The sequence below is a fragment of the Amphiura filiformis genome, chromosome 7 (genome assembly GCF_039555335.1).
Source record: "Amphiura filiformis chromosome 7, Afil_fr2py, whole genome shotgun sequence".
NCBI lineage: Eukaryota > Metazoa > Echinodermata > Ophiuroidea > Amphilepidida > Amphiuridae > Amphiura > Amphiura filiformis.
The window spans coordinates 43,772,381-43,844,469 of record NC_092634.1 but is presented as its reverse complement, the minus strand read 5'-3'; the positions used below and the strand labels follow the sequence as shown (position 1 = coordinate 43,844,469).

Below are 72,089 nucleotides of genomic sequence, written 5' to 3'. Positions count from 1 at the left end.
TATTATTAAATACCAATGTATCAGAATTGCTATGTAACCTTTGACATTGATTAACGAACCACGACAATTTTTGTGAGATTCAGGGTACTGACTAATTATTTTTATGGTATTAATTTGTCAACCGTAAAGTTCATTCTTTTCAACTACCAAACGTCAGTGTCAAGTCACAATGCAACACAATATATTATTGCACTTAACAAATTCTTTCGAATACAGTCACACATGATTCTATGCTGTGTAATTACTCCAGATTCCAGAAAAATACAGCACTAATTTTTTAGGATTAAAAATGTTATCCTGTTTTGCCAAATGAAACGTAGCTAAATCATCATCCATTAGTTAGTGCTAATTGGCAATAAAAGTCAAAATTTATTATTTTTGCAATTTGCAGGAAGACGGACAAAAAACGGACAAAAGCACTCAAAACTTGCATAGGCCACGATTTTGCTCATACCTTATGTACTTATTATTATTATTATTATTATTATTATTATTATTATTATTATTATTATTATTATTATTATTATTATTATTATTATTATTATTATTATTATTATTATTATAATTAGTGTTATTGTTATCATTATTGTTTATTGTTGGAGTAATCATGCAAAGAGCAACCGAAAGATGAGGATTGTTATGCCTACAGTTGATTTTAATGCACCAGTTAAACTGACTAAGGCTCTTTATATTGCCCTTGTCAGGAGTGACCTTGAGTATGGTAGCTGTCTTTGGAGTGGGACTTATTCATTATGCACTATCCTGACATGGACTCTAAAGCAGTATTCAGACTTTTTATTGTACGTACAATATTGTATGCAACATATCTACGTTGTTTAATCTATTGCCATTCTATTTCCAGTAATGTTTAAGTTCTAACGAATGTTTGATGACGTAAAATCGATAATATATTTCTACTAGATATTACATGTAACATATTATCGATTTTTCGTCATCAAACATTCGTTAGAACTTAAACATTACTGGAAATAGAATGGCAATAGATAAAATAACGTAGATATGTTGCATACAATATTGTACGTACAATACTCGGAGTCTGTGGAGCGCTTTAAGAGAGGTTAACCAGTCTTGATCTTCTTCCACTGCCATCCAGAAGGGAACTCGGTGATCTTGTCTTTTTCCATAGATGCAACTTGGGGCAATATGTGATATGATCTGGTCCATGGGGGCCAAATGAGGCATTTTGATAATTGAGTTATTATAATTATTACCTTATACAAACATTAGGATATCATATACTGAAAACATCAAAGGTCTAGCATACTTGGTTCAAGAAATTTCTTGATGTCTATTTTCTTATGTATTTTATTGTTTTTACTTCATATTTTACCTTTATCTCAGTTTCAAATTTGCCGCCTTTGGCCCCCATGGACCAGATCGTGTCACATATGATCTTGATGTAAATAAATATCTTGTTTTTAATAGTGATATCCAACAGAACCGTCCCACCACCAGGCTTTCTGCAGATCCTCTTACGTTATCTTTTCAGAGGTGTAAGACTGAATCCCCCAAATAATCATACACCAACCGCATTGTTCCCTTGTGGAACCAGCTGCCTCTGGAAACCAAATTATCCAATTCCATTTCTTCTTTCAAATATCAAGCTCTGGACCTTTTTGAAGTGTCTATTTTATTCCAAATTTGTTCCATCTGATACCTGCACCTGGTTTTCTACCTGCCGCTGCCCAAATTGTAGGCCTATTTAAGGTTTTGCCGCAGGCATTACACTCATTTTTTCCAAATTATTTAGGACTTTCCTAGGTGGGATGGTTCTAGAGGTGATGTACACCTGTTTATCCCAGCCTATTCGCCGGTCTTTTAACATTTTTTTTTAAAGCTTATATTTTTATATTTTTCAATATTTTGATGTGCAGTAATTGTATGTACCAGTGATGAAGTCTAATAAATAGATAAATAAATAAATAAATCATAATTTCCCTCATAATACAACTTGAAACAAAAGAAATAGATTTTGAAACCCTCGTAAAACAAAGTCAAACATAAAAATAACTTTTGTCTAGATGTTTGTTTCAATTCTTATAATTTTCCTCATAATACAATAAAAACAAAAGAAATAGATTTACAACTCCTAATCAAACAAAGTCAAACAAACAAATAACTTTTGGCTAGATGTTAGTTTTCAATTCTCATGTTTCCTCATAATACAATGAAAACAAAATAATATAATTGTTTACAACCCCTAATACAACGTCCTAATACGACAAAGTCAAACATAAGAATAGTTTTTGAGTAGATGCTTATTTTCAATTCTCATAATCCTCATAATACAATGAAAAACAAAAAAAATATATTTACAAATCCTAATAAAACAACGTCAAACATAAAAAAAAAACGTTTTAGATGCTTATTTCAAATCTCATAATTTTCCTCATAGTACAATGAAAAACAAAAGAAATGGATTTTCAAATCCTAATAAAACAAAGTCAAACATCGGAAAAATTTTTCTAGATGCATATTTTCAGTTCTCATAATGTTCCTCATAATACAATAAATCTAGATATTTGTTTTCAATTCTCATAATTGTCCTCACAATACAATGATAAACAAAAGAAATAGATTTCTATTCTTTTTAAAGTTATTTTTATGTTTGACATTGTTTTATTAGGGTTTGTAAATATATTTCTTTTGTTTTTATTATTGTATTTGAGGAAAATTATGAGAATTGAAAAAAAGTTATTCTTATTTTGACTTTGTTTTATTAGGTTTTGTAAATCTAAATTTTCATAGTTTTCCTCATAATACAATGAAAAACAAAACAAATATATTTACAAATCCCAATAAAACAAAGTCCAACATAAGAATAACTTTTTTGATGCTTAGTTTCAGTTCTCATAATTTTCCACGTAATACAATGAAAACAGTAGAAATAGATTTACAAATTCTAATAAAACAAAGCCAAACGTAAGAATAGTTTTTGTGTAGATGCTTATTTTCGATTCTCATCATTTTCTTCATAATACAATGAAAAATAAAGGAAATAGATTTTCAAACCCTAATAAATCAAAGTCAAACATAAGAAAAACTTTATTTTGCTTATAAGGAAAAGTTTATTTTGCTCATAATACAATAATGAGCACCCTGAAAGCTCCTGAATTTGCAGACACGCTGGCAAGAAGAAAAAAAGAAACAGATTAACTTTGAAATTGTAAGGAATTCAATAGAGGCCGAGTGTGAACGTAAGTGAGCCCTAAAAAACATCATACTAATTTCCCCCTAAATCGTGCCATAGCTGACGTATATAGCTTGTGACACCATCACAACGTCTTCACTATCCTCCTGGCTTTACAATCCTCCTGTAACTTGACCAACCGATGTGTGGTCAAGTATCTGGCATTGGTCATGTTGGTAGCCTGGCCTACAATACAGCAAATCTCCTTGCTGATAGGCTCAGTCCTTTACTCGGTAAAACTAAGCACCATATTCATAACTTGGAAGTACCACCGGGACACAATTTGATATCATACGATGTAATTGTCCTTTCCATGAGCATTCCCGACGCGATTGAAGCAATCAAGGATAAGCTGGAGAAAAACGCCACGCTAAAGGATTGCATTCCTCTCAAGATTAACCATATTCTGGAACTTCTTACTTTATGCCTCAACACCACTTACTTCGTCTACAAAAAACAATACTACAAGTAAACACATGCGGCGATGGGTTCACCAGTCCCCCACCCTACCCGTCGAAATGGTTTCGTTATGTCGACGATATGTTCGTACTTATCCACGAATATATAATATAAAGGTAAACGCAACACTTTTGAGCGCAAGTTGATGATGGAAGAATGGTGAATTACAATAATTGCTGAGAGCATTTTGGAGAGCATTCCACAATCATCTTAGCGCTGTGGCCATGCATTGCAATGTATAGCGATGTTCTCAATGTATTTAGCTAACACTTACGACAGACGAATAGATAATTGCAATTATTGATGAATTAAACTTGTTAGAACTTGAACGAACCACATGCAATCACATCTACTAAAATATAATTGTTTCGGTTGCAACGTCTCTAGAACACACTACCATGTTTTATCATCACACAGCTACAAGTTCATCACCGTTATATTATTGTCCTTATAATTTTGGAATATTTATCTAATTTGTGGATCTTGAATTCTTCATTTACATCGTTGCTGATTTAGCATAGTGGCATATGACGCTTTATTAACAAACTGAGAAAGTAGAATATCATAGTCTATGCATGAAACTCTATATCCTCACCGAGGATGACCGGCGATGACCACTGACGACCAGGCACTTTAACAACAAAAGCAACATTTTCAATAGGGTCAGGTGTAACATTTGAATCGGCATCTTTTTCATTCGGGATCACCATGGCATAAAAATTTGGGCTATTACAACAAATGAGGCATAAAAACAAAACTGGGTTTCTTTTTGCTATTTCGACTTGAAATTTTGATGCATAGATTTTGTGGCAGCGCCAGGTATTCATTCGGGGGGGTCATTTTCTCAAGAATATGTATGTTGTGATACGCCATTATGGTAAATCAGCTGGTAAATCAGTGACGACATAATCCCCACAATCTGACTTACTCTCTACTTCATCAGAATTACTTTTAAGGTCCATGTATGTGTTGCCGTCACTTCCAGAAAGGTCCAATTCCGTACACTGATCAACCCCGTCACCCGCAGAGTTACCTGAACCAGAAGGCTGACTGGGCTGGCTAGAGGGCGGCAATTCATCGTGGTTGGGGTTTTGCTTATGAACCAATGCCATGTAGAAAGAGTTCTTAGGAGTAGGGCTCTTCAAATCCATATACTGGCCATGAGTATGATCAGTAGAGTGCTCTGGGTTAGAAATAGGTTTCCGAGAATTGCCTGCCCCGTCATTTGTATTATTCTGGATTAAGTCTGTATAAGATGTACTATCACGGTTGGTTAAATTTAATCCCGTGTACTCGCCATCAGCATTGCCAGTTAGATGTTCTGTGTCAGTGGTAGATTTTCTGGCGCTGTCCTTTACTCCATCTGCAATTTTACTGTAATATTGCTGCTCATCATCTTGTATTTTTTGCCCTAAATCCATGTAAGCAGCATTGTCACGATCGGCAAGATTTAAGTCCGTATAATCTTCGTCAGTCCCCGTAGTTGCCTGTTCTGTTCTTGAGACAGCATTCATCTGTCCGCCTCCAGAGGTTACATTCAACCCAGAATGATCGGTGGATCGTTGTCTTGGTCCCTTTGTAGTGCATACGACTCTATCTCGTCCAAATTTCAGTATAATAATAGTAACTATAGCTAGAATGATTACCATGATAGATGTGACTATCCCAGCTACTAAGCCTTCCGCGTGTGATGAAAATGAAGGCGTAATCATTGTCATGTCAGTGCCTAAAACCGTGAACGGTCCAATCATACAGAACTCGTCCCGTTCGGGAAATTGTTTATTTTGTCTTGAACAAATTAAACTCACTCCATGGAAGCTTGGATCTAATGTAATGGTAAATGCTGACAAAAGTTTGTTTACTGACCCTCCATTTTGGACGACATCTTGAGTCTCAGGTTTTGGTAATAACACCATCCCTGTGCTAATCCATTGCAACGCAACTTGGGGATTTCCAGGGTCTGAAAAACATTGAAATTGAATTTCATCTCCGTCATTCCACGTGAAATTTGTACTAGTAGGTGATGCTTCACATGATGGCAGTCCTGATGGTGGATATTGAACATCAAGTTGCAAAGTTTTAAAACCTAAATTAATCAAACCACCTGAAGAATGTGACCGAAATGCTTGACAGGTATAACCACCGCTCTCAGATCTTGTTACGTTCAAAAGGGAAACACTCAAAGTTGCTATTCCGTTACCAGTTTGCCACCCATTAAATTGTACATTGATCTGCATAAAAGATGACCCCATTTCAGTGGCTAGCGTTATAGGGGAAGACCCGACATCTGTTGATTGTCTAAGAAACAATACGGTGTCCATAGATTCATCAAAGGGACCTGTAATGCGGCAGGTGAAATTAATGTCTGAACCTTCTTTCATTTCGTCTGGATTGGTAATCTCAAGATCGACTGTCACGCCAAGATTTTGGCAAAGGCTAAATTGGCTTCGTACTAATACCAAAAACACCAATGTTAATGCAGGTAGTCCAGACATCTGGGAAATGAGAAAAGATGTTTGATAGATGGTATGTTGCATTTGGGGGTGCCCAGGGAGGTAAATAACATGTTAACTGGGTGGGCAATAATGCCCACCCAGTAAATTATTTTGCCCACCCAGTAAATTCAATTTGCCCATTGCCCAAAAGTGCCCACCCAGTAAATTATTTTGCCCACAAAAAAATGGGCACCATATAATAATTATCATAAAACTAGTAGTGCAACGTACATCTCTTGAAATCAACTTGCATTTTGAAGTTAGTATTGTTGAATAATGAAAGTGATGTATCTTTTCTTAATGATTTGCCAATGTTTACTTTAACTTCGGAGTAGGAATAATTATCGCACAGTACAAAATGGTATAGGAAGCCAAAAATTAATATTATTTTGAGCAATTTTCAAACAAAATCTGAAAGAATTCTTATGACACCATAAATTTAGATATTCTTGAATTAGGCATATTTTTAAAATACTTGAAACATTATATTTGAAAGTAAATCTTTAAAACTTAATATAGGCCTACATTGATTATTTCAAGTCTTTGAGCATGGTGCACAAAATAATAGTATTATGAAAATGATTTCCTGCAATCAATATACACTTGAAATGTTGAAAGAGTACATGTTATTTTACATTATCATTACTTTTCGACTGTGATTCTACATCGGTCTTTATTATTTTGTGCAACATTGGGGCCGATGTTATAAGAATGATAAGAAATGACAAAATTAATATTTTAATTATAGTTGGGAAATAGGCCAATATAATTCAATGTAATTGTCCATTTATTGCCTAATTCTTGTAAATTCATTTACCCGGCTTGGGTGGAAAATACCTTTGTGAAAAAACGCCTGCAATAATGTGTAAATTTGGATAAAAAGTCCCAAAAATGGGCCGATGATGATTAAAAGTGCAGACATTTTGACTTAATAACAGAAGGAATTCAGGTATGAGAAGAAAAGGTTGCATCTCTGATACCGGGAATTACTGGGAAATACTTGTAAACATCGAAATTAATAGTAAATACCTGCTCAAATACTGGTTTGGCAATAATTTTTTTTTATAAATTTTAGAAAAATATAGCTTTGTTCATGTTTTTAACACATTTTCATATTATTTTACCAAATAATTTCAATACATTTTATAAAATGCCACTGGTCCAAAACAGGTATAATTAAATTTATATTTCTTTAATATGTGAGTGAAGTGTTTCTTTGACAAGAAGTTACAGAGTAAATAATAAAACATTATTTCACTGTATAAATGGTAATACTAAATAAAATCATTACCATTCCATCTAACTTTACTGCTTTTTCCCTATAGGAGTAATGGAGAGTGATAATTAGTGTAAGATTTCTAAATCATGTAAATGTCCAACGTGAAATATAATACAAATATACAGTTTTTCTTGAAAGTTGCAACACGAATATGCTAATATCTATACAAGATGCATTTAGAGGTAGGGTTTAGTCCACTTTTTACATCAAAGACAACTTCCACGCAAAACCAGGTCTACATCTCCGAAAATCCAAACGCCCACCCAGTAAATTATTTTCCTAAATTTGAGGGCAAAAATAAATTAAATTGCCCACCCAGTAAATTATCCTTATTTACCTCCCTGGGGGTGCCTGTGTAGATATTTCTATTTCAGAAGATATCATTACGTGATAAAGTTTGCAACTTCCAACACAGGGATCTGAACAACAAAACTACAACATTCAAGACACAAAACACACTTGGTATCTAAATATTTGCAACAAACTTGTGTTCTGAAATCCCTCTCTATCGTATCAAATATGCACATACTATTATAGATTGACAGGGATAATAAAACAAACATTGTGTGTATTTTCATGTGAGCTCATGTGTATGTACTGGGGTAAAGCCTAAAATGAATACATCTGTCCAAATCTCGATCTGCAGAAAAATATCGTAAATTTGACATCATGAATCAATATTGATCTGAAATAAGTTCAAATAACAGCAACGACTAGTACGGTACGCTCGTTGTCCAACTTCTAACAAAAGTTGCCGACATGTCGGATTGCGAGACAGTATTACATTCACACGATATTATGCGAATCTGTACTGTGTATTTATACGCTTCTTATAATTCCAACTATAAACGTTAGCTTAACCTATGATCTCTTAATACACTCGTCAGCTCAGTTCAATAATAACTGAATATGTGAGTAATGACACACATTTTATCTTTTCCATTAGTTTAATTAAATTACACTGCAAACTTATTTAAATCTTACCATGGAAGTAGCCCAACAGCAACAAAGCCTGAACAGCAAATACACGAAAGAAGGAAATAAAAAATATAGAACATACCGTGACCGGCAATGTCATCATAATAATCATAAATGTTACGATAACTTGAACCCTTTAAAATTCATTGAACTGGAAAGGTGACTTTTGAATCTTTTATACATTTCAATTTCTTCAAGAATCTTTGGGTACATGTATATAAATACATGCACCCAAAGATTCTTAAGATAGGTGAACAACCATGTAAAAATGAAACCATGAAGAAGATTGTGAATATTCTGAATGTTGATTCCGATGGTTTGTGATACCAAGGACAGACTTTCCTAAATGGTAATAAACCATGATCAATGTTTCAAAGGTTTGTAATTACGACGAATCGTTATGGGTGATTTTACGATGGATCATATAAATTCCATTAAGACTTAAAGATGAGAAGAATTATTGGTCAATTCCTAATGGCCATAATTCCGAAGGTTAATATTTACGAGCAAATGTTTTCCTAGAATGGTTATTAATCCTCGTCCATGTCATCGTACTTAGGCAAATTTGATAAAGCTAACTACAATTTACAAATGGGGATAGTTGCAACGTCTCCGAATTTCTGATAGTAAGCACCAATATAGTTATACTGTTATAATGTAAAGTGGTAAACTTGATAAGTACGTTAGATAATTATTACATTGTGGCATTCCAGAAAGTGGTAAAACGACATTGGGTTCGAATGTTTTGAAAGACAGCTTTAAAACAAAACTTTTCGCAATATATTCGGTGGTGCACATTTATAAAACTGGTAACCAAATTATGTTTTTACTATTATTATTTTCAAGGTCGGTAAGATTCAGCTCCGTGTGCTCGACATCAGGATTGTCAGTTGGATGTTTTCCTAGAGTTGCTTTTTGCCCCATCCAAAATTTCACTGCAATATTACTGCTCACCATCATTCATGTTTTGTGCTACATCCATGTAAGCAGCATTACCACCATCGGCGAGATTTAATTCCGTATACTCTTTATCAACTCCAGCAGTTACCTGTTCTGTTTTTGAGGGAGCATCCTTTGTCCGCCGCCAGCTGTCATCTTCAACCCAGAATGATCTGTGGACCTTTGTCTTGGTCCCTAAATTTGTCATGCATACGACTTTATACCGTCCAAATGTTAGTATAATACTCGTAACTACTACCAGAATGATAGAGTAGATTACGAATTTTATTTCTTGGTTTTTTTTACAATATTATAAATCGTTAAAATCCACATTTTCGAGATGGTTATTTCAAGTCGTCATAATCTTCCTCATAATACAATACAAAACAAATAGAAATAAATGTCGAAACCCTAATAAAACAAGTCAATCATAAGAATAAGTTTTTTTGGAAGCGTTTACTTCAATTCCTCGAAATTTCCCTCATAATACAATATAAAGCAAAAGTTATATGAATTCACTTTTTCAAGATGTTTATTTCATTCCTTTTAATATCCCTCATAACTCGACTGCTCAGTGCCAGAAGTGGGTAAGTGCAATTATAGCTGTGTGTAAATTGCAAAATGTTCACATGGTAGCTACTGCACTTACCCACTTCTGACACTAAGCAATCAAAATACAATATGAACAAAAAGGATTTTGAAACCCTCATAAAACAACGTCAAACATAAGAATCTATTTTTCTGAGGTGCTTATTTCAAATCCTCATAATTTCCCTCATACATACAATATGAAACAAAAGAAATAATTTAGATACCCTAATGAAAAAAGAATCCACTTTGTCGAAATAGTTATTTCAAATTCTCATAATTATTTATTTCCTTCATATACACATAATGCAGAATACAAAAGAAATATATTTTGAAAGCCTCATATTAAAAACAAAGTGAAACAAAAAGAAATAAGTTTGCTTGAGACGTTTATTTCAATGCCTCATTTTTCCCCATAATATAATATACAACAAAAGAAATATATTTTGAAAGTATTACAAAACAGAGTCAAACAAAAAGAATAAGTTTATTAGAGATGTTTATTTCAATGCCTCATTGTTTCCCTCATAATACAAATAAAACAAAAGAAATATATTTGGAAAGTATTACAAAACAGAGTCAAACAAAGAAAATTATTTTGTTAGAGATGTTTATTTCAATGCCTCATTTTTCCCTCATAATATAATATACAACAAAAGAAATATATTTTGAAAGTATTACAAAACAGAGTCAAACAAAAAGAATAAGTTTGTTAGAGATGTTTATTTCAATGCCTCATTTTTTCCCTCATAATATAATATAAAACCAAAGAAATGGATTTTGAAAGTATTACAAAAAACAAAGTCGAACAAAAAGAATAAGTTTGTTAGAGATGTTTATTTCAATGCCTCATTTTTTCCCTCATAATATAATATAAAACCAAAGAAATATATTTTGAAAGTATTACAAAACAAAGTCGAACAAAAAGAATAAGTTTGTTAGAGATGTTTATTTCAATGCCTCATTTTTTCCCTCATAATATAATATAAAACCAAAGAAATGGATTTTGAAAGTATTACAAAACAAAGTCGAACAAAAAGAATAAGTTTGTTAGAGATGTTTATTTCAATGCCTCATTTTTCCCCTCATAATACAATGTAAAACAAAAGAAATAGATCTTGAAAGTATTACAAAACAAAAGAATAAGTTTGTTAGAGATGCTTATTTCAAATCCTCATAATTTCCCTCATAATACAATATAAAACAAAAGAAATATATTTGGAAAGTATTACAAAACAGAGTCAAACAAAGAAAATAATTTTGTTAGAGATGTTTATTTCAATGCCTTATTTTCCCCATAATATAATGTACAACAAAAGAAATATATTTTGAAAGTATTACAAAACAGAATCAAACAAAAAGAATAAGTTTGTTAGAGATGTTTATTTCAATGCCTCATTTTTTCCCTCATAATATAATATACAACAAAAGAAATATATTTTGAAAGTATTACAAAACAGAGTCAAACAAAAAGAATAAGTTTGTTAGAGATGTTTATTTCAATGCCTCATTTTTTCCCTCATAATATAATATAAAACAAAAGAAATGGATTTTGAAAGTATTACAAAACAAAGTCGAGCAAAAAGAATAAGTTTGTTAGAGATGTTTATTTCAATGCCTCATTTTTTCCCTCATAATATAATATAAAACAAAAGAAATGGATTTTGAAAGTATTACAAAACAAAGTCGAGCAAAAAGAATAAGTTTGTTAGAGATGTTTATTTCAATGCCTCATTTTTTCCCTCATAATACAATGTAAAACAAAAGAAATAGATCTTGAAAGTATTACAAAACAAAAGAATAGGTTTGTTAGAGATGCTTATTTGAAATCCTCATAATTTCCCTCATAGTATAATATAAAACAAAAAGGGATGAATTTTGAAGCCCTCATAAAACAAAGTCAAATGTTAAGTATAAGTTTTTTGGAGACACTTATTTCAAATTCTCATAACAAAATACAATAAAAAACAAAAGAAATGGATTATCTGGTCATAAACAGAAAGGAGAAACATTAATACTTGGCTAGTTTGTTTTGACAAGCCAAAAGCTGCGTTCTTATCGATAGTGGTCATTAATGGAATTGAGGCCTCAAAACCTAATAATAAATTCACCCCCACATCGTGCCGTAGTCTAGAACATTTTCCACCCTGACGTCACTCCCTCGTTTCAAGTAATGCATTTTCGTTTATCTTTTGTTCACAAAATACAAATCAGGGGATTAAAAAGAGGGGCAGAACTTGTCTGCAATCATAACATCTAAAGCTGAATTTATTCTACATCGCTGGGCGACAGCGATTGGTTTTTACCCAACGAGGTACAGCTGTTCATGTTGCATTGGGAGAAGTACCACTACCTCATTGGTCAATCGCTTTTCGCTCAGTGATAGAGTAATAGATTCCAATTTAGCCTAATGTCATGATTGTGCTAAGCTTGTTATCGGATACATATCATCCTTTGTGTTTACATTGAATATAGACAATTATACAGCCTGTCTCAAAAAAATTGTGCAAATACTGTTGTGACATGATGCTTGCAGTTGCCCTGTTCGGCGGCGAAAAAAAATTCTGCCTGACCCAAACTCCCATGCCCCCCCCCCCCCCCGAGAATCTACTGGTGCGTCCCTTAATATATACATCCAAAGTTCCAGGGAAATTAATTAGTTGTCACTGGAGCTGGATGAGGAAACATAAGGAGATGATTGTAATGGCTACGAGTATGATGCCACCTACGGAGCCAGCGATTACGCCGATTTTTAAGGCTTCAGCATCTGCTACTCCTTCATCGGCGCTGTCTTCTGGTGGTGATGTTCTTTGAGCAGCATCAGTTATGTTCAGCAGCTGTCTTGAAAATCTGGAAATTCGATACTTCGGCTATTACATGTAAAAATTGCACCTTCATCTTGCACAGATAATGTTACGGACATTTGTGCAACTATAGAATCCAAAGGTATTGTAACTTTAGACTCGGGTGCATTTTGACCGTCATTTCTGGTCCATGTTAAATTAACAGTTGGATTTCCAAGACCAGAAAAACAAACGAATCTTACTACATCACCGTCATAATATACTTGCTGACTTGGTTCACTGCTACATACGGGATACATTGTATTTGGTGTGTGCAGTAAATCTAAGTGATAAGTCTCTTCAACTAAGATAGTTGAAGCTTTTAGGACAGTGCATTTGTAATCACCAATACCTGATGTTATGGCAGTACTTATCAGTAGAAAAAGTATTCCTTCTGTGGGATTAAAAAATGATTGCAAATGAGATGGGTTGTCAGCTGGCTGTCCTTCAGATGACGCAAGAATAGTTGAAGAGCCGGTAACAGGGTTGTCTTTTCTAATGGTAATGGTATCCGTTGAGAGGTCGTTACCGGTTACTATGCATTGTAAATCGAAAGTATCCCCTACTCGTGGTCTTTCACGAGTAGCTGACATAGTCAAAGTAACTTGTTGTGTAGACACGTGTAGCGCAAGACTTAGAAACAGCAACACATTTGTCAAGTATTTTGACACATCCATTTTCCACAATGGTCTTGGCTTTTATCCTAGTTTGTAGTTATCCTGGTTATGAAAAATACCATGGTACGCATATCCATCGGGTAATATCAAATGTCAAGAAATCGCTTGTAGTGGACACAGGGTGTCAAATGAGAAAGCAAAGTCCAATTAACAAAATGTATATTTCAGAATAATCCAAAATTATCAAGTTATTGAACAGCAAAGATGAATATAACTGACGAGTTTCTTTTTGTGTCTGGTGTATTTCACGGCAACGTCCCAACTGATAACTTTAAAACTATTGCCATTGATTAACAAGGATTCAGTGGCTTTATTTGAGAGCCGAGTGATAACAATACAGTCAATATTTGAACATATTCTTTTAACAATATTAGTCATATTTTACTCGAGTTCTCTCCAGTGAGTCTCCTAAACTCAGTGTTTCAAATGCGTTTTGGCATAAAATGTGTATTTTTGATACGCCACTATGGTAAATCAGCGACGACATAATCTCCACAGTCTGACTTACTCTCAATTTCATCAAGATTACTTTTAAGGTCCATGTATGTATTGCCCTCACTTTCGGAAAGATTCAATTCTGTATACTGACCTTCCACGTCACTTGCGTGACCTGAACCAGAAGGTTGGCCAGATGGTGACAATTCACCATGGCTGGGATCTTGCTTATGAACCAGTGCCATGTAGAAAGAGTCCTTATGATCAGCAAGCTTCAAATCCATATACTGGCCACCTGTATGACCAGTAGAGTGTTCTGGGTTAGAAGCAGGTTTCCGGGCGTTACCTTCCCCGTCGTTTGTATTACTCTGGATTAAGTCCGTGTAAGATGTGCTCTCACGGTTGGTAACATTTAATCCCGTGTACTCACCATTAGCATTGTCAGTTAGATGTACTGTGCCAGTGGTAGATTTTCTGGCGCTGTCCTTTGCGCCATCTCCAATTGTACTGTAATATTGCTGCTCATCATTTTGTATGTTTTGTGCTAAATCCATGTAAGCAGTATTATCACGATCGGCGAGATTTAAGTCCGTATAATCTTCGTCAGTCCCCGTAGTTGCCTGTTCTGTTTTTGAGACAGCATTCATCTGTCCAACTCCAGAGGTTACATTCAACCCAGAATGATCTGTGGATCTTTGTCTTGGTCCCTTTGTAGTGCAGAAGACTCTATATCGTCCAAATTTCAGTATAATAATCGTAACTATTACTACAATGATTACTATGATAGCGGTGACTATTCCAGCTACGATGCTTGCTTGTAAGCCTTCCGAGTGTGATAATAATGACGACGTACTCATTGACATCTCGGTGCCTAAAACCGTGAACGGTCCAATCAGACAGGAATCGTCCCGTTCGGGAAATTGTTTATTTTGTCTTGAACAAATTAAACTCACTCCATGGAACCTTGGATCTATTGTGATTGTAAACAATGACCCGATTATGTTCATTGACCCTCCATCTTGTACGAAAACCTGAGTCTCGGCTTTTGGTAGTGACATCATCCCTGTACTAATCCACTGCAACGTAACTTCGGAATTTCCAGAGTCTGAAATACATGTAAATTGTATTTCATCTCCATTATTCCACGTGAAAGTTGCACTTCGAGGTGATGCTTCACATGATGGCTGTCCTGATGGTGGATATTGAACATCAAGTCTTAAAGTTTTAGCGCCTAATGTAATAAAACCACCTAAAGGATATAACTGAAATGCTTGACAGGTATAATTACCGCTCTCAGATCTTGTTACGTTCAAAATAGAAACACTCAAAGTTGCTGTTGTACCAACTGTTTGCCACCCATTAAATTGTACATCGCTCTGCGGGAAAGCTAACCCCATTTCTGTGACAAGTACTTTAGCGAATCTATCTCCATGTGTTTCTCTCAGAAATTGTATGGTGTCCGTAGAGTCATCAAAGGGACCTGTAATACGGCAGATGAAATGGATGTCCGAACCCTCCTTTATTTCGTCTGGATTGGTAATCTCAATATTGACTATCACACCAAGATTTTGGCAAATGCTAACATGGCTTCGTACTAATATCATAAACAGCAATGTTAATGCAGGTAGTCCAGACATCTGGGAAATGAGAAAAGATATAATGTTTGATGAATGGCATATTGTATTTGTGCGTGTTTGTGTAGGTATTTTGTTCAGGAGGTATTAGTCCGCGATAAAAACTGCAACTTCCGACACATGCAACTGGAAAACAAAACAACAACAAAACATTTCGTCTCCAAACATGCCAAAGGTGTGAACCAGGTTATCCCTCTCTATCATATCATGGCACATGCTATTATAAATTGACAGAGATGATAAAGCAAACGTTTATGTATGTTCATGTTAATGGACTGGGGAAAAGCCTAAAAGAATAGGCCTAACTCTGTCCAAATCTCGATATATAGAAAAAGGTCGTGATATCATGAATCAATATTGATCTGAAATCAGGTCATATATTAGCAACGAGTATGGTACGCTTAATGTCATGAATGTTGTTCAACTTCTAATAAAAGTTGCCGACATTGTGATATAGTAAATCACACACAATATATGCAGCGAATCGGTTTTGCGTAAATAGGCCTAATACACTTGTTATAATTCCACAATGAACTATGATCCCTTACGTACTCGTGAGCTCAATTCAATAATAACTTATCCTTAAATCTGTGATTTGTTTATCTTGTCCTTTAGTTTAATTAAACTTATAAAAGTACATCACAAAGTAACTGTTATTTAAATCTTACCATGGAAGTACCTCAAATGTAATGTCTGCACAGCAAATACACGAAATAAGGAAATAAAAATATAGAGCACCTACACGACACCGATAATGTCATCATATCATGATGTTACGACCATTTTTACCCTTTAATTATTCAATGAACTGGAAAGGTGACTTTGGATTACACTTCCGGTTATATGTACCCAAAGATTCTTAAATGAAATTATGTTAATAACCATATACAATGAAATCACGAAGAAGATTTTGAAATTCTCAATGCTCATTCCGAAGGTTTATGATTAGCATTAATTGTCATTCCTAAATGGTCATGATACCATGATCATTGTTTCAAAGGTTTATAATTACGAAGATTCGTTATTCGGAATATTTTTTTACGAATGGTCATGTAAATTCCAAATCTATTTCTTTGGTTTTTACAATATTTTCAGGGAAATTTTTAAATCCACATTTTCGAGATGCTTATTTGAAATCGTCATAATATCCCTCACAATACAATAAAAAACAACAGAAATAAACATTGAAACACTTATAAAACAAAGTCAGTTAATCATAAGAACAAGTTTTTTGGAAACATTTATTTCAATTCCTCATAATTTCTCTCATTATACCATATAAAGCAAAAGAAATAGATTTTGAAAGCCGATAAAACAAAGTCAAACAAAAGAATGGTGAGTTGTAAGAATTCATTTTTCAAAATGCTTATTTCAAATGCTCATAATATTATTTCCCTCATAAATACAATACGAAACAACAGAAATGGAACTTAAAACCCTCATAAAACAAAGTCAAACATAAGAATCCATTTCTAATTTCAAATCCTCATCTTTCCCCATGCAATATAAAACAAAAGAAATGGATTTTGAAATCCTCGTGATACAAATGCTTCAGGAGGCATTTATTTCAATTCCTCGTGATTTCTCTCATAATACAATATAAAGACTTATACTTATCTTAGACTATGCTTTATAAGACTTTCAAAATCTATTTCGTCTGGTTTTTTTATTAGGTTATGAGGTAAGTGATTAAAATTCACTTTTTCAAGATGCTTATTTCAAATCCTCATAATTTACCCCAAGTGCAATCGAAAACAAAAGAAATTGATTTTGAAACACTAAAACCCTCATAAAACAAAATGAAACATAAGAATCCTCTTTTCTAAGCTGCTTATTTCAAATCCCCATAATACAATAAATAAAGCAAAAGAAATAGATTTTGAAACCCACAAAAAACAAAGTCAAACATAAGAATCCACTTTGTCGAGAGGCTTATTTGAAAATTCTCGTTATTATTTATTTCCTTTATAATACAAGAAAATACAAAATAAATATGTTTTGAAAGCCTCATAAAATAAAGTCAAACAAAAAAATGGGTTTGTAATAATATAAAACAAAAAAGAGATAGATTTTGAACGTATCATAAAAAAGAGTCAAACAAACGAATAAGTTTTTTTGAGATTCTTATTTCAAATCCTCATAATTTCCCTCATAATAAATACAATATAAAATAAAAGAAATAGATTTTGAAAGCATCATAAAACAAAGTCAAACAAAAAACAAGTTTGTTTGAAACGTTTATTTCAATACCTCATAATTTCCATCATAATACAATTTTATATATAAAAAAGAAAGAAATAGGTTTTGAAAGTATTATAAAACAAAGTCAAACAAAATAATAAGTTTCGAGATGTTTATTTCAAATCCTTATAATTTCCCAAATCATCATAATTTCTCTCATAATACAGCATAAAACAAAGAAATGGATTTTGAAACGCTCATAAAACAAAGTTAAACATTAAGTATACGTTTTCTGGAGACATTTATTTCAATTTCTTACAAAAACATAATATAATATAATATAGTATAATATAATATAATATAATATAATATAATATAATATAATATAATATAATATAATATAATATAATATAATATAAAATAAAAAAGATTATCTGGTCAAAAACAGAAAAGAGGAGCTTTAATACTTGGCTTTTTTTGACAATATAAAACCTACATTCTTATCGATAGTGGGCATGAAAGGGATTGATACCTCAAAACCTCATAATAAATTCACTCCTACATCGTGCCATATCATGATATAGCTGCTTAGGTGTCTACAATCTTGGAAATAAGTCTTGGAACGCTTGCATGTAAATAACGGAAAACTGTCACCCCCTTTCCCCGTGCAACATTGATTAATGGGGGAGGGGGAAGGGTAAATCATTGTTGTAGATGCCATGTTTGTTCCCAAGCACAATACGTCATTTCCATGGTCATTAGAAATTCTGCACGGAATTTGCGGCAGAGTGTGCCAAGCGTTCCAAGTACTTATTTCCAAGATTGTAGTTATCACCATCCAGTAGAAATGTGCGTAGCAATTGCTGGCTCAGATTTACAGCCTGTCTCAAAAAAATTGTGCAAGTGAAAAGCGCCCTCTCTGGCAATTAGAAAATACCGTTGTGACATAATGCTTACATCAACGTCAAGGGCGTAGTCTTAGCTCTCAAATGTTGTTTGTTTTGTTCAATTTGCTTGTTTTAATCTCGAGATATGTTTAGTTAAAGACGAAAGGGTAAAATAACAATTGTGCCACTTTTACTAGAGAAGAGGGCTTTACATGTAACAGTGATAGCATCAAGTTTATCAAGAGTTCCTTTGTGAAATCAAAAGAATGCATCAAAAAAAAAAAAAAAAATTTTTTGACTGTTTTTACTGTTTTATCATGATGCAGGAATGATGATTCCTTTTTCCACTTAAAAGAGTTTAAAAGATAAATAAATATTTCACATTCTGCTGTAAAATTAAATACATGTGCATGTCAATGATTTTATCATGGTAAATGCTGTTCTCTTAGTCACTAAAGACATGTTAAAAGACAAACACTTATACATGTTATAGGTTAATGAACGCGTATTACTTGAGAGATATTAGACAAATAATGCACGCGTGCTGATGTTGATGCGTCTAATGCATGCGCCCCGAAAGGAGGAGGGCATTAGACGCATCAACATCAGCAATCATTGATTTACATGTACAGCTAGCAGCTCTCTTCCCTAGTAAAAGTGGCACAATTGTGATTTTACCCTTTCGTTGTTAAATAAACATATCTCAAAATTGGAACAAGCAAATTGAACAGAACAAACGGTATTTGAGAGCTAAGACTGCGCCCGTGACGTTGATGTAAGCATTATGTCACAACGGTATTCTCTAATTGCCATAGAGGGCGCTTTTTACTTGCACAATTTTTTTTGAGACAGGCTGTAGGTTGACAACCGATCTCAGACATATTTGCGTACATCATCTTCTCACCATCACCATCCACACTTCGAATTTCTGATGGTTCAGATGTGCGTTTAAGTGTCGGGGTTACGTCAGTGGTGTTTGCGTATGCCGGTACGTCTAAATGATCATCTGACGATTTTGGCTTAGGAGGCCGTGGATAATCATGATAATTGGGTGGAGCAGGATACTTCTTGCCATTTGATGCTGAAGCATCTTCTAATTTTCGTTTTTGAACCACTGCGTACTCTTGGCCGCCCGTTGGAGACAGGATATGCGTGACCGGTACAGTATCGTGACTTTCACCTTGCAGTCTTGCTATTCGCCACTACTGCTATTGGAACGTCACTTATACTGTACCGCTATACATCATCAATCGTTTCACCTGTTTTGTTTACCCTATTCAGTTACCCTGGACGCATTTGCATCTTCCAGATGGGACTAGAAAAATGATACATATAACCAAAATTATGGATGATGCTGCGGCAGTGGTAACCAGCGATAGCGACTGTTTGTTGAAATGGTGTTAACACTGTCAACGGTTCAAGCATACAGGACTCGTTCCGTTCTGGAAATTGTTCATTTTGTCTTAAACATAGAAAACTGACTCCATGGAAGCTTGGATCTATTGTAATTGTAAATGATGTTCCAATTATGCTCACTGGCCCTTTATATTGTTTGGAGACCTGAGCTTCGGCATCTGGTAATGACACCATTCCTGTACTAATCCATTGCAACGCAACGTCGGAATTTCCAGTGCCTGAAAAATATTGAAATTGTATTTCATCTCCATTATTCCACGTAAAATTTGGACTATGAGGTGATGTTTTACATGACAGCTGACACAGCTGTCCTGATGGTGGATATTGAGCATCAGTTGTCAAAGTCTTAAACCCTAAGGTCCGTATGCACAAAAGATTTAGACCGGGTCTAAAGTTAGACCTGGTCTAAGTGGAATGAATTTAGTTTCAGGAGAAAGGACATTTTCCTTTACATTTGCTTAAGTTATTTTCCATTATTTTGGAACTTTGCATTAAAATGCTACTATTGGAAGGAAATAATAATAAAGAACCTTTCCCGATGGAACTAAATTCCACTTATACCAGGTCTAACTTTAGACCCGGTTTAACTCTTTTGTGCATACGGACCTAAGTCAATATAACCACCCTCAAAATACTTGAAAGGTATAATCACCGCTCTCAGATCTTGTTACGTTCAAAAGAGAAAGACTCAAAGTTGCTGTTCCGTCACCAGTTTGCCACACATATTGTACATTGCTGTGTGAAATATAATCCCTTTAGTAATAATCCCTATAGTACTTTAGGGAAAGACTCGTAGCTTTTCTGTCTAAGAAATTGTACTGTGTCCATAGAGGCATCAAATAACCCTGTAATGCGGCAGGTGAAATGGGTGTCTGAACCTTCTTTTATTTCGTCTAGATTGGTGCCCCAAAAGTGACTGTCGGATTGTGATATGGTAACTCATACAATATATGCGAATCCGATATTGTATACTTGTCAGTTCATTTCAATAATAACCTTTAATTATAGTACATCAATTTGTTATTTGAATTACAACTCTTACAATGGAAGCAACACAAAAGTAAACCCGCACCGTAAAAAGAAAGATGGAAAACAAAATCTAGTCCATGAACACGAAAAATGTTACCAGCAAGGTCATCATATCATTATGGTATGCGACATCTTTTATTATTTAATGAACTGCAAAGAAGCCTTTTGATTTCAGTTTCACTTTATTTGCCAAACATCAAATGTATAATCGTCGCTGATTTAGCATAGTGTCGTATCACGATTTTTGGAGATTCACTAATAAAAGAGGAGTAAAATAAATATGACTGTTATTGTTAAAGAACATGATTAAATATATCGAAGTTTCATAACCAGAAAGCCGTAATTCACTAAGAACAGGTCTTACAAAATGAACACAAAGTCGGCTCTTTGCTTAGGTCTTCAAAAATCAATACTTCCTCTACAATCTCTTTTGTTTTCTATTGAATTTTGTCATGATTAATAGACTGTATCTAGTGCCCTGGCGACTTAAAGCTCATTTTGTGAAGCAGGTGATTGTGAGTTTATGGTATACCATTGTTAATAATAGGTGATTTTTTGTTTCAAATCTGGCAGTAAATGTGAACTGTGAACAGTATAACTAATTTTCATTTGATATAATCATACGGTGAAAGTTGAGACCATTCTGTCATGAGAGTGACACCTGTATAAGATCCTGTGTTACAACCTGGGGTACCTTTGTGTTATATAGTAAAAAATGAAATGTTTCAAAAATTTTACCTACACGTCTCATTTGAAATGGTTCATCCTCCTGACCATTTTGACACCTTTTTTTTAAATGGAAATCGGTTAAAAAATGAGAGAGTGCGGCAAATAACAACCACAAAGGAGGTGGGATTTAACCCCACCTCTTTTTTCCATATTTACAATCATTCTGAGCAAGTATTAGTCTTTTAAATGACCTTTTGTATTTATTTACTTGGTTTAGATGTCTGGGAGTTCATTTAGACATTTTTTTACTAGATTCAAATTTTTAATGGAGGTTTTAGATCAAATGTACGATACGAATCCCTCCTCCTAATCCTCTTCCTCCTAATCCTCTTCCTCCTAATCCTCAACCACCCTTGGCACATTTCATGCCAAACGTCATAAGGAAATTTATTTTAAAACAGGATAAAAACATGAGTAATATATGTAACCGGTGCTTTATCACAAAATGAAATAGACACACACAGGGGGTTGATTCGTTGTAGATTTACTTCGACGTTTTATTTTGCGATAACCAGTGATGTACATTGGGTCTTTGTGATGTGATGTAGGGACGTTGCTCTGGGTTTCTGTGGGTATCTGTGGCAAGGAGAGAGAATGGATGGGGCGTTAGCTGGCATCCATGGCTAGTGGTGTTATGGCTTAACTAATAATATCTATAGGGCCTACTTCCTAATGCAAACTTGTCACAGAATGTTTAATAATTGTAATTAACATGTTTAACATGGCTTTACCAGAACAAATAACTGAGATACTAAATTTATGAAATGATTGTGATAATAATAATAATAAGAATTGAATAAAGAGATAAAAACAACAAAAGTGCAAAACCTTAAATGTTTTGATGTGACAAGAGAACATGAGGATTACTAATGAACAATTGAGCTCAAATAGTTGATAACATAAAATATAAACATAGTAAATAAAAGAAATCAGAATGTATTGTTTTGTACATTCAGAATAATAACAGACCATTGCTAATATAGCAATTATAACATTGGTCAACACCAATAGTAGTCCATTTAGATCAATTCCTCTTAAGATTTAACCTAACTGACACTTGGCCAAAGTGGTCAGCTGAACTAACTCGATGCATTTCACACTAGTTAATATTATCCTTCAATACTTGGATACATTGAATACTAATACATTAACTAGAACACAATTATTATAAAAAGACTTATAATAATAATTACTTCACAAACTAACAATTTCCAAACAATAATTCATCACCTACAACTTATTGTCATAAGTAAACTTGGAAACCAAAACATGCAATTAATTGCAAACAAATTTATCATAATTTCAACTTGTATTGAAGCAAAGAATTTGTTGACTTCTAAAACACAAGTTTATGAAACTACCAAACCATCAAGTATCATATAATTATAATTCTATACCTTTTCATGCTCATAATCAAAGAGCACTAAATCTAAATATTATAGATCATGAATACTCATAATATGCATTAAAATAAAACAATAGAAATGTAAATCTTACCTGTGGCAAGAGAGAGAATGGATGGGGCGTTAGCTGGCATCCATGGCTAGTGGTGTTATGGCACCGAGGCCAGGCTGCCAGCAAACAGCTAGGAGAAACTTGGGAATTATGAGGTTGAGGTTACTGGAAAATCAATTAAACTCTTGAACTTGAAAATAGGTTAAGATTGCCACATGTAAGAAAATTGTGAAAAATAATGGAAGGGAAAAATATTTTGAACCCGCTACACTTTCCCCTCCTCCATGAAACATCGCCCCGATGTTTACACTATCAATGTCTTGCTGTCCTTAGTGGAGGTGTAGCTCGGCCACAAGAAGGAGACCGCTGACTGCATCCACGTTTTGGTAGTTGGTGGATCAGCCAAAGATGGCTTGGTTGCCTCGTCTGTGCCATGGGCTCTCGTGGGGTGAGGGTGACTCCTTGGAATTGGGACAAAGGGTTTTGCAAAGGCATTCAACGTGCTAGTAATAGCTGTTGAAGAGTTGCTCGGGCGACATGAATGTAGTATGGTACTGTCATCATCATCGCTGTCATTCATGACGGCTACTCCGCGTTTCTTCTGCAGACGTGAAGACCTACGTAAAGGTGGAGCAGTTGAAGGTTCTGATGAAATGTGACGAGTCCGGGATTCTGATGATGAAGCAGGAGTCTGGTCATACAAAGGGAGATGATTACAAGGAAGTAACATGTTTCGATGAAGGGTGCGGACTCCACCTTTTCCATGTTCCGGTGTGACCTCATACACAGGAAGAGCTGGCGAGAGCCTCCGTTGAACTTGGTAGACGTCTTCTTCCCAACGATTGGCGATCTTATGCTTGCCGACATGACCAACCTTCTTTACCAAGACACGATCCCCTGGTTCAAGAGTACTGTCGCGGGCCTTGACATCATACCGCTGCTTGTTCAGCTCTGCAGACTTTCGCGTGGTGGCAGCTGCAGTTTGGTATGCATACTCCAAACGTTGCTTCAGTCCTTCGGCATAGTCACGGACAGTTTTAGTGAAGCCCGTAACTGGTGGTTTCAATCCCAGGCAAATGTCAATTGGTAGACGTGGATGTCTGCCAAACATGAGGAAGAAGGGTGAGAAGTTGGTAGTGTCGTGACGAGTAGCATTGTAGGCGTGGACTAATGGACTGACAAACGTCTTCCAGTCGGACTTCTGGTCGGGTGAGAGTGTTCCTAGCATATTTAGTAAGGTGCGGTTGAATCGCTCACACTGGCCGTTCCCTTGGGGATGATATGGACTTGTCCTACTCTTAGTGATGCCGCAGATGTCGCAAAGGCTTGCTATGATGTTGCTCTCGAAGTTCCTGCCCTGGTCAGAGTGCAATCGAGCAGGAAAGCCATAATGGACAAAGAAATTGTCAAATAGGGCCTTGGCTGTGGTTTTGGCTGTTTGATTCCGAGTTGGGATGGCGATGGAGTATTTGGTGAAATGATCTGTAATGACTAGGATGTTTTCTATCCCTCCTTTCGATGGTTCTAGGGTAAGGAAATCAATACAGACTAACTCCATCGGTTCACTGGTTGATATAGGATGTAGTGGGGCTGTTGCAAACGCAGCTGGTGGTACCTTTCGTCTTGTGCAGCGTGGACATGATTGGACTTTGTTTTCAATATCCTTGGTCATTCCAGGCCAATAAAAGCGCTCTCGGGCAAGCTGCAAGGTACGCTCTCGTCCCAAATGGCCTACCTGGTCATGGATTCCAGACATTGCTCGGTGCTGCAAAGAAGCTGGTAGAATAAGCTGTAGATTCTCCTGGCCATCCTGGAGAACAATTCGCCGATGTAGCACATCCAGATGAAATGTAAGACGAGGCCACTGACGTAGCAGGAGTTGTACTGTGTTGCTCTCCTTCTGCCTGTCATCTTTGCCCGGTAAACCATTACCCCGTTTGAAGGTGATTACACGAGCAATATCGGGATCTTCCTCTTGGAGTCTCTTCCAATCACCCATGGTTAACGTTGGAAGAGTATCCGACCCTGGCCAAGGTGGTGGATCTATACTGGCATTCTGTGCAGAAGTGATGCTGTTAGTGTGGGCCAAAATCTCTACCATACCTGAAGAGTCACTCTGTAGTGTACTATACTCTTCATTTACACCGTGACCTTGGCAAATGGCGATGAAGGCCTCAGGAGATATAATTTCCTCATCTGTATTGCCTGGGGGTTGAGGCCACGATGCTGGAAGGCGAGACAGGGCATCCGCATCTATATTCTGCTTTCCTGGTCTGTAGTTGATGCTAAAGTTGTAGCAACTCAGGGACGCTAACCACCGATGACCAACGGCATCTAGACGGGCGGATGTTAAGATGTAGGTTAAAGGGTTGTTGTCTGTGTGGACTTCAAATGAATTACCGTAGAGGTAGTCATGATATTTATCAGTGATAGCCCACTTGAGAGCGAGAAACTCAAGTTTGTGTGCTGGGTAATTGCGCTCAGACTTGCGTAATCCACGGCTGGCAAATGCTATTGGTCTAGGTGGTTGGTCTGGTGAGGTCCTCTGATAGAGTGCAGCGCCAAGTCCATCGCCACTCGCATCTGTGTGTAGGATGAAAGGTCGCGAAAAATCAGCATAGGCAAGCACAGGTGGATTTGTCAGTAGTTCCTTGATTTTGTCAAATGCTGTCTGGCATTCCGATGTCCAATGCCACTTTGGAGGATCTTGCTTTGCCTTCCTCTTCTTTCCTTTCCGTGGAATACCAGCAGTAAGTGACGTTAATGGCTTCGCTATCTTTGAAAAATCCTTGACAAAGCGCCTATAGTAACCTGCAAACCCAAGAAAGGATTTCAGTTCTGTGACTGTCTGAGGTTCTGGCCAGGTTTCCAATGCACTAGTCTTCCCAGGATCAGTCTCTACTCCGTCTGATGAGATGACATGTCCAAGGTAGGCAACTCGTTCTTGAAAAAGTTGACACTTGGAAGGTTTCAGCTTAAGACCAAAGCTTTGGAGGCGGTCCAGAACAGTCTCCAAACGCTGAAGATGCTCTTCGAAGGTAGCAGAATAAACAATAACATCGTCTAGGTAGACCAAACATTGTTTCAGGTTGAGATCACCAACACAGCGCTCCATCAATCTTTGAAACGTGGCGGGTGCGTTGGTCAAGCCGAACGGCATTCTATTACATTCGAAGAATCCCAAGGGTGTAGTAAAAGCTGTTTTAGGCTTATCTTCTTCCGCCATCTCAACCTGCCAATAGCCACTTTGCAGGTCCAGAGATGAGAACCATTTAGCACCATGTAATGCATCAAGGGTTTCTTCTATCCGCGGGAGTGCATAGGAGTCCTTGACCGTTTGAAGGTTAAGTTTGCGATAATCAACGCACATGCGAAGGCTGCCATCTTTCTTGCGCACCAGCACGATGGGTGAAGCAAAAGGACTGTGTGATTCACGGATGGCTCCAGCATCTAGCATCTCCCGGAGTGTCTGTCTGACCTCATCATATTGGGAAGGTGGTATACGCCGATGACGCTGCTTAAATGGTGTTTCATCATGCAATGGAATATGATGCTTTATTGCTGTTGCATGACCTAGGTCAGTCTTGGACTTCGCGAAGACAGCATTCTTTCTTCTCAGAAGATCTTTCACAGATTCCAACTGGTTTGACTCCAGTGGCATGTCTGACAAGTTAAATTGATTCAGGACGTCATCTTGTGTGGCTGACTGGCTTGAACTTCGGCTTTGTAGAATTGGACATGACATTGATGTTTCTGGATTAACTGGTACGGCCATATGTAGCTCACAGAGTACGGTACCCTTTGGAATGGTGATGACCTTGGCAGAGAGATTATGCAATGTAATCGGGAAAGCATGGTTAGGTTGCACTTGAACAAGACCCGGACTGACTGTAATACTTCCTGGAAGACTGGTGAACGTTGAGGGCGCTGTCATGGCTGTGTACTCTACTCCATTTGGTGTGGACTTTGTAACTCCAGGTAGAACTACCACTTGACCTGGCTCCACGTGAATAGGTGTTAAATTAGCTGAGGTGACCACAGCAAGAGGTCCATCTTTATTTAAGAATTTATCCCTGATCTTCAGATGTTGGTAGGCTAATCTCCAAGCTGACGGCACAACCATCTTCTGCAAGTATCGGAGACCATGTTTCTGTATACATCTTGCTCTACATCTTCTAATCAGATTGGTTCCTACCACAACTGGGACACGTCTGTTATAGGTGGTGTCCGGGACCACAAGTGCAAGAACATCTATGAATTCTTCTGGTACAACTCCACCAGGCAACTTGATGTTCACCTCAACACAGCCAATGAATGGAACTTGCTGTCCTCCAGCTCCTTCTAGTCGAAGAAGCTCCTCCACTGGCTGTATTGGAGTTCCCTGCAGATGTGCCTCATAAAAATTTGAAGATATAGTTGTGACCTGTGACCCTGTGTCCACTAAACATGTAGATTTTACGCCTTCCACAGACAGTTCACTCTCGTTGATGGAGCCCACCAACCTGGAGATCAGGGACTTTGGATTTTCTGGTTGGGGCTGTGCACCTACGCCGACTGGCTGCCCCCTGCCACTGGCGTCACTCCGTTTAAAGGAGCCAAGGTGGTGTCTGTTCCTTTAGGGCAGTGTCGTTTAAAATGCCCCTGCTGCCCACATTTCCAACACTTGGGCTGCCATCTCTTCTGTTGACCTCCTTCCTGAGTTCGAGGTTGAGTCGCTGTGGCAGGGACATTCCCAGTCAACTGGTGCTGTCGGATAGTTGACCTCTTCTGAAGGAGGGAAGCATCGAGCAGGTCGCGTTCTACATCCCGACACTGTCGCAGCAATACTCCAAACTCAGCCCCTTCACCCTGCTCGTAGAGGTGCCTCAGGGCCAATCTTATTTCTGGTTGCTTGAGTCCCTTCCAGAAGACTTCCCTAAGTGCCCTGTTGTCTATCCTGGCACCTCGCTTACGGGCAGTGTGAAAGTCGATTTGGAGTTTGCGTGCGAACTCGGCCACACTCTCCTGATCCTGCTGATGACTAAGGAAGAATCTCTGCATCAGGCTGATGCCTTGTTCTGATGTACCAAAGACGCTGTCCATAGCCAACAGGACTTCAGGGATGGTGACATTATCCCGGTCGTATGTGAGGAAGACACGAAGGGCTTCCTTCCGGAGGGACTTCCTCATCAGCCCCCACACCACGTCGTTCGGCTTCCCCTGCCGCAGCAAATGGCGGACTTCGTCTACCCATCCATCAAAATGTATCTCACCAGCTGCGGCTTTCTCATCACCAGAGAAGGGAGTTAGCTTGGTTGGCTTTTGGACAGCATTTAACACCTGGGCTAACTGCGCCATGGACAGAGTGCTGTTGTGGCGATCGCTTCCCTGGAAAGGAGCTGGTGTTGATGTGACGAAGTCTAAGTCAAAGTGAGGATTTGACCTTGGTGGTGTCCTTGGACGCTGAGGGGCTGGTGGTGTTGCCGCTGACAAAAATGACCTTGGTGGGGTCCTTGGACGCTGAGGAGCTTGTGGTGTTGCCTCCGACAAAACAGGCCGCTGTGGTATTGGTGGGCGAGGTCTGCTCGGAGTGATCGGTAGGAAGGGATTGGCTGGCCTCTGGTCACCAGAAGTGCCCTCTTCCAAGTTGGCGGGTGCCGTCTCGGACAACCTCGGCACACGACTGACAGACAGCAAGACATTCCTGAAGGGTGGCATGTCCATTATGCTAACAGCTCGACCAACATCCTCCTTGCTGACAAAGGTGCAGTGACCTTGGTCCCCTGAGACTTGTAAATTGGCCACTGGACCAACATTCTGCTCCATATGCTGCATTAGTTCCGCAGCAGTTGTCCCAGGGGGGATGTCAGCAATGGTCACTGACGAATCTGTGATGCTGGAGATGTAGGTTGAGAATGTTGCCATGGTGTCGAAGGAAGATGTAGCTGGGGTCTTTAAATTAATTTGAAAGTATACTTAACGTGCTTGTGAAGAAAACAAAATTTTGAATTTATAAACAAATAGTTGATTAGTCTTATCAGGGGGGGGGGGTATGGAGTAGAAATATGGAGGACTTATACCTTTGCCACAGATATGATTTGATTTTAAAACAAAAATAACTTAACCTGATTGATTTGTTTTAAGTGCACTGATGATACAACACTAATGCTAATTTCAGATGAAATATGAAACTTGATATTTGGTAGTTTGCAAAAGCAAAGTCAGAACAGTGATCAACCTGCAAAAGAAAATATATGTTAGTACATTATCAACACAATATTCAACCTGTTCAAGAATTAACTTATTGGTTCTGTCAAACTGCAACCTGCTTGCTGCTTGTACCTGTTGATGTAAATATTTCATGCATTAATATTTTCACATAAGCACTCAGTATTTAATATTGTTAATATCAAGTTCTGTCCTAAATCACTATGGTAACTGAGTTTATCAAAGTTCAATCAAGTCTCTGGTCCACTCCAATGTAGCACACACTGTATATTATGCTGGGTACCAAACTCATCCTCTAAACTGTGGAGTCAGATCTGAAGCTTTGATTGCTGATTGGAGTTTAATGAACTTTGGTGAGCAAAGTGAGACCATTTGAGCTCCAGTGACAGGAACTGGTTACTAAACATCTGGTGAAATCATCAACTAGTGTGAGAGGACAGTCAACTTGAACTGATGTGAACTCTTGTAGTGCCAAGACCAGTAGTTTCAGCAAAGCATCTAGTTCTACTAAAAAGTTGCAAGTACTTTTCCCCTGGGAATTGAGAAGGTTGAAGCAAGTCAGCATACCATCTACACCCCTGGTTGATAGTCCAAGAAGTATAATTAACTGACTGGTGAAGATATTTTGAGATACAGTCATGTAAACTGGAAATTGCAAAGATTGTACAGCCACACTGCAGTTCACAAACAGGACTATTTCTTAATACAGCTGAAACAGATACCATATCAGCATACATAGGATATTCCACTAATATATTCCACTTGTTGATTTTCCACTTGTTGTAAAATCAGTATAAATCCTGATCCAAGGCAAATACATGTAATCAGTCGAAGCCCCAATAGTTGGGCGCCAAATGTTTAGCCCCACGTTGGGCGCCAAATGTAACCGGTGCTTTATCACAAAATGAAATAGACACACACAGGGGGTTGATTCGTTGTAGATTTACTTCGACGTTTTATTTGCGATAACCAGTGATGTACATTGGGTCTTTGTGATGTGATGTAGGGACGTTGCTCTGGGTTTCTGTGGGTATCTGTGGCAAGGAGAGAGAATGGATGGGGCGTTAGCTGGCATCCATGGCTAGTGGTGTTATGGCTTAACTAATAATATCTATAGGGCCTACTTCCTAATGCAAACTTGTCACAGAATGTTTAATAATTGTAATTAACATGTTTAACATGGCTTTACCAGAACAAATAACTGAGATACTAAATTTATGAAATGATTGTGATAATAATAATAATAAGAATTGAATAAAGAGATAAAAACAACAAAAGTGCAAAACCTTAAATGTTTTGATGTGACAAGAGAACATGAGGATTACTAATGAACAATTGAGCTCAAATAGTTGATAACATAAAATATAAACATAGTAAATAAAAGAAATCAGAATGTATTGTTTTGTACATTCAGAATAATAACAGACCATTGCTAATATAGCAATTATAACATTGGTCAACACCAATAGTAGTCCATTTAGATCAATTCCTCTTAAGATTTAACCTAACTGACACTTGGCCAAAGTGGTCAGCTGAACTAACTCGATGCATTTCACACTAGTTAATATTATCCTTCAATACTTGGATACATTGAATACTAATACATTAACTAGAACACAATTATTATAAAAAGACTTATAATAATAATTACTTCACAAACTAACAATTTCCAAACAATAATTCATCACCTACAACTTATTGTCATAAGTAAACTTGGAAACCAAAACATGCAATTAATTGCAAACAAATTTATCATAATTTCAACTTGTATTGAAGCAAAGAATTTGTTGACTTCTAAAAACACAAGTTTATGAAACTACCAAACCATCAAGTATCATATAATTATAATTCTATACCTTTTCATGCTCATAATCAAAGAGCACTAAATCTAAATATTATAGATCATGAATACTCATAATATGCATTAAAATAAAACAATAGAAATGTAAATCTTACCTGTGGCAAGGAGAGAGAATGGATGGGGCGTTAGCTGGCATCCATGGCTAGTGGTGTTATGGCACCGAGGCCAGGCTGCCAGCAAACAGCTAGGAGAAACTTGGGAATTATGAGGTTGAGGTTACTGGAAAATCAATTAAACTCTTGAACTTGAAAATAGGTTAAGATTGCCACATGTAAGAAAATTGTGAAAAATAATGGAAGGGAAAAATATTTTGAACCCGCTACATATAGAATAAATTAGCCTCAATTTAAGACCTAATTGAATCTTCTAAGTGAAGGAATACTCAAGCGACACTGTTTTGAAGTCAAAACGTAACAAAACCACCTTTTTGGGTACCCAGTATATGACACAGGATCATAATCGTTCTCCATTTAATAGCATTGGCAAAAGAGGTAAGTGTTTCATTCTTGTTGTTGGTTTGAATTACCCCTGATGTTGATGCAATGGTTCTATCCCAGATTACTTTCAAGCAATCTGGAAGCATCCCCCACTATTCGCCCTCGAACTGACGTAATAATCGGATTAACTACCATAGCAATAGATGAATACAATTTTTGAATAGATCGCCCGGCACGACAACGTTCACGCGGTACCTATACATTGAACCATAGATGTCAAAGAACAAGGATAAAGACCTGGATTGTAATTCTATAGAATATGCATATTATGCTGATCACTCGCACCTGTTAGAGTGCAACCTGCTTGTAGTGCAGGCGATCTATTCAAAATTGTATTTATGTATTTATATGGTAGTTAAAGGGAGTCTCTGGCAATCACAACATAATGCCTTATATGTTAGAAAAATCAAGCACGAATCACGTGATGTTATTTAAAACAAACTCATATTGCCCCTAAACCGCAAATAAATACAGCCGTCTCTTACCACGCGATATTCAAATTTCCCAGGTACCGAAATTGACAATGACGTCCCAATAACACAATGAAGGCTGACGACAATTGAAGACAAATAACCATGCGCATGCTGTCTTAGACAAATTCGGCGCGGGAATTTTGAATATCACGTGTTGAGAGCGGCTGTTTTTATTCGTGCTTTATTGTTTTTCTGACATAAGGTATACACGGTTGTTTGATGGGATCATTTATTAATTTTCCAAACAAAAATACATGTACAACCAAATTTTAGGCTTAAACAGCTAAAACTGGTATCATGCTAATGTATGCAGATGCTTTTGAGTCGTTCTCAACTTTCATTTCCCCTCTTTAACAAAATTATTCACTTTTATAGTATTTTTAAAGCTTTTTCGGATATAAAATGTATATATTTATGACAAAATTGGTGGCGCTATTTAGTTACTGGAAATTACCCTTTTAGCTTATAATACAAATAATTCCATTTATTGTTTAATAAAATAAGGTTATAAAATTTCCTTATTGCTTGTTTCACCTATTCCAGCTGTTTTAATGGCGGTATCAATCACCTAACCCTTGCAAATAAAGAAATATGATCTAGGATAAATAGCGCCATCTATAGTTTGCATTTAGTTAATAATGAAGCCAATTCTATATACATCAAACAGCCGTGTATACACCTATCCGACTTCGCCATTACTGCGGTGTCCCCGATGTAAAACTGCGGTGTCCCGAGGTCGGGGGTTCTATCCATTATTTATTGTGTATACAGAATTGTACCCGGAATTGTACACAACAGTGATATTCAATACACAATCATGAGTATTGAATTACGAATTAAATCTCCGCTCTGGTACATCTGTGTTGCCGTCAATAGAGGGCCAAATACAGTAAACGCTTCTCGGATTGGTGTATAATGTTGTGATTGCCGGAGTGTTCCTTTAATCCTACTATTACGTCATTTCGATCGCGAATAACTTCATAGAGATAATGTATCACTAGATGGCGCTGTGTGTAGGAGCTAGCTGTTGCTTGGTTTACCGTAGAAGACGAGTAGTGCATACAAGTAGAATGCAGAAATTGTCAAATGTTTATAAGGCAAACGAGGGCCTTATTGCATTATCCCTCAAAAGAATAATTCGATTCATATTCAATGTACTGTAAAAACTGACTTTTCCAAAAGTCACGTTTATTCAACTTACACAATAAGTATTTGCTTGCCCTTTGCCTTAATATTACTGAAGTAGAAAATATTTTTCACAAACATGACAAATGAGCTAAAGGTCAGAAACGCAATGTTGCAACAAAATAGCTAATTGTTACCGTGCTCTAATGCTGGAAAGATAGGGTATACTCTAAATTGTGTCATAAGATTACATTATACTTTAGTTCTTTGGGTTGATCAGATGAACAATCAACTGTGTCAACTATGAGGAACTATTCTTTTCCTGAATCACGTGAACTTGAGGAACACTTTGCCTCGATTTTTACGAAAATCGGAGCAAATTTAATTTTTCACCCAATTTGTACAAATTGACTTTGGACCTGTTGAGCCTCATAACAACGTTAAGATCCTTAGGTGCGGACGAATAATTTGATGTTTTTTAGTGAATTTGTAACATATTATTTCCCCCTGTATAATGATCCTATATGGGTTTGAGGGGGTCCATTTTTAGGTCACGGGGTCCAAATCAGGGGCATAGCCAACTTTCTTGGTCATGGAAGGCAAAATAAATATTTCGGGGGCAAACTCATTTTGACCGATATCCCTATCCACTCATAGGCAAAAATAGTGTAATTTTTCGTATTAAACTAAATTGTTTAGAACTATCAACTCTTCAATTCCTTTACTTTTATTATGCACAAATATTGGCCACGGTTTGACCCGAGCTGCATTATATTGTCTGCATGTTGCATGTACAATACAAAACAATTCTGGTCATATACTTCCTCCTTGTACCATGAATACTGCACAAAAAGTAGACGAGACATACGTAATAATATTATGGTAGTCCTCTGAAATTAAAAAAGCATCTGCCCAAAATATACAATATAGGTCAAATTAAGTTTCATATTATTTGCCGAAATTATGGAATAATATTATTAAACAAATACTGTCCGGAGGGTTTTCTGTCCAATTTAAGCCGACCAAAATATTAATTGAACGAGATAAAGTGAAAAGAAACTCGCTTATTAATTCTTGAGATAAAAGGGAAGTTTTATGTCGTAATGACGATAATAATTAAAAATATATTATTCCAATTAAGTGTAAGTTGTGTTATGTATAAATGTACAAAAAAAATCAGATTAAATAAAAAAAAAATCATTTAAAAAGATCGTACATTACGGCTTTAAAGGGATACGTCGTGATTCACAGTCTCATCCTTCACTTTCTCCAAAACAAAGTCCGGTCGAATCAACTTAATTTTGGACATTATCCTTTCTTCGCGATAGCTATTGAACCAAACTGTAAAAAGAGGATGTTGAATTACGAAATGCTCCTTTATATTACTTTTATAAACTTGCGTCCACGGTCACACAAAAGCCAAAAGCCTTCGGTGAAGACATTGAAAAGCATGTAGGGCCTACAACATGCTTGTGACATTTGGCATGGTTGGGAACCAATCTATTAGGTAGGAACCATCCAGATTTCTTCCATGTTATTTTTCCGTCTTATTCTGTATACGGTAATCTCTCTGTTTCACTCAGTCTCTCATAGCTTAAGTTGTAAATGCAATCTGTGGGATGAGGCAATGTAGCAAAGAAGCTTGTAAATATAAAGTATCATTGCGAGTTGATTACTTAAATAAAAAAAAATAACACCAAGACAAAATGAAGGAAATACCATCATACCTTCAAACTTCAGCACATAAAGTACTTTTGATTGACAACAATCTTGGAAAAAAGTTCCTGGAACACTGTGCACACTTTGTTAGAATTCCATGCAAAATTTCTCTTACCATGATCATGGAAATGACGCCAGTTGTATAAACAGGACATCTACGGGCACAACAATCATTTACCCCTTCCCCTCTCCCCCCAACAACCAATGTTGGAACACGCTGGAAACATGTTGTAGACATTGGTATTTCGTAACATTGCATGGGGAAGAGAGGGTGGCGTTGAAAAGAAAAACAGTGTTCCAAGGCTTTTTTCCATGATTGTAGGTTCTACTGGAGTTGGTCAATACGGTGGTGGTGACTTCGATCTCAATACCTGATTATACCATTGCAATGAGAATATTGTTTATTTCTTTTCATTTCAAGATCGCGGCTTGGATTCTTTTCGAAAATTAAATAATTCAGCAAGAAAGATACTTCAACAATCTAATCGGTCATGACACTGAAGCATATACAACCGATTCCCTATTCTGGTTTTTCCCGTCAATGTTTTTCCCCACTGATGAATTCTGATTATTCAGGTCTAAATCAGCATAGTCAAGACCTGGTGTGTTAAATACTTTTTGTAGGGCAGCTTCCTCCGGAGGAGGAGGTGGTGGTGACTCCGTAGGTTCTGGTAGATGAGATGTGTCTCCGCTAACGTTTTTTGCAGTAGCATACAATGGGACACCGTCTTCATCTTTATAGTTTTGATCTGGTGAAGTTTCATCTATTGTATTGGCTGTGTTTACATACATAGGTGCAAAGTTATCATCATCCGTAGGCATGCGCGTGACAATCACTGGCTCAGATTTAGGTCGAGAACCGATCTCAGACATGTTTGCGTACATCATCTTTTCACCATCACCATCCACACTTTGAATTTGTGACGGTTCAGAGTTGCGTTGAAGAGTCGGGGTTACATCAGCGGTATTTGCGTATGCTTGTATGTCTAAATGATCATCATCTGACGAATTTTTAATAACGTTGATTTCTTTAAGCAAGTCAGATGTTGATCCCGATAATGTAGCTATCCCGGTATTAGCGTATTGTTCTCCTTCATCAACACTTTCTTTCCTTTCCTTAGGAGGCCGTGGATAATTAGGTGGAGCAGGATATTTCTTGCCATTTGATGCTGAAGCATCTTCTGACTTTCGCTTTTGAATAACTGCGTACTCCTCGCCACCATTTGGAGACAAGATGTGCGTGACAGGTACAGGGTTATCATGACCCTCATCTTTTAACGTATTTTTGTTATTCGTCGCTACCGCCATTGGAACATCATCACTAGTCAACGTTTCATCTGTTTTGTTGACTCTGTCGGTTTTATGAACACATTTGCATCTTCCAGATCGCACTAGAAGAATGAAAACTATAATCAAAATTATGAGCAATACTGCGGCACTGGCACTGCCAGCGATTACACCTGTTTGAATACCTTGTGGTGACAAAGATGGTGTTAGCATTGGCACATTGGTACCTAACACTGTGAACGGTCCAATCATACAGGACTCGTCCCGTTCTGGAAATTGTTCATTTTGTCTTGAACAAATTAAACTGACTCCATTGAAGCTTGGATCTATTGTGATTGTAAATAATGACCCAATTACGATCAGTGACCCTCCATCTTGTACGAAAACTTGAGTCTCGGCTTCTGGTAATGACATCATCCCTGTACTAATCCATTGCAACGTAACTTCAGAATTTCCAGAGTCTGAAGTACATGTAAATTGTATGTCATCTCCACTATTCCACGTGAAATTTGCACTGGGAGGTGATGCTTTACACGATGGCTGTCCTGATGGTGGATATTGAACATCAAGTCTCAAAGTTTTAGAGCCTAAATTAATAAAACCACCAGAAGAATGTGGCCGAAATGCTTGACAGGTATAATCAACACTCTCAGATCTTGTTACGTTCAAAAGAGAAACAGTTAAAACTGCTACACCGTTATTAGTTTGCCACCCATTAAATTGTACATTGCTCTGTGGGAAAGATAACCCCATTTCTGTGACGAGCACTGTAGGGTTCAGCTCCTCGTTTGTCTGTCTTAGAAATTGTACGGTGTCCGTAGAGACTTCAAAGGAACCTGTAACACGGCAGGTAAAATGGATGTCCGAACCTTCTTTTATTTCGTCTGGATTGGTAACCTCAATATTGACTGTCACACCAAGAATTTGGCAAATGCTAAAATGGCTTCGTACTAAGATGACCAAAAGTAGTGTAAACAGAGTTCGTCCATTCATCTGAAAAATAAAGTAAATTGGTGTGATGATGTTTGTTAGATGATTACACTGCAAAAACAGTGTTTAGAAAGTGAAGGCAAGAATGTGTTTACAAACGTTATGTTTAGAATATGGATGTCAGATGTAGTTAGAAATATTGAACACCATCACTGACAAATGTTCAGAAATTTGACACATGATGTTTAGCTGCTGAACGTGTTTACAAAGTGAAGACAAAATAAACACTGTATTTGCAGTGTAGTTGCGCTTATTTCCGATTTCATTTCCAATTACTGATCAATTTAATTACAGGTAGTTCGGCTTTTATGTATTATGCGTTTGGTTCTTATTATGCTTTATATGTATGGCACATCTTGTACGCACTCGTACACGTGTATCTTTGGTAGTAATAATCTGACGTATTTGTACCTTGAGTTTACCGTGTTCTCCTGAAATTCCATTCCATCAAATGTTGCTGTGATTTAGCGAACACTAACTTTTCAGTTTGTTAGCAAATCAATATGAGTTCAAAACAGATTCATTTACCAGAACTAAATTTCAGAACTGTGAATACATTTAACGCTGTTACAGCTTGAGCCGTCCAGGGTTTCCCAAAAAGATGAAGTCGATATTTAGCCAAAAATTTATTTTTTTTGTCTTATTTGGTCAATCATTCAGGCCAATATCCAAAAAATAAAAAATAGATAAACATATTCCGTGCAATGGAGTGTCTAGACCCACCCCCCAAAAAAAACACCCCAAAACAAACAAACTAAACACATGAGTACAATAATATTTTGGATTTGTCCTTTTTCTATATTTGTGATTTTCTCCCAAATTGTTGTTTTTACACCAAATCTGTGTTTATATTTAGTTTCCGTGACTAATATCCTTTCTAAAATGTATACTTTAAATAAATCTTGTATAATTAAAGAGTTACATCACTTTTAATTAATGGAGATCTAAAGTGGGCAGTACCTGTTCATGATGAATACAGAAATCTCAATTTGTAACCTCTTTGTGTACTGAAGCGTATATCTTTTGCATCTTTTGGTTATTCCTCTTTACAGTTACAGTGCTAAAATACTCCATAGCTTTCACCGTTATTATTAGCCATCCGAGTGTCAAGAGCTTTTCGGTGACAACATGTGTACTATACGTTTATGCACCTTTAGTCAACACGTTTCAGATTCATCACATTTAATTTGTTTCGAATTTGAAATTCTTCGATCTTGACCAATTTTGTGGCCGGTACCGCGATATTCATTAAGGAGTATGCAACATTGGATAATCAAGTTCGCATCAATTTGGACACAACCGCCTAGCTTATTTTTTCTCCCACGATGGCGAGATGTATGCACAGTCATGCGTTTTTCGGATCAGAACTGGCCGCTGGGCGCTTAGTCTTTATCATACATCGTATCAGTATAAGGAGGGAGATTGTTTACTCCGCGGGGATCGAACCTGGGGTCTTTTACACCAGAGTAAAGACCTTTTAAAATACATGATCTGCGACACAATTTTTGCTATGAAATCGTAAATATGGGTGGGGGGAGAGATGTGGTCAGAAATCATAGTTTGTTGGAAACTATTAACATCCGCAATAGTCGAATAATGAAATAACAGATTATTTTGTGAATACCATTAATCAATTGGACTCTATCACTTACCTTTGTCATGTAATGGATACCAAATTCATTCAATTAACACTGCATTAAAACCTAGAATATCAATGATGATCACGATGATTCCAGAATATGTCAAATAACGTTGAGACCTAAGGAGGAAGACTAAATAAATACCAACACATTACATTGCAATAGGATACACATGCGAAAACGCTGATCAGTACTTCCGTGTTACCTGAACACGTAGTCAAGGAACCAAGTTTGTTTTTTTGCATAACGCACCGACGATGATTGTTATTGTGTTAAATGTCTGTACCCCTGTGCATACAGTGTATAAATCACAGTTGAAAGGTATTGTTCAAATAATATTAACACGTTGGTATAGTTTAAGGTCAAATTCATTGAAAACCACTGAACTGTGACTATGTAAATTAGCAAATCAGTTCTACTTTAAAGGAAATAAATAAAATGTGAATAATACGGCTACGTCAGATATACATACTTCCATAGGAATAAATATATATTATTTATATTTGCTATATTCTTATCCAACAAAAAATATTGATTTTTTTATTAAAGATAAAATTTAAATACTATTTAAATATTATTACCTGAAAGTAATTACATTTTAAAATGTGTCATTGAAAAGTGTTCTTTTATTTCAGTGTTTTGTCATCAATTCATGACCACGTAATTAATAATATAATATGATTTCGGTCGAATTTTAATGTTAGTATTCTTTGCCAAATGCTGAAAAATTATTATTAACAATAAATTGTCAAGAATATATTCTGGTCATTTAAGCCAAAATAATGAGGTAAAATGAAAGAAACCCAGATTAAGACATTGATTCAAATTGCTCTGTTTTTCTATTTAGCAAAATGAATTAGCTGACTCCAATTAGGGGTATTAAAGTTGGACACATCTATTGCAAATATGTCAAAACATAATTATATGCATCAGGTTTACAAAAAAATAACCAAATGTATTTTAAAAGCTCATACATTATGGTTTTAGGTTATCAACGTCATGATAAAAACGCTGCTCGCCTCCCAGCCTTTGTTTTATCCATGCGTTTCTTACAAAATATAGTATTGGCCAAATGAAGAGGAGAGCACGAGGAAGGAAAGTGTGGCCTAGTAATGGTTAGGGTATGGCTTCGGAGATTTGCTTGGATATTAAATTGGGGAAAAAGTCTGAAATTATTTGACAACATCTGTAGATTAAATTCAGATTTCCGCTCTCCCCATGGTTCATTTAGAATTAGATAAATGAATCATGAAAGTATACTCCGTCCTTCGGAGGGACGTTAAGCCATCGGCCCCGTGTACAGAGAGCCATACCTGTACATGTATCTCACAGTCAGTTTCGAAAAAGAATTCGCAACAGCGGGCTGCAACGTTCATTGTTCTATTGTGTCTGATCATTTTCTACCCGGTATCCAAAGATTTATCGTCTGAATATCAAATCGTGCATAGCACATTCACGTGTATCGATCCCGGGTATTCATTTTAGTATCTCTGCTGTACCAAGTAATTATTAGCCAGGCGATGTCGGTGTGCGGCATTGATGTCATCGAATGGCTGCTTAGTGCTGTTATTTGTTTAGTTTCTATAATAATTATTATTACATTCATTTTCCTTTCTTTTCTTTTCTTTCTCTGTTCTTATTCTTTACTAGGCTTACACTAACTTTATCACTCACTCGCTCTCCTCTATCTTCCCTTCTCCCCCTCCCTCCGCTCTTTCTTTCTTTTTGCCATCTCTCACTCTCCTTCTCTTTCCAATAATATGTTCTTATCTTTCTATCATTTTATTTACTTCTCATTATTTCATTCTCTTCATTTGTCCTCTTTCTCCCTTCCTGTAGGCCCCTCTCATTCTACATATCCCCACCTCCCCTCTTCCTTGAATTCTGATCATCACTTGGCTCGTTGGATTCGTCTATAGACTAATGACCAGAGGGATATTCCTCGCATTCAAAATGCAATGTCTGATGTGCTTTCAGGTCCCACAAAAAATATGTGAAAACGTCACTATTCGAGCCCTTAAACATAAATTTACAGTGATATCTGTGAAAAGCAAGGCAAGATCAAAACGGACAGGTTAAAAAGTTGTCAAGTTACGTTGTACTTATGCAAGATGTGTTTTACCCTCACTTAAGAAAGACCGAGCCGCAAGCGGCTAGGTCATTCTTATCCACGAATGGTCTAATCCTTGGCCATTATCCTATACTTATTAAAATCGACGTTATGTTGTATTGTGTTGTAAACTTTCATCATTCTATTGTCTACGTGTAACACGGATGATGAAATGGAGTTTAAAATCCCTGCCAATGACGCATCATAGTCATATTTTAGGTGGGATATACCCGACGGGGATCCAGCTATGGCCGTCATTGAGGTGTAGGAATGCGTGAAAATTGGATTCGTCTGTAGCTAAATATATTCTCCTTTGTATATCAATTTTCACTTAATACCATACAAAACATAAAGAAATCAGTAATTCTATACAATTAAAGTATGTATTCAAAACTATTTTAATCAGTTACAATAGTATTGTCATTATAAAAGCTATTACATATTGTGTTTACAAAGCAATACCTTTCTTGAGATTGTAAACATGTTACACACTGAAACATGAAGGTTACTGTTCGGTCAGGAAAGTTATGCTAGCAATTGGACAAGCATTTTAGCACCTTTTAAACATTGTAGAATCTTTAATTATTTTTAAATATTTTCAAACCTGTCCAAATTTAACAATTTTGACAGGTTTGAAAATATTGTTTTAGATTTGATGTGTTTATTAAATATAAAAAATAAACATCAGTATAATGCATCGCATGTGCATGCTGGTCATAAGTAACAATACGGTATTTCACCAGTCCGAAACGCCTTCAGGCTTATATTTTACCGTTTTAGACGAGTCTGTACTGTATAATACGATTTGAATTATTAATTCTTCAGAAGACATGCCATAATCTTCATGCAGTCGTCATGTTTATTACTGTCGCCATAACGGTAAACGCATCACGTCCAACGCAGATCAATTCTTGAGGCGTTAGCTGCAATGGCAGGTCACAACCCCTTAATATTATCAAATGTATAAGTACATGCCGAAGTAGTGGTGTTCTTTATAGCCTCGACCATTTTGAAATTAGTACTAATTTTCTATTCTATCACTCAGTTCCAGTGGCTGCGGTTCGCCCTCACTCGCACAATCCGAATGTTTATTAAGGTATACGTATCGCAAGGTGGCAGTATTTTTCATATCAAAAGATCTTTACACACTCATAATAATTATGATAGTGTCCCATAGTCACGCAAAACATTTACAAAACATGTAACAGAGGGTATAACTCCAAAGACACAGGTGAAACAATAACCCGTGCAAAATATTATGACTTTTGAATAAAGTCTATAGAGGGTGCTACCGGGCTTTGACTTTTGCATGTGAACTCAATAGTATATTTTTTATTTATATATTTTGGCAAGCGACTGAGAGAACTTTTTTCTAAGATCACCCCAATGTAACACCTTCAAATGTAAATCAGTTTTCAAAACTTACAAAAATATTTTTCGCTGAAAGTTTTCTTCCTTAAGGTATGAAGGTTGACCAAATTATTTATTGTCAATGATGATCCATTATTAGTAAACAACCGTTGCTCAATTGTAACTAACAAAGAAACATTTCCATTAACCCTTTTCAAACATACCAACATCAGGCAGTACTGCAGGGACATATCGGTCAGGTCGACATTTTGTCTACCTTATTTTGTCAAAGAATTTTCAGGTGAAAAAAGCAATTTCTTAACATTTGAAAACAGCGATTTATATTTGAAGGTGTTTTATATATAAGAATACATAAATTGTGTGACATGTAAATCTTCTGTACAGCCTATACGTAGTAGATAAAGGGTGAGAAACAGACCATTACCATAGATAATCGGTGTCTTGTTGAGGAATGGTGAGCATGTTAGTCGCTCGGAAGGCGAGACCCCGAAGGGGTCGAGCCTTCCGAGCGACTAACATGCGAACCATACCTCAACAAGACACCGATTATCTATGGTGATGGTCTGTTTTGAACCGTTTATCTTACATATACGGCGAGCAAAAATAAACGAATTTGTTGTAAAAGTGTATTCATTTTCCAAAAACAAAATGGAAAAAACTGATGTATTATTTTGTAAAAGTTGTGGGTTTTTTCCCAAAATAAAAACACCTCGAGATAGTGTAATATTCTTCCCATGTGTCCTGCGTGCGAGTCTATTTAATGACAAATGCAAGTGATTTAATCAAATCAATACAGAATTGATCTCAATTGACAATTGTATTTGAAGTGGTTTGGTAGGTTATTCACTTGCTTTAATCCGCTGGACTTTATTCACCCCGTGACCATTGTTATTCAAATGATTAATGAATAATGCAAATTATATAGAGTTGTCAACGTTTCGACTACAATCTGTTTCAACACCATGAAATTTATATCTTAGAAAAATGTGAGTATAAGCAGATATATGAAAGACCTAGTAACGTTGTGTCCAATGGTGCTCCCCATTATGGGTAGGTCACAGAAAGGCTTTGCACCCCCAGCCTCTTGACTTGTAATGAGTACCGCAGGTTAGTTTGCGAAGCTCCCCTGGTCGGGTAGTATCCCGGGGGTTCTTGCCTAGCAGCTAATTTGCATGGACCGTTGAGCGTTTTTGGGTTGGGCAAGGATAAAGGCAGATTCCTTCTAAAACCAATGGCAAGTTTATATACATGTACTGAGTTTACATTCAACGAAACGGTTACTTTTTATTTATGAATATTTACTTAGTTATGCTAATTAAAATTTAATTACTGTTATACGGACTGCAGGAGCCCTCTATAATTTTCTCTTGCCATGTAACATTTGCATTTAAATCGAGCTGTAAATGCATTTTTTCCAAATAATAGTAACCAACTCAGATTCTACATGTATGTTGTGATCCTTTCCATAGTGTTTCTAGAATGTCCATGGTATTCCTTTTGTTTAGCTCGCTGCCCGAGACCGTTATTTTGAGCTATTGTGTTGATAACGGTCTCTGGGCAGCTGGCTACCTCCATTACTCTTGGTAATGGTGGAGGCAACGAACCTCAAACAAAAGGAATACAATGGATAATCTGTGAATAGAAAAGGGCTAGACGTATATATAAAGATATGAAGCGAAGCTTAAGTTATATTGTTACTTAGCTGTGTAATTTGTACATCTTTTCTACTTCTGTTTCATATATTTTCTGTATATTTTTTAGGATAATTATAAACAATAATTGTTTATTAACATATTTTACATACAATATAAAATATAAAGCAAACAGTAATAATACAACAAAGCAGTTTTCAAAATAATACTAATCAGTTTTAATACTATTGACAAGTTCAAAGCTTATTCCCCCATGACTCACCCGCGGGGTCGCAGGTCAAAATGGTGCCAAAATTTAAATTTGATCTTATATCATGTTGCAATATACCTTAACTTGTTCCTCTCATTGTTAGAGATATTATGTTTGACATGTTTGAGATTTGTAATGTTCATTAGGGGAGAAATTTAAATAGACTAGTTTCAATGACCTCTGTGTATGAAATTTTGACATGACCTAATCAACGTTATAACTCATGAACTAAGAAAAGTAGAACAATACGACAATTGGCTTTTTTCTTTGTAATGACGAGGGGAACAATTTGAGTTACATTATAACATAATAAGACCATTCAATTTTGTTAGTTTTGGCCCCATAATGACCATCGACTCCTCGTGGGAAGCATAGCGAGCATTTAGAAGAATGGAACCAATTTTAGTTTTATTATTTGAGGTGAAGGATACCAAAAAATATTGGTTCCAATAATGTAGCAATATAACAACCCGAACACACAGCACCATAATGCAGTGCGTCATTGTACAAGAGCTTATGATGCTTATTATTCATGTTATTGGAACTTAAATTTGCACTGACGAATTCTATTATGAACCACCATGACCACTGCATGTACAGCCTGTATCAAAAAAAATTGTGCAAGTGAAAAGTGCCCTGTATGGCAATTAGAAAATACCGTTGTGACATGATGCTTACATCAAAGTCAAGGGCGGTGTTTTGGCTCTTAAATGCCGTTTATTATGTTCAATTTGCTTGTTTTAATCTCGAGATATGTTTAGTTAACAACGAAAGGGTAAAATCACAATATGTGCCACTTTTACTACGGCAGAGGGCTACACATGTAAATCAATGATAGCTGATGTTGATGCGTCTAATGCACTCCCCCTTCGGGGCTCGTGCATAAGACGCGTCAGCATCAGCGCGCATGCATGATTTTGTCTAATTTCTCTCCCAACAGGTAATACGCGTTCATTAACCTATAAGTTTGCAATATTTGTTTGTCTTTTAACATGTCTTGAGTGGCACAGAAAACAGTATTTACCATGATAAAATCATTGACATGCACATGTATTTAATTTTACAGTAGATGTCAACTATCTATTTCTCTTTTAATCTGTTTTAAGTGGAAAAAGAGAATCATAATATAATACCTGTATCATGGTAAAACAGTAAAAACAATAAAAACAATTTTTACTGTTGTATAATTGATGCATTCTTTTGATTTCACGAAGGAACTCTTGAGAAACTTGATGCTATCATTGATTTACATTTACAGTCCTCTTGATCTTCCCTAGTAAAAGTGGCACAATTGTGATTTTACCCTTTCGTTGTTAACTAAACACATCTCGAGATTAAAGGTGGGTAACCTGATTGACAATCTCATCCACCACTTTACCTCATCAAAATGCTGATTTTGGTATCAGATGAAAGCTCATATTTTTCTCATAAACATATTGAAATTTGACGTTCCAAATCGGTACATTTCCAAAGAAATCATCAAAAAACTGCCGGATTAGTCTCAACTATGGTTTGCCATAGTTGAGACTAATTAGGCAGTTTTTAGATGATATCTTCGGAAATGCACTGAGTTGGGACTTCTAATTTCAATATGTTTATGAGAAAAATAGGGCCTTTCACCTGAAATCAATGTGTTACATGATCATGATAATTATCATCAATAAAAACACTTTAGGAATTAGTCACATTTACAAAAAACATATTTACATGTTCTTTTTGCATGAGTGCTTGAAAGGGATGACATTTTATGTTATACGTAAGTTTTAAAGAATTTGATTTTCCAATAATTATATCAGGTCACCTTCCTTTAAAACAAGCACATTGAACAGAATAAACGGCATTTGAGAACCAATACTCCGCCGCATTTCGCGCCACATACTCCCTCTTCGTTCGCCCTCGCTGGTCGGTCTTCTCCTCATTTCGCGCCTTCGGCGCGCACCTTCTCCCGAGCGTCTTTGACAAAGACTATGCGAGACGATAAGAAGACGTGAATCAATGTAACGGTGCATGTACGATGGAAGGGAAATAGTATTGCCGAAATGCCTCAATGTCGACATTGTGGTATTGATATCGTGTTTTTGTAACACACGAACTATATGCGTTAATTTTCAATGCTCGTTCGCTATGAAGAGCTTGTTTCCAAACCATGTTAAGTCCACAACCACATGTTTCAGCAACAATGAGTTGTACCATGAACAAGCCATTATTTACCACAAGAATACTGCTTAACAATATGCAGACTATATTCTGATATTGTTGAAATCCTCAGACTATATTCTGATATTGTTGAAATCCTATGCTTTCGGTAGTGGGATTTCGGCAGAGCAGTTAGTAATTATTCAGTAGACAATCATTTTAGCAAAATACATATTTCCTCGCGGAACGAAATCTCCAACGTGTATAAAATCCCATTTTAGATTCGAATTTGCGTATAAAAACAACAATTATAACACAATTCAAGGTCTTGATGACATCAAGACTTCACTGCTGCATACACGACAGGTTCATTAAAAAATCCACTTTTCCTTGCAGTACTTGTAGATGCTGGCGCCAATTCTAAATCAGCATATTTAAGTCCTGGAGTATTAGATCTCTTGCTGCTGGATTTGTCTGCTAATGGGGACGACGACGGTGGTGGGGGCGGGGGTTGTGTAGGAGCCTGCACTTTAGGCTTATTAACGGCATCTGACGTGTTTGCGTATTCACCCGTCGTGCCCGCACTCTTAGGATCTGTGTTATCTGAAATACATACATCCATTGTATTTGAATACACAGTCCTCTCAGGTTTGTATTTGGAATTCTTTGACGATGGAGTGTCTTGTGTTCCTTGAGAATTTTGGTAAACGCCATTTACTTTGGACTCATGCTCTGTGTTTAGTTTATTTGCTCCAACTGTAGAATTTGCGTACTGTTCACCAACCGTAATGCTTTCTCTACTTTTAGGCGGTCGCGGGTAAGAAGGTGGGTTAGGGTACACTTTACTCTTTCTACCAGCAGGAATTGGCTCCCCATTTGCTTTATTCTTCTGGACAGACGCGTAAACCGCGTCATTGGCAGATTCTGCATTGTTGTTAGGTTTTAGTTTTTCATGATTGTTATCTTCAGGTTTGTTTTTTGTATTTTCTGGTAAACCTCCGAGTAACATACCTTGCTTCACATCCTCAATAGGAGTTTCATAATCGTTCGACGATTTCCTGCGTTTAGATCTTATCAACCATACAATCAAAACAATAAACAATATGACAATGACCAACGGAACAATAGCTATTCCAGCTATAACACCGACTTCTTGTAAGCTTAATGCTGTTTCAGTTTTGTTGAAAACTGTTATTGGTCCCAGCAAACAGGTGGACACATTGGACGCTGATAAATTGTTATTAAGTCTGATGCAATTGAAGATCACGTCGTTGTGATCTAGATTTAGATTAAACGTCACTGTTGCCGTAATTACACCGAGTGATGTCTTGACTTCAGTCTTTGGTAAGACGCTGCCAGATGCCTGATACCATTCCAGCGATACAGGTGGCTTTCCTGTATCTGACGTACATTGCAACGTCACCTCATCTCCGTCATACCAGGTAGTGTTTTGCGTTTTGCAAAGTGGGGGACCTTGCGGAGGGTATGGGAAATCCATAGCAAGAGATGTTTGAGCTAATATCTGGAAGGAATCGGGGCTATTTTGACGGATTAATTTGCAAGTGTAAGTCCCCCAATCAGTGCCATTAATATTGGCAATTATTAGCTGCAAGGTGTTTATACTGTCATACCAATCCGCTAGGAGGATACTGTCTGGTGCATCAGGATGCTTTTCTTCATCTTTACTTGCTATTGTTATTGTCTCTCCTCTAATGTTCTTCTTTACAATGAGTACATCGTCTGTCCTTTTGTTAAAAGATCCAATTACTTTGCAGCCCAGCAATACAGACATACCAGGTTTGATGTCATTTTGATTGGAAGTGAATTCCAGAGTTACTTCTTGGCTTGCCGCAATATTTACAAAAGCTACAAAAGTAGCAACCAATAGAGATACCATTGTAGTCATTGTCTGCAAAACAAACAAACATAGAATTAATTATTGTTTTATGGTTAGGCTTTAAAATATCTTCTTCCGGGAAATATCAACAAGCAGTTTCGTGGGAAAAGCAGTGGACCAAGACATTAGTGACCCAGTCCAAGACCATGGCGAAAGCTAAAGTAGTGAGTTACTTTTTCATTTGATTTGCCTAGCAAAGTGTAAAAAGTTTTGGCTGGTGCAGAGGGAACCTCAGACATGTTAGATGTTATCGGTAAAGAACGGTGCTATCACTATAATAATGACTGTATAGTCTTAAGGGGATGGGCTATATGAGTCAACTGTATTAAGTATTTCATTTCAAGTTGTAGAGATCTTTTGTGACTAATAGTACATGAAACTAGAGATTGAAACGATTGGAGTATCATGCTCGTCTAGCTGTTCTGATAAATCTAATATATAATAAAAAATAAGACATGTACATGATGTACATGTATTAGCTTGTACGAGAGCACTGATTGTCCCTTTAAACATCAGGCTAAAATCTGTGGAAACGAATAATGTAAAATCATGCATCCTGTTTTTATATGTGACCAATATGAATCCTGTTCTAATGCACTTTTGTTTACGTGTTTATAGCGGATATTTCTTAGTACTGGTAAGAAATATTGCAGATTCATGTAAAATGTCTTCCCGCTTTTACCGCGAGCAGACTATATGTTATACTCTCTAAATGTAAAAGAGTGAATTTCCACTCTTTCTAGGAGTTGAAAGAAGGACAACCCGTTTTTGAATGGAAAATACTCTAAAATGGCAATATTCACTCTTTTGAGAGTATACATGCTACTTTTTTCAACCCTTTTAGAGTGAAATTTTTCCATTTCCACTCTCTCACTCTTTTTTTCCACTCTTTCCACTCGGTGTACATTTAGAGAGTAGCATATCTAACAAAGGGGTCAAAATCTGGATTTGTATGCTTTCTACAATCCTCCGGATGAGCAAATCACTAAATAGGCCTAGGTATAGACATCACTTTCCAGAAAGTTCATTCATTATCACCTTTTGCAAGGAATTTGGAAACAAAATGTAAATAACCGATAAATCGGGAAATGATTTCTATTATAAATTAATGGGCGTTTAACAACTTTCGATTAATTTGACGTTGGCACTAAATGTGTATCCCAAAGACGACGTTACGACTCATCACGAGGAATGACATTCAGTGTCATAATTCTGCGGTCAAGTGCACGGTCGAATTCAGAAACATTTAGGCTTATACATGAGCTAGGGTTTACAAATCGATCTATTTGCAATGCTTTGTGAATTAAACATGAGATATTGCGATAGTATTCATGCTATTTCGGGAATAATTTCAATGGACAAAATCTCGTGATTGTTTATTTTACTGTTTGCTATACACGGCAAAAACACTGTTTAAAAAGTTGTTCAAAAATCGACTTGCTTATCAAAGTACCAGGCTTAAACAACAACAAACACGCTTAAACAACTTCTTATGCTGTTTAGGTGGTACATGGGGATATTTCTTGATGCCCTGAGCATGTTTTGAATAGATTAATTGAGTAGGCCAAAGTACAATGATCAATGTGCCTTTGAAGCAAATCGGATTTACGGTTTTCATAATACATCAAGTTATATTTTCTTTGTATCTTATTGTCTTTATCAATAATCAATGTAGTTAATGAGCTAAAATGACTGTAAAGGCTCATGTAATTGTTGCCAATATTTTACTAAAAATCTATGCATAAATGTTCAGGGTACTTTTATCTTGCATATTTTTGCCTTGAAACTTGGGCAAAGTGTTTCTAATATGCTCTAATGTTTCATATAGTAAAACCGGCCTCTAATTTGCATAATTGCATAATTAATGAGCTAATTTGCATAAATGCTAATTAATTATGCAAATATAAAATACACTAGAACATGTTAAAAACACTTCTTCTCCAGTCATTTTAGCTCATTAACTTTATTGATTATTGATAACATTGACATTTTGACCCCACTTGACCCCTCACGTGACCCCTACTTGGAAGGGGTCAAATCGACCCAAATTTTCAGAAAAAAATGTTTGACACCCAGTGACTTATAATCTGCCAATAACTCAATTTCGTCAAAATGGCACTTGACTACTTTATCTACTGGGGTCTTCAATTTGGGTGTAACACTATGACTCCATTGAGTAATAACTCCAAACGGTAATTTTTAGCTAATGAGTTAATAACATATATTTTTGGTTTCTTTTTCAGGACATGAAAGGGGGGGATCAAAAAATAATAATAAAAAAAAGGGGGGGGTAAATAATCCACCATTTTCAGGGGGATCAAAAAATTATGATGTCTTTTCCAACCCCACCAATGTATTTATGAACACTCCTTTATCTTGCTGTTCCTACAAAAGTCGTGTTTGATTTTTCATGTTTTGTAACATAGGCCTATTTCAAAAACCACACTGAGTTGTCTGAGCAGAAAGTACATTATTTCCATTTGTTTAGTAGAGCATCCGTAATCATACTAGAAGAATTGTGTGAGCTGAAATTGCATTTATGACTAGAAGAATCGCGTGACAAATTACAATTTTGAAAAAGATCATATAACACATTTCAAACAATGAGTTACAGTTCAGCGCCACCTTAATACAAAATATTCTGCTGCCAAATCCTTCAAATCTCGGAGGAAGAAGGAAGTTTGTAGGCCTATATTTCATAAAATTTGTACTCAAATATATGTAGGCTGTATTTGATCTAATCGTACTATCCAATTGTTTTCTTTCATCGCTGTGACAGTTCCATTATTATGTTTTGATGAATCCAAGTGTGTGAAAATATTGGATCCAAAACATAATAATGATAAAATTGGATGCTTACGCCCAATATTTATTGCTCTCGCTATGAGATTTAAAATGTTTTAAAATATGTTTCCTCCAATACTTTAAAACTCATTAGCTCGACCAATAAATAATGGGCTCAATTGATCTAATTTTGTATCAAAATCTGTGCTTCCATATAACAATGCCATGCAAATTTTCTTTAGCCCAAGGTAAAACTCGTACAGGTCAGTGTCAGTTAAAGTGCACGATCGGAGCTATTCCAGGTAAAATCCATACACCCCGTATGGAACACATGACCCCATACATATATTTGTTTGTTTGTTTGTTTGTTTACCCAGGTTGGTCCGTGAGGGACACATGCTAATCCATGGGAAATCCACGGACCGTTCCAAGCTCAATATGGAAGATTTTAAAGTCGTGTTTTCCATAGGGGTGTATGAATTTCAACTAGAATAGCCCAATGAACTTGAACCATAGGCTTATAATATCTGCTTGTTTGAATGAACTGTCAAAATCATAATAGCGTAACATAAAAAGAAAAGAAAATGTCATGCTCTTTTTTTGGGAAAATATTATCAAATTGTTCTGGCCAAAAAAACCATTTTGATATTAGGCCTATACGCGAGAACACTTCAATACAACTGACGTTTTCTAAAATCACTGTTCCATGCACTATATTAACATGCTTAGGAATGGCGTATAAAAAGGTTATGTTCTTTCAACCTTAACCCCCGTTTTAAAGCACAATAATAACGAATGTACAACTCACAATGTCGACTATGCCAAATCCAGTACAGGCGTATTCACTTGAAGTTTAAAATCCAGCACCATATTGTTTATATTAACTTGAACTTCGTTCACTTCATTCAATGAATAGCACTTTTGTATATTGATAATTTGAAGTGAATGTCGAATTATTGTGGGATGCACAGGACATGATATATACATGTGTATATAGATAACATATGCTATCAACATTAATAAGAATCGGCTGTCACGTCATATCCAGTGGTTAGGAACGGTTTATGATAAGGCAAAATTATTACACAGACGTAAAAGCAAGATATTAAATAGGTCTGTCACGTTGATATTTATTTGCATTTTTCTTAACTTTGGAACATTTTGTTCCAAAATAATAATGATTTATCGGTAACTGACAAAACATAGGGGCGTATATTTTAGAATTAGAATTAGAATTAGAATTGGAATTAGAATTAGAATTAGAATTAGAATTAGAATTAGAATTAGAATTAGAATTAGAATTAGAATTAGAATTAGAATTAGAATTAGAATTAGAATTAGAATTAACATTAACTTAGAACTGTTAATTACGATGTAACAATGCACGCGGGGAAATGCTCATCCAAAACATCACCTCGTGCAGGTGGTAGGCCTACCGTCAGTTTTCCCGCCAGTTTTAGGGTTAGTTTTACGGTTCGGTTAGGGATAGATTTAGTAATCCTATCTTAACTCTGATATCCCCTGAAGCAGTGGCGTAACTCCTATGGGCTCTGGGGGGCCGTGCCCCCGGGCACCCGGGCTAAGGGGGCACCCATCAGCAGACCGGATACCCTTTCGACACGATAATACTTTGTTATAGGAAAGAAGTGGAAACCTTTACCCCCGGGCCATTACCCACCATGCATAGAATTATACTATTGGGTGCCCCCTTCAACACAAAATTTTCACGCGCTTCGCGCGCAATCCACATGAATAGTCATTTGGAAGAAATTTCGGGCGGCGCGGTACGATCACTGGACTTTCGCGATTCGTCTTTCTTGCGCCACGTGAGATAGTGATCATCATGGAGGGGGGCAGAGGGGGCACGTGCCCTGGGCGTCACCCTTAGGGAGCGCCGAATTAACCAATTCAGCGTCGATTCTGCGCCCCCTACAGCGATGAAAGACAAAAGTTCGCGCGCTTCGCGCGCATTTCAGTACAAAATCATCATGAAAGATGAATTTAAGACAGATATTCAACTTCATTATGACTAAAATTAATGCGTGATGTCCTATTTGTGCAAATTTTCGCGCGCTCCGCTCCAAGAATTGGGGAGGGTGCCATTATGTATCCTTAGCCCCGTGCGCTACAACCCCTAGCTACGCCACTGTCCTACACGTCGGACTATGCACATCCCTGGTCAGGCGCACCCGATCTACTTTCGCCCCCGGGCACCCTGGCCCAAAGTTACGCCACTGCCCTGAAGTGATGCTTTATGCGCCTTTGTCCATCACATTATACTACATCAAGATGACAATAATATGCATCACATTAGACATGTGCCGTGGCATACTTTTAGAGCCCTGGAACAGAGTTTAATATCCAAACAAAAACTTGATATTCCGGATAATATGTTGAACGTGAATATATCTTGCACAAGCCAATGGCAATGACCTCAGTATAATACCAAAAGCTATACCAAAGAACCTGTGATGTCTGCTCATTTCGCACAGGTCATGAAAACTTGTCTTAATTTTAAGCTAAAAATGTAGAAAATGATTTCAACAAATTCGTTATTCAAATGAAAGTTGACTTACCATGGCTGTAGTGTTAACTTTGAAGCTGCGTTTCGGTATACAGGCTTATTGGAATAGTAGGCTACAGCAAAAATATATGCCAGTCAGTGTTGCACACCCGACCGAGTATTGTTGTCATTGCGTACAGGATACCGAATGTATATGTATGGGGTTAAGGGTTGGCAGATAAGTCTGTCAACTGTGAAGTTTTTCTTAAGGCTACGCGGTATAGTTTTCACTACGATTTTCAAACACGCTCATCAAGATAAAGTTCACCCAACTATATTTGTATAAAGCTCGTGAAAGGACCTTTACATGTGGGGTCGGATCGATACAAAAACTCATACTCTAAATCTATTTGGTCAAATCTGAAGCTTTGCTAATTAAATTGATGTTGTGTCCGAGTTCTTGATTTAGTGACGTCATAGGTTTGACGCACCTGTGGCATATAGGGTACTGATAAGACAAAAATAACCCTCCGGAAGATTTTCTATATACTTCTTTCTATTTTTCACCTCAAACATATTTAAACAAGCAGGAAAGTTGAGAACCTTTTTTTTTTAAATAAATGATAATGATGGTAGCGTAAAACGTCGCCGAGAGACTTTAATTTCAAGAATGGGAACCCGCCGCCGGACACCCCCAAAAACAAACAAACAACAACAACAAGCCAAACAGATAAGAATGAGCGTTTCAAATCAAAAAATTAAGTCGTAAATTTAATTTACCTTTCCAAAATTAATAATTTTGAATCCAACCCATCAGGATTACAAAATTCAAATGCGATTTTTTAATCACTTCACTTCATATGCATGGTTTGTTATCCCAGCCATTCAGTCATATACTATTTCACATACATGATTTGGACTTCAATAAATTTATGAATTTCGAAATAATAAAAGCAATCAAAATTCAATATTCCTATCCTGATGCAGTGCAACCTTAAATATATACGTTTAGGCCAAAAAAAAAATATTGTTGTGTTGCCCTCAAGTGGAAAAATGGGAAAGTTGGGTCGGGCGGTCGGATTTCTTTTTTTTTTTTTTTTTTTTTTTTATAACCTTCAGATTTTAAAAATCCCCTCAAATATTAAATAATGCTTCTTCAATTAGGGACATTTGTCAATTTTGACTTCTGGATACCTGTTAGACATCAATTAAAGACTAGTCTTTCAATATAATATTAATTTTAAGTGAAAAACATTGATTTTTTGAACAAATCTGTAAAAATCATCATTCAAAAAAAAAAAAAAAAAAAAATTGCGACCCTGATTTTTCAGCATTTAGGACCGGACGGTTGAGGGCAACACAACAATTTTTTTTTTTTGGCCTTATTTTGTGAAGGCACCACTAGTTTCTATAGGTATACGTGGGAATAAAGTGCATTATAGTGATATCATAACCGATGACATATATCTCATGAAAAGTTTAGGAATCGGATATTAACGTTTCAACAGTATATATTTTTTGTTTATCCCCTTGTTTACCAGTAATTTTCTCAATTTAAAACTTAACATTTCCCCCTCATGGTTCCAATAAAAAAATCAGATCATCTCCCAGACCCCCCCCTCCCCACCGCCCAAGTGGCCCTCAACCCCAGCGTATATCAATTTTGTCTTATGGTTCTTCATAAAAATGCAATGCAACTCGTTTGCAATCAAATTTAAGTATAAAAATATTCAAATGAAATATGAAAGAAAAAAAAAGGGCGAACCGTCTTACATCGTATACGCGTATACTATTCTAAGGCCTAAAAAAATGTTTGATTGGCGTAACCCGACCTACCCTAAAATTAGGCCCGACCCTAACTTAATAAAACTAAAAAAAATCATTAAAATAAATAAATTTAAAAAAAAGAAGAAAAAAAGTTCCAAAACCTTTTTCACCAAATTTACAGCTTAAAAAGTTTTTAAAAAAAATCCCGACCTACCTACCCTATTGTTGTTTTATGTTACGCCAATAAACAATTTTTTAGGCCTAATTCAACCAGTGGAAATATCCCCACCCTACATGTATTTGAATGACTTCTATATACTTTAAATTGAATCATATCAAAGGTGATCTAGACTGACATAAATTCATATTTTATTTCCCCTCATCATGTTGATTGTTCATACTCAGAAATGACTCACCTTGGTGTCTATGATTCTTTGAAGTTTCAGTAAAAAGTTGTATTACTATGTTATACATGTTACATTTTTTTTTTGATTTGACAACCTTGGATAACCCAGAAAACCTCTATTGAAGCTATATTTCCATTGGGGTCCAGTTGAACACCGGGACAGGTTGGAAACAGTCAGGGGGTTAACACCCTACTTTGGAAACTGGCGAGATACATACATGCACATGAATGGCTCTATGTACACTGGACTGACGGCTTAACGCCCCCACCGAAGGACGGAGAACTTTCATGATTCATTTACCAAAGTTCTAAATGAACCACGGGGAGATGGAAGTCTGAATTTAATCTACAGAGGTTGTCAATTAATTCAGACATTTGTACCCAAGGTCAATATACCATCTCCACCGCCGAGAAATGAACCCAGGCACTAAAGGCAAGTACCCTAACCATTATACATGTAGGCCTATGTATTATTACAGAGTATTTTATTTATTATAATCATTTGGCATAATACAATATAAAACATTGCGCACACCACAGAAAACAGTTCATGAACAGTAGGCTCTCTGTATAAGTTCATCAGGACTGATATGATTAAAATAAATATCAGATTTTGTTGTATACAAGTCCAGACATTTACTCACGTCACGTTTTAGACGTTTCATCTTCCGTGTTTCATCAGTAAAGAAAGGATCAGAAGGCGGGGGACAATGTCATCAATCTCGATGAAGGAACTTATTCTTTGAGCCATGTATACGATAAGCTACTGCAAACAACTACACACCCTGGGGATGAGAGTAGGAGGACCAAAGTTCAGCGGCTCATCGGCGCATTACTGATGAAATCTTCCGCACGGAAGATGAAACGTCCAAAACGTGAGTAAATTTCTGGACTTGTACAACAAAATCTGATACACTGCAAAAATATCTAACTCAACATTGATTAAAAAGATCACAACTCAACAGTTGATTAAAAAATTACTCAACATTGAGCTCATATACGTCACAACTCAACAAATGAGTACAAACTCAACAAGAGCTCAATGTTGAGTAATTTTTTACTCATTTGTTAAGTTGAGAATGAGATCAATGTTGAGTAATTTTTTACTCAACTGTTGAGTTGATGTGACCTATTTACTCAATGTTGAGTAAAATATTTTTGCAGTGTATTTACCAACAGTAGGCCTTTTGTATATGTTTCCTTTCAGGACACACATGTCATTCAATTAGTTCAAGAAATACAAGCTAAAGTCTTACCTTTCCCTCAATGAATATACTGTCATGACTGTCAAACCAACTATAGGTAATTGTTTAACTATAATATTAAGTTTCATTTACTTCTTTGTCCCATACATTCAGTACGAAACTAGTGTGCTTTATGCAGCCATAAAGGATCTCAAAGTAAGTTAATATATCATATTCCATAGCTTTCCATTCATTCATTATGACCCAATTTGCAAACATAGAAAGTTCTGAAAAGGTTCACAACAAAGTTGTCAAATTAAATAGTTCCCTATTTACACGAGTTTTTTTTTACTTTACATAAAACATCACGTAGTATAGCATGGTAGCGCATTATGTTAAACACAATACAGGGTGTATCAAAATGATTGGTACCGACGACTTTTCATTTTTGCAGAATTGTTTTACTATTTTTGTACCAGTTTGGGGTTAAATGTTTATATATTTGAAATTATTGTAGTTTAATCTTCTCTAAGAATTTTAGATGATAAAGATAGCACATTCCGTTCAGAAGTTACATGATTCTAACGGAAAGTAGGTGTTTTATACTTTTCATCGTAACGCTGGATCAGGAGCGCACCATTTTCAAAGCTCTATTTTACTACAATTACCTTGTGAGAATGATATGTTGAAAATCTCGGAATTGATTCATTTTTTCCTTGCCTGTTTCTTCATTCATGATGTATATAAATGTTCTAATCAATATTTGTTGGTGAAAGTAATGTCAAAGCCATAATATCTTATTGACTCGAATAATTTAGGTGGGGTGAAAGAGGTTTGTGTATGCCTATTTACACCTTCTAGGGCGGTAATTTAAATTGTAGTATAAGATGCATTGAGATTACTAAGTAGATGGTGTGGTAGAATGGTTATAGACTGAAGACAGTGTCTGTTAGGTTAGACCAGGTGAGAGTTATTGGAATGACTCCACAGTATTCGACACTTCAGCGTGCTTTCACGATGCTATGGCGAAGTGCAGTGAAGATTTATAAGACAGTTTCCAAGAGCTAGGATGATCCCTTGCAAACATGCAATAACTATAATGTTTCAAAATTTGATATGGGCAGTTACAGAATGGATCCATTCCAAGATAGGGCTTCACCTCACACTGCCAGAGTCGTAAGGCAGATACTTTCTAAGATTATGTGTAGAGCAACTCTATGTTATGTAGACTGAAGTGAGATATTGATTAGCATAAATGTATAATAAATATGATGAAGCAGTTTTACTCATCTTGTGGTGTGTAAGTAAAACCATGATTACGTCGATCTTCGTTTAAATGACAATAGCCCTCAGACGCATCAACCTATTATCTTCAGATTATTAGATCAATACGTTAACATATGCCCCTTTCTATTTATAGTACAAAAACAATATTAATTAGCCATTTTATATTTTTGATATATTTTTGAAAATGCCACATATCCCGGTACCAATCATTTTGATACACCTTGTATGCACTTACCATGCTTACGTCAGAAATAATGTACATGACACTTCCTTTACATCCCCAGCAAACACGAAACGTTTTTATACAGATTACACTATTACGCTTTAAATGTCGGGTTATATAAATGGTATATAAACGTCTTAATAGAACGCAAAAAAAAAAACTTTTTTGAAAACAATATAATGCAAAACATAATAACATAATATTACCGGGGACAAAATATTTTGCAAATATATTTGGCCAAATATATTCCGCAATTACATGTTTGTACTGTTTCGGTTGATGACAATCATGGTGATAGTACTGTTTGTATGATTGTAATGCGTGTACTTAAAAAAAAATGTTTTCATGACCATTATATCATGCAATCCGACATTTAAGTGTTATCAAAACGTTTTAATCACTACCAACACGCGTTTATGTTTCAAAAACATTTTAGTGTTTGCTGGATTACATTATAGGTTGAGAAAGTTAACTCTTTCTCGCAATAGGCTCAACCCCATAACTTCTTTGGTATTGTATAGTGATTTAGGTAAACAGTGTAAGCTTGTAAAAGCAAATCACAAATGTACGAATCAATATCTACCCGGAATTATTATATAAATTAGTACAATACATGAGTCTACAAAACAAAGTACATTTTACTTCTATTATACAATAGTTATTAATTTAATTATGATCATCATCATCATCATATTAACCAAAAAATCCCCATTTTTCTTATAGTCCAATAATAAATATTATAGCTCACTTCTTTGGTAATAGTGATTTATTGAATCAGTGTTTTATAAAAACTTAAAGAAGCAAATTACAAATCTGAAATAGCACATCTAAAATAACATGCAACATTATACATTATACAGGGTGTCCCAGAAAAAAATTACCGGGCGAATAAATTTGGACGTAAGTTGAGAAATAGACATCAGAATTCAAAAATCTAAACATCAGCGTGTAGCCCAACTTATTCTGCATCTTATACACCAATTTGACTGTAATCGGTTGACTGATCGCGAAGAAATGAGCGATTACATAACGCATACGTCAAGTCACTTCATTCCAAGTTTGAAAGAAAGATTATAAACACAATGCGAACTAGTTTTAAAGACTAAACAATCTGTTTCTTGCAAAACATTTAATTAGGTTTTGTTCAAATTTGAAAATGAAAGCTTGCATGTAAGATGATGATCGGTACTTGTAAATATATTTTTCGTTAATGTTGATATAAATGTTGCATAAAGAATTATTGCATAAAGAATTTCACCTGGCTAATAAAAATTCTCACACACATTAATGCTTTTGGAATATTTCCAAGAAATTGTAATGCAAAGTTTAAATCTTTTAAAACTTCAACATTAACGTTGCATCCCAGCAAACACAAAAACGTTTTAAATAAGTTATATTTTGGCTTTTGGTTTAGGTAAAAACGTTTTAATAACATTAAAATGTCGGGTTATATAAAGGCCATGATAACGTTTTAAAACGTTTTGTATGAAAACACACTGCAACAATATTTTTAAATGTTTTCAAAAAATGTTATTGTAAACTATTTTTGTAAACATTTTTGCCAAATATTGTGTCAATACTTAAATAACATGTTAAAATATTTGAACCCAGTAAACACAGAAATGTTCTTAAAATGTTTTTTCAAAACCTTTTAATAACATTTAAATGTCGGGTTATATAAAGGTCATGAAAACGTTTTTAAAACGTTATTGAAAATATTTTGGGCAAACATTTTCGCAAAATATTTTTTCAACCCCAAAACAACATTCTGTTTAGAATGTTTTGTATCAAGTTTTCAAGAATGTTTTTGTTTTTTTTTTAAAACGTTTTTATACCCTTTTTATAACCCGACATTTAAACGTTTTCTGTAAAGCATTTTTGTTTGCTGAGCAGTAGATGATCATAAAATGTTTTTTAAGGTTTGAAAACATTTTATACTCTTAATATACCCTTTATATAACCCGACATTTAAACGCTTTCTGACAACCTTTTATAACCTTTTGCGAATGAAGTCGAAAACGTTTTGTGTTTGCTGGGATGGTATCAAAAATCACACGTAATAAGCTGTAAGCACTTGATCATTGTTATTCTTGGCTCAAATGTTCTTTGGAAAGTTAAAATATAACATTTTTGCACAAAGAATTGAAGTTGGAAAGCTTTCAATTGCAGAAATCAAAGTTTTCTCGGACAAACTGTTATTCATTTTCAATGACATAACACCGTCGGATTATAAAATAGATAATGTGAACTCAATTTAATGAGATATACACAAACTTTAGAAAGCTGTGAGCGAGTATGAAAAAAAGCGCCTGTTGATCAAACTTGGAATGAACTGCAATGATGCACGCATTATGTAATCGTTCATTTCTGCACAACCAGTCAACCGAATCAAATTAAAATTTTGTACGTGATGCACAACAAAATAAGCTGAGTGCTACATTTTAATTTTTTTGATTCTGATGTCTATTTCGCGACTTACGTTCAATTTGATTTGCTCGGTAATTTTTTCTGGGACACCCTGTACAACGCACCCCCTACCTGGAAGCTATACAATCAATACAATGCATACATATATGAGTCTAACAAATAGGCCTAGGCCTATACATTTATCCTAGTAGGGCCTATTTTGCTTTATGGCTAATGTGGGTTTGGTATGTTTGGGGTGCAGTGTGTGTGCGTACGCATGGGTAATTGCATGCAAATGGGGACACGCACATAAAACATTACATTCCAACACAATGGAAATTTAGGCCTATGTGTAATTTCAAATGACCTCAAAACACCAATATTTGCTACCCTTTTGGCAGTTTTGTTGGTAATTGGTATGTTGTAAACAAACAAATAAAATAAGTATTTTTTACAGTGATGTGCATCTTAAAAGGAGACACAAACATGCACTCTCAGCGTAGCTGTATATTGCCTTTTTTAACATTTAACACTTCCGATATTATATATCAACAAAAAAGTAGGAATATATATCAACAAAAAAGTTTCGTGTACATAGTTTTCTGCAGATTGATTCTGAAGACTGACTCAGTATGATCAGTGTCCTATTCAAGACCTCTATGTCCGAGACCGAGAACAGCCCATCCAAGATAGAGACTGAGACCAAGACCACTCCTTCCGAGACCGAGACCTCTAAGTTCCGAGACCGAGACGCGTAATTTATTTTTGCAACCATATATAGGCCGCAATGCGATGAAACAAAGTGTTGTGGCCCATTATGGTTGCAGAAAGAAATTAAGCGAGCGGGCCCTGGTTTTAATCCATTGACATAGATGTCTTCTTTGAATGGGGTTGGAAAAAATATATCCAGCAATAAGTTTACTTGTACAAATGCGCACAAAGCGTGCGAAGATTTTTGCCATATTGCACAAAAATTTGTATTTTTAGGCTAAAATGACCAAATATGAGGTTAATTTGGTCAAAAAACAAATACATACATCAACATTGGGAATGACTGTATGGACCACCCCCCTTATCAAAATATTCACCCCCCCCCCCTCCCCTTTACACATGCCAAATACTTTCAGCATAGGACTTGAACATCATAAATTTGAATTTTCGGCATGTGGCAAGTCTAATACTCTTCATCGGAAGTCCTCTGTGCTGTGACACCAACCAAAAGTCACTATACGTCACTAAGCGTAGTGACGTATAGTGACTTTTAGTATGCTCTAAAAGAGTCACAATCCTTCTTTACATTTATTAAAGGGCATTCATGACGAGTAATTCAAATATGCCATTGGATTTTGTGTAGGGGCCTATTGATGAATGTAAAAAGTATTGTCATCAAAACTGCACCCCAAACATACCATATTTATCTGATAGGTCTGTCACACTACGACGGACTGGATCAACGTACATCACCGAATACAAAAATATTTTATTCGGTGGAAAAATCACCAGTCCGGCAGAAGATTCGGTGGGATTTTGGGTCCGATTCCCGTTCGTCGCTCTATGCGTTGTGGCCGCTAATAATCCTGCAGGCGTCTTATATCCGATCGTTCAACGTCCGACAAATGACCGGATTTGGGGTCCGATTCCGTTCGTTTCTCTATGCGTTGTGGCCGCTAATAATCCTGCAGGCGTCTTATTTTCGATCGTTCAACGTCCGACAAATGACCGGATTTGGGGGTCAACGTCCGACAAAGGTCCGGATTTGGGGGTCCGATTCCCGTTCGTCTCTCTATGCGTTGTGGCCGCTCATAGGGCCTGCACTTTGGCTCGACATTTGAAAGGGGTGTGAATTCATTTTTGGATACGCCACTATTATAATTAGGTAATACTCGAACACATTCCCTATATGTATATACATGTCCCACATGTAGTAAATCTGTCTGCTTTATCTGTATTGTGCCTTTCTTAAGCAAATAGTTAAACACGATTTCATCAAACATTATAACAATAGCTCTTTTACAGTGTGCAATCATCCCGGGCAATAATTGGGCAATAATAGAGGATGTGCGTGAAATTATTGATTAGCTCCATACAAAGGATTTGAACCGGTGTCCTTCACCGTAATCATGGCGCAATGCAGTGCATTCAATCAAACGTTGTCGTCAACCTATTTGATCCTATAGTGCATTTGTTATGTGTGTGAGACGAGCTGTCGCGGTAGATTGCAATAGCTTGTAATCATGCTTTTGTTGAATGAATTTGAGTACTCCGCCATATTTACGGTATGAACGTCATAATCTAGGTGATTATTTGCATTGGATGTCTTGAATACGCTGGCGAAGTTGTGTAATAATCGGATTAATGCTATAACAGTAGGTGAATACAAGTTTTGAATATATCGCGTTGCAAAGCCCCATCCCAGCGAAAGTGAAAAAAAAAAAAATCAAATTGTTACTTTTATAAAGATTTTAATGAAAAAAATTGGCAAAAACCCAAGAAAACGGCAGTATCGACGAAGTTGAAGCCCCATTCAAATAGGCCTACATGTAGCTAATTTATATATACTGTCAGTATTTAAATTCAATCAGTTCAATTCACGCCGAGTGTCCTTGACAGGTTTGACTCTGCTTCAGCGGTCATGAAAGAATTCAAAAGATAACCTCTGCCCCAACAATCCCAAGCAATTGTCTGAAACTGCTCTTCGGATGATGATAGTCATATAATGATCAAAAGATTATTACTGACTATATCATTGAAGACTGAGTTCCGCAGTCTAGTACAAAATCTGAATTTTGATGATTTTTACGATCGTCCAGATGAAAAAATCACTGAATGGGCCGTTAGTTCCCTCCACTCCTTACCCTGGCAATATGAATCAAAGAAAAATAAAGAAAAAATTAAATAAAACAAGAAAAAAAAAAAAGAAAAAGAAAAGAAACAATAAAAGAAAAACAAATATGAAAAGTTCGAACAATATTTGGTTTATAAAATTAATGTGACCGTGATGAGGCTCGAACTCACCACCTTCCGATTTAAAGTTCGAAGCGCTCGTGTACCAAATTCTGACGCCTTACCAAGTGAGCTGTGCTCCTGAGATACGAAATAAAAATAAAATAATACACTGTATACACCTATCCGACTTCGCCATTACTGCGGTGTCCCCGATGTAAAACTGCGGTGTCCCGAGGTCGGGGGTTCCATCCATTATTTAGTGTGCTATACAGAATTGTACCCGGGAATCGTACACAACAGTGATATTCAATACACAATCATGAGTATTGAATTACGAATTAAATCACCCGCTCTGGTACATCTGTGTTGCCGTCAATAGAGGGCCAAATACAGTAAACGCTTCTCGGATTGGTCTATACCTGCTTGTGTCGGTAATTGATTTGCTCAAATTCCATAATGGTACAGTGCAACAGAGCAAAAATGCCCAAAATTTAAAAGCTATATAATTTATGAACAATATACACTACACATAAAAATACTAATACAAGGGAATTTCAACATAAGAATCCAAACAATTAAGTACCAACATGCACAGCTTTGTCCTTATATCACATTTGGGTTTTTAACAAAATGTTATCAAACCTCTACTGTGATTGGCAGCTGCACAAGGCATCTCTTTGATAGCTGATAATGGCCATCCATTCAGCAAGTGGCTACTAACTGACCTTGACAGGCTTGAATGAGCACTGTCATCTGCTACAAAACCATCACACTCTAGGACCTGGTCGCCTATATTAATTTACTAGTCAACATTTGCATAGGAACCGCATAGTCGGAGGCAAGGTTTATTATTGATTAGGCGCGGATTCTAAAAGTACAGCTCCTATGCGTGTGTAGCAAAAAATTGGAGTAGAATGTTTGGAATCATGTAACTAAAATACTACTATTCTGCAAAATGTGCTCTTACCAATTTATAAAGCATTTCATTAGCTTTAATTTGACATATTGTTTGACATGTTTGGAATTATGGTAAATCATTAAATAAAATATTTATTAATTAATCAATTATGTCAATTAATAAAAATTTAATGCAAATATGCATATTTTCTCTGACAGAATTGTAGGATTTGACAAGAGCCATCTTTCTTGTAAGTTTGATTCTTATAACATACCGGTATCGTATTGCGTCCCGTTATAGTTGCAGAAAAATTCGCGTGCAGGACACACATACGCACACGCCCCCCCCACACACACACCCAGAGGATCGTACCGCTTTACAATCGTATAACATTCATTGGCGCTAGTAGTAGTAAATTCCAATTTTCTTTGCTTTACCTCACTTGTTCTGCTCAAAATTAAAAGGGGACATATCTGACAGTAAAAGCTTACATTTTATGGAAATTATGTTTAAATTTGCTTAAACAGCACAAAACAGATAAAGCAGACTAATGTACTATACATAGTCCTATACATGTATGGTATGCCAGGGACTGTTTAAGAATATGTCATTAGATTTATGATATTTACTTCGAGGACTGTTATATATCAAAAATGTGAAAAATATCAAATTTTAATAATTTGTCATAAAATTTGTATTATATCGTGAATTCCAAACAATGAAATTTATTTGATATCAGAAAGACATTCTTCGTATTCAGAATGCAATTCGATATGTCTGATGTGCTCTGATGTCCCAAAATAAATACTGTCCAAACCTTAGAACGCTCATTCCAGATGTTAAGGGCTGGGGTATGAACGTTTGGACAGTATTTATTTTGGGACATCAGAGCACATCAGACATATCGAATTGCATTCTGAATACGAAGAATATTCTGATATCAAATTTTGATTTTTGAAATTCGCAATTTAATACACATTTTATGGCAAATCATTAAAATTGATATTTTGATATTTAACAGTACTTGAAGTAAACTTTATAAATCTGATGATTTATATAAAGTGTATGTAGGTGGGATGAAAAGCCGACGATCAATTGGAAATTTTCACCTTTCATATTGAAGATATGGATTTTTTTCCCAAAACACCAAAAAAAATTAGGTCTTTTTGGGAAAAAATCCATATCTTCAATATGAAAGGTCAAAATTTTCAATTGACCGTCGGCTTTTCCTCCTGCTACATACACTTTAAGAATATATCATTAGATTTATATAATTTACTTCGAGTACTGTTATATATCGAAAATTTGAAAAATTTCAAATTTTTTTTAATTTGTCATAAAATTTGTATTATATTGTGATTTTCAAAAATGAAAATTATTTGATATCAGAAAGACATGCTTCGTATTCAGAATGCAATTCGATAGGTCCGAGGTGCTCTCATGTCCCACAAAAAATACTGTCGAAACGCAATAAACGCTCATTTTAGATCCCTTAATTTGGTTAATTTTCTTTGTCTTTTTTTTCTTTTCTTGTTTTATTTATTTTTTTCTTTATTTTCCTTTGATTTATATTGCCAGGGTAAGGAGAGTAGGGCCGGGGAGTAGGGAACTAAAGGCCCATTCAGTGTTTTTTTGATTTTTTTTTTCATCCCGACGATCGTAAAAATCATCAAAATTCAGATTTTGGATACTAGATTGCTGAACTCAGTCTTCAATGATAGTCAGTAATTTTTATATTTTGGACATTATTATGACTATCATTTGAGGACTGAGTTCTTATGATCCGAGGAGCAGTTTCAGATAATTGCCTGGGATTATTGGGGCAGAGGTTATCTTTTGAATTCTTTCATGACCACTGAAGCATAGTCGAACCTGTCAAGGACACTCGGCGTGAATTGAAAGACCATGTCACTCGCCACAAAAGAATGTCAAAGGTCATAAAAGGCCTATGGCTGATTTTGTACCTTTCGTCATTGTCATAGATGTGCTAACGTACATAGCTTGCTAGTGTAGTGGTTCAGCCGAAAGCCGTGTGTCTAAGACAAAAAATAATGCATTTACGTGAGTCTGTAATTTATATACCGGTACTGACAGTATATAAATTAGCTACATGTATTTGAATGGGGCTTCAACTTCGTCAATACTGTCGTTTTCCTGTTTTGTTTTTTTTTGCCATTTGTTTTTCATAAAAAATTTATACACGTAACAATTTGATTTTTTTTCCACTTTCGCTGGGATCACTGAATGGGACTTTGTAGCGCGGATTATTCAAAACTTGTTTTTACCTACTGCTATATAGTATTAATCCGATTATTACATAACTTTGCCAGCGTATTCAAGACATAGGTTATGTAAGGGATAAACTGTACATGGGTATAGGGTATAGAGGCCCTGCATGCTTTTATCGATTTGCTCCAAACAAAGGATTTGAACCGGTGTCCTTCACCGTAATCACGGCGCAGTCCATTCAATCAAATGTCGTCAGTGTGCGAGACGAACGATGTATAAATCTGGAGGTCACATCATCACTTATCATGCTTATTGTAAAAAGTTTGTCCAATGCATATACTGTGTGTATTGTTCCCGGGTATTGTCAATGCAGTCAAGCAAACAGGTATTATATTTTGAAAAGGCCGCTATAGTATATTCACAGGGGTGTCTCGAATGGCCAATCATATGGGACATAATCAAATTGCAGTGACTGCTTCCTTTGTTACCACATGTCAGTCATCTTGTGATTATTGGACCATGTAAACCTGCAAAAAACGAGCCAAAGTGCAGGCCCTATGTAATAATCCTGCAGGCGTTTTATATTCAATCGTTCAACGTCCGACAAATGACCGGCGAATCCGTCGCATGTGGCACCAACAGGGACGTCCACCCTATCAGAAAAGTGGGGGAGGAGAGGGTGTTTGAGAGGGTTTTTGACCCCTTAGAGGCAATGACGTAGCAAGTACTTTTTCAGAGGGTGAACAAAGTGGGGAAAGACAACTTTTAAGGGGGTAAATTTTGACGAAAATGGTCAAATATTGGCTAATAAGTACAAAAGGGCTACAAATCTGATATATCGGGGCAACCAGCGTCCGGTGGCAATAGAGGTGAGAAACCTTTGGACAATGAAGGCCCAATTGAAGCCATTTGTCATTTTTGGATCAATTTTAGCACTATTATTGGGTACTATTTTAGTTTGAAACAGCCGCAAATTGGTGAAACGAAAGCCTAATTGAAGCCACTAAAAAGTTTTCACCATTATTGTATAATATAAACAATTGTTTTAAAAATAACACGTGGATGTCCATAGCAGAAGCAAAAAGGAAGACTTGTCCATTTTTGAAAATGAAGGTCCAATTGAAGCCATTTGCATGGGGACTGTATAGGGCCTATTTACATTATTAGGCCTAGGCCTATTGTGTATAAATTTAGTTTTAAAAATGGAAAATTTGGAAAATTGTTTTTAGTGCATCATTTTTACACTATTATTGCCTTAAACAAAAAACAAAGAAGGCCCGATTTGAATTTGAAAAATTTAAAATGTTACACTGATCCACTGACACTTAGATATAAGACTTCAGACTCGTAATGTCAGGTAAAGCATGCATGGATTGATATGTTAAAGTCAGGAATAGACCTATAAGTCCGCCTTAAATACTGACTTTAATACTGAATATCACGGGCCCTGCATATGGACTGGCCTGGCAGTAATTTTCACAGGCTTTTGGGCCAAGGAACCACATTTAAGCACTGTCTATAATAATCACAGGCCTATAGGCCTACTTAGGCTTACTAGTACTACTATCCTGGGCCTACTCAATAACGTATACAATTTAACCTTTTCCATGTTTTCTCTTCTTTTGTCTTTCTTGTCAATCACTAAAACTGGTAGGAATTTGATATTGCGTCCTCTACCCTTCAGAAAGTGCCCCTCCCTCAATACTACTTACATGCATAGGCCTACTACTAAATTACGTGCAATTCAACTTTTTCTCTTCTCTTCTCTCTTCAATTTTTCTCACTTTTTTTCTTTTTTTCTCTCCTTTCCCCCTTTTTTTCAGTCACTAAAGTACTGGTGGAAATATGATATTGCGTCACACACCCTTCAGAAAGCCCCCCCCATGATCGATGCACATGTTCGCCATAGGCCTACATCCGGCACAAGCGCCTGCGAAACCTTGCAAACACCCGCGGTATATAAACGAAAGAATAACGAACAAACCCAGGGTATATATACAGAACAGTACGAACACACATCGGACAACTTCCGAACATGAGTATTCGGCACACTCCGTTTCAAGTTTTGTGCATGCACAAAACTTGAAACGTATTGTCGACGGACTAAACAAACATCACCTAACACGAAACGCATTTGGCGGATAATAACAGGACATATGAAGAACTGAAAACGAACATTGACGAACACTACCGGATTTGCTAAAATACGATCCGTTTCTTATACGGAAGACCGATCCGGTGTAGTGTGACACTAGCACGGTCTGGGTCAACGTACATCACCGAATGCAAAAATATGCTATCCGGTGGTGAAGGCCTCACAGGAACGTATTTGCAACGAACACGGGCCGAGTGCAACGAACAAAGAACGAACATGAACGAAAGGAGAGCGAACAAACTCCGGCAATATGCAGCACCATACGAACACACATCGGATAAATACCGAACATGTGTATTCGGTACACTCCGTTTCAAGTTTTGTGCATGCACAAACTTGCCGACGGACTTAACGAACATCACCTAACACGAAACGCATTTGGCGGATGATAGCAGGACATAAAAAGAACATAAAACGATCATTGACGAACAACAACGGATTTACTAAAATGCCATCCGTTTCTTGTACGGAAGACCTATTCGGTGTAGTGTGACAGACCTATCAGTTAATTATTACAAGTTTGATTTTATTGAAAGCTTATAAAATGTTCTTATCACACCTGTAAGGTTTTGTCATTATTTCCGGGCATTATTTATGGTAGTACGCAAGAGAGGAACAGTATATTTTACCAAATTTCAAGTTCCCCGACTTAGACGTATGTCGAGGAAAGGAGGAGGCCCGTTTTTTTTCTTTTCAAAGTGTGAGATTTTAAGGGATAAACACAACAAAAAGTCTTGGAAGTGATCCATGTTCTCTAATTTATGAATGAATGAATGTATAAAGTTTTCCTAAAGCTTCCAATGTCTATATTTTTGAAGAAAAAAAAGAAGATAAATTGAGGAGGGAGGGGATGAGATCCAAAACATTATTTTTTTTCGGAATATATAGGCTATGTAAATAATTCGTGAAAACCCTGTATAAACCGAATATCCGGTGTACTGAACAAAACAAAATTGTTCTATCAGATCTTCCATTGGTTGCTCATAGGGTTTTTAAAATATGTAGCGCACTCTCGAATATCTAATAATTCTGCCACATATAATGCAAGAAATCAAATCCCAAGTTCAGGGCGGCGCGGCGCTCTTCAACAAATTAACTCATTTCCCGTCAGGTGGTGTTGGTTGCGACACAGTCGGATCTTGTAGATTGGCGTATTCAGTAGTCTTGGTTTTACCATCTTTGCTTTCTGAACCAGTTGAACCACCCTTCCTCTTAACACTGCATCCTACATCCAAAGTATTTGCATATTCATTAGGTTTATCTGATTGGGATGCCGTCGTCAATGAAGCACCAATCTCCGTGTTCACATAAGGTCTTTCCGCAGAGATACTTTGATTTTTCGCAGGACGGGGATAATCAGGTGGGTCAGGATATTTTTTTGAAGTCTTACTGGTCTTTTTCTTCTGCGTTTCCGCATAAATAGGTCCGTCACTCGATTTCTCATCGCTTTTTGAAGCCTGCAATTCGCCGTTCTCGCATGTGGACAATTTTGAGTATTCCATCTGCGGCACCGGTTCACTTATTGTCCGCTGACTAACGTTTTGTGACGTTCCAGAATTATTCTTCTTTACGAGTACTACAATTATGACAACCGCCGTTATTATCAAAACAATACCTACAACAGCACCTACTATATATTGTACAGATGTGCCCGACTTATTATTAGGGTCGTTATCAAAATGGCCACCATTGTCACCATCATCGCCAGGATCTTTCACAGTTATTTCGAGTGTTTTATTCAAGACCGTAATATTAACAGAGCAAAACTGGGCAGAAGACAAATCTTCAAAATTTTCTCTGATGCAGTCAAAAGCCACACCGTCCATGTCAAAGGTTAATTTCAGTGACAACTCTGAAATTGTGACGTCATCACGTTGACCTGACGTTTGACCTTCCAATTCAATCAGTGATGTTCCATTCCTCCTTTCGTACCACGTGACCGGAACGGCAGGATTACCCGCTTCAGATGAGCATTTTAGAGTGACTGTCTCTCCATCGTGATACTCTGGAGCAACGGGTACGCAGTTGGGATTATCAGAAGGTAAATACAAAACATCAAATTTTAACCTGTCTGAGGCCAATATCGCTTCATTTTTATCATCACTCTGTCGAACCACATTACAAACATACTCGCCACGATCATTTCGATTCACTAAATCAAAAGATACGAAGACTTTATGAACACCGTCTAGCGACGTGTAACCTATAAACTTAACATTACTTGGTGCTTGGGGATCGAGACCTCCTTCAGTCGCTAAAGTGGACATGTTCTTGTCATTAGTCTTTTGAATAAGTATTGTATCGTTGTCTTCATGGAATGAACCATTAACTGTGCATGTCAGTACAGCGAATTGACCTTCTTCAAACGTTGATTCTTCACTAGATAGATCTACCGTCAAAGATTGAACTTGAGTCCTGTTCTGTGCAATAGATCCTGTACTTCCAAGGATTAGGAGTGAAAGAAGAAATAGATGTACTTCAGTCGTCATTATCTGCATGAAATAAACAAAATAATATAACTTTTTTTTCAAACAATATTGCTGTTAACATATATTGCACTTAATTCAACAATATGTATTTGAACGCTTATCATGCGTATGGCGCCAGACCAGAATTGGTAACAGTGCTTTTCTTCACTTCCACGCTGGTAAATACCAGTTCCATAGACAGGTGTACAAAATTGCTAGTATTCAAATGTCCCTTCCTATCTATGAAGCGACGTGCAAGTAACGTTCCTTTAAAGACAAACTAAAGTATACACACATAAGGAATATACCGTAAAGATTGGGCTCCTTTGCCTTGAGGTAAATTTCGGATAATGTTCCATAGTTATTTTTTCTGCAATTCTTAT

At 36.4% G+C, this 72,089-nt stretch overlaps 3 protein-coding genes across 3 annotated transcripts in view; all 3 read right to left on the bottom strand.

Annotated features, from left to right (window-relative positions):
• Positions 1-33,696: 33,696 nt before the first annotated feature.
• LOC140157200 (uncharacterized) lies at positions 33,697-39,307 on the bottom strand. The gene is made up of 2 exons (XM_072180316.1): positions 39,047-39,307; positions 33,697-37,397 (listed from the first exon to the last, which is right to left on the bottom strand). The coding sequence occupies exons 1-2, from the start codon at positions 39,053-39,055 to the stop codon at positions 35,607-35,609; spliced, it is 1,800 nt and encodes a 599-aa protein (XP_072036417.1). The 5' UTR covers positions 39,056-39,307; the 3' UTR covers positions 33,697-35,606.
• A 4,499-nt stretch (positions 39,308-43,806) lies between these two features.
• On the bottom strand, positions 43,807-53,940 carry LOC140157199 (uncharacterized). The gene is made up of 2 exons (XM_072180315.1): positions 53,811-53,940; positions 43,807-48,462 (listed from the first exon to the last, which is right to left on the bottom strand). Exons 1-2 carry the CDS (start codon positions 53,811-53,813, stop codon positions 46,891-46,893), a joined length of 1,575 nt encoding a protein of 524 aa, XP_072036416.1. The 5' UTR covers positions 53,814-53,940; the 3' UTR covers positions 43,807-46,890.
• Positions 53,941-70,073: 16,133 nt separating this feature from the next.
• LOC140157198 (uncharacterized) overlaps positions 70,074-72,089 on the bottom strand; it is a 4,116-nt gene continuing 2,100 nt past the window's right edge. Inside the window, exon 2 of the mRNA XM_072180314.1 lies at positions 70,074-71,730. Coding sequence (XP_072036415.1) covers positions 70,336-71,727 — 1,392 coding nt within the window. The 5' untranslated portion in view covers positions 71,728-71,730 and the 3' untranslated portion in view covers positions 70,074-70,335. The remainder of the gene's footprint in view (positions 71,731-72,089) is intronic.